The sequence below is a fragment of the Azolla caroliniana genome, unplaced genomic scaffold (assembly GCF_043228905.1).
Source record: "Azolla caroliniana isolate FFs.n. ecotype wild unplaced genomic scaffold, voAzoCaro1.0.p SCAF_21, whole genome shotgun sequence".
Classification (NCBI taxonomy): Eukaryota; Viridiplantae; Streptophyta; class Polypodiopsida; order Salviniales; family Salviniaceae; genus Azolla; species Azolla caroliniana.
In genome coordinates, this window is record NW_028230456.1 from 6,596,698 (window position 1) to 6,668,786 (window position 72,089).

At 44.1% G+C, this 72,089-nt stretch overlaps 2 protein-coding genes across 3 annotated transcripts; one reads left to right on the top strand and one right to left on the bottom strand.

Moving 5' to 3' along the window:
- The first annotated feature begins 12,483 nt into the window (after positions 1-12,483).
- LOC147850531 (HAD-superfamily hydrolase, subfamily IG, 5'-nucleotidase) lies at positions 12,484-19,121 on the top strand. Of its 2 annotated transcripts, none has more exons than XM_087336722.1 (13): positions 12,484-12,608; positions 14,578-14,764; positions 14,916-15,052; positions 15,180-15,329; positions 15,456-15,557; positions 16,270-16,434; positions 16,677-16,787; positions 17,206-17,303; positions 17,386-17,509; positions 17,582-17,671; positions 18,158-18,202; positions 18,315-18,635; positions 18,826-19,121. In XM_087336722.1, exons 1-13 carry the CDS (start codon positions 12,516-12,518, stop codon positions 18,859-18,861), a joined length of 1,659 nt encoding a protein of 552 aa, XP_087192848.1. In that variant the 5' UTR covers positions 12,484-12,515; the 3' UTR covers positions 18,862-19,121. The 2 variants fall into 2 exon arrangements, with proteins under 2 accessions (XP_087192848.1, XP_087192849.1); XM_087336723.1 differs by having other exon boundaries at positions 12,486-12,588; positions 14,564-14,764.
- Positions 19,122-20,095: 974 nt separating this feature from the next.
- On the bottom strand, positions 20,096-28,032 carry CAT9 (cationic amino acid transporter 9). Its single transcript, XM_087336329.1, has 8 exons — positions 27,693-28,032; positions 22,609-23,021; positions 21,820-21,996; positions 21,491-21,715; positions 21,189-21,365; positions 20,849-21,085; positions 20,585-20,674; positions 20,096-20,480 (listed from the first exon to the last, which is right to left on the bottom strand). Exons 1-8 carry the CDS (start codon positions 27,967-27,969, stop codon positions 20,319-20,321), a joined length of 1,758 nt encoding a protein of 585 aa, XP_087192455.1. The 5' UTR covers positions 27,970-28,032; the 3' UTR covers positions 20,096-20,318.
- Positions 28,033-72,089: the final 44,057 nt, after the last annotated feature.

The window sequence follows — 72,089 nt, forward strand, 5'->3', positions numbered from 1 at the left end:
GATCAGTTAGATCCATCTCTCTCGTCGCTGCAGTCACCCGAAGCAGAATCGGTCCAGATAATCGGTTTTAATAATCGGTATTCGGCATATATATCCGAAGCGAACCGGGCTCACTCCGACTCGGCAACATTCGGGAAGACCAGTCGGTTCTGTCCCTCAAGCTACCGAAGTCAATTCGAGCAAGTTCCGAAGCCGAACCGACTCGGGTTCAAATCCGACTAGAACAATATCGGGTGAGCCAACCGGCTGCACTCCAACAAGGTCCGTAGTCAACTCCGAACCGAGCTTCGTTAACCGAAACCGAATTTGATGGCATCAACATCCGGCTCGTCAGAAATGAGTCTACGAAAGTTCGATGGATCGAACTTCAACTTCTGGAAGGAACAAATGCAGGACTATCTCATAGTCAAGGGGCAAATCGATCCCATCGAAAATGAAGAACCTCCAGAAGGATACAAACCAATTGAGTGGCAGAAGCTGGACAGAATCGTCCGCGCCACGATTCGGATGCACCTATCGGAATCGGTATACTTTACGGTGCAATCGTGTACGACAGCATTCGAACTGTGGATAACACTGTCGGACACTTACGAAAAGAAGGTCGCCGCAACGAAGATGTTTCTGATCCGGCGCCTCTACAACTTGCGGATGAAAGAATCCGATTCGGTTCAAGCACACCTCAATGAGTACGAAAGCATAAGCTCCCAAATCTCGTCACAGGGGACGGCAATCGAGGATGAACTCAGAGCAATGATACTCATGAGCAGCCTTCCCTCATCATGGGAAACTTTCGTCACAACTGTGTGCAACGCGTCAACCACGGCTGTTAAATACTCCGAAGTCACGAGCGCAATCCTGACCGAAGCAGCTCGGAGAAAGTCTTTCGCCAAAGACTCAACAGACGACGCTTACGTAGTACAAGGTTCGACAGAACGATCGAACATACGAGGAAGAGATTCCTCACGACCGCCGAACAATCAGCGAAGACGGAGCCAGTCACGGGATAACCGAATCTGCAACTATTGCAAGAAACCCGGACACATCAAAGCCGACTGCCGCGCACTCAAGAACAAGAACAACAAGAAGAGTGGCCGGCATGAGGAGATCAATTACGTCAGCTTCTCAGCTGATGTACTACCGGACGACCCGAATATACTATCAATCGAAAATCCAGTCGGATCAGAAGTTCTACTCACGACTGAAGAATCGAGCACATGGCTCTTAGATTCGGGCGCGTCATTTCACGTGACTCCTCATCGATCCCAATTTCGGCAATACACGATCCGTCACTCCGACTCAGTTCGGGTCGGTAACTCGCAACACTGTGACATCATCGGAATCGGCACAGTAGAGCTCAACCTTGCAGGTGGCTCTACACTTGTACTCCACAATGTCCGACATGTACCCGAGCTCTCAAGGCCATTGATCTCAGTCGGACAACTAGATGAAGACGGCATTCGTGCCGGTTTTTCTTCGGGAGGGTGGACACTCCACAGGGGGAACCTCCTGCTTGCTAGAGGACCCAAGATACACTCCCTGTATCCGTTACATGTTACGCTCAGAGAGGGTAACCTGTTTTTGGTGGATATTCCTGTGTCATCACTATGGCACCGAAGATTAGGACACCTCAGCAAGGCCGGCATCACGCACCTATCTAGAGCCGGATACATCCCCAAACTCTCCTTCTCTGACCATCAATTCTGCGAGCATTGCCAGTATGGCAAACAAGCAGCCACATCACACCCGACATCAGCACCAAGAGAATCGAGACCTCTCGATTTGGTCCACTCGGACGTCTGTGGCCCAATGCCGCATCAGTCTCTCGGTGGTGCCTCTTACTTCGTCACTTTTATTGACGATTCGACTCGAAAGGTGTGGGCTTATCCAATTCGCACCAAAGATCGGGTCTTCTCGATCTTCACCGATTGGCTCGCTATGGTAGAAAATCAAACCGACCGAAAGCTGAAATGCTTTCGGACAGACAATGGGGGAGAGTTTAAATCCGAAGAATTCGTCAAATTCTGCCGACAACGCGGCATCCGACGTGAATTTACGGCACCACACAGTCCGGAGCAAAACGGAATTGCCGAACGCATGAATCGGACAATCCAAGAACGGATAGTTTCCATGCTCCAACACTCCGGACTGTCGGATGGCTTCTGGGCAGAGGCTCTACTCACGGCAGTACACATAATCAATATGTCGCCAAGTAGACCTCTAGGACTTCAAATTCCTCAGGAACTATGGATCGGCAGTAAGCCGAATTACGACAAGCTGAGGATCTTCGGATGCGAGGCGTACGCCCTTATTCCGAAAGATGATCGCCGAAAACTTGCACCTCGGTCCAGGAAATGCATTTTCCTTGGATATGGATCCGACGGCGAAATGGGATACCGACTCTGGGACCCCGAACGCAAACAAATCGTTCGAAGTTCGGACGTTGTGTTCAACGAGTCGGCTATGAATCCATCAGTCGAAAAACCGATCGAAGTCCGAAGGGTAACATTTTCCGATGTGCCGACCCTTCAAGAAGGCCCCGCTCTTAACACACTGTCAGCTTCACGGGTAGTTGAACCTTACACTACCGACTCGGACAACCCCGACTCGGCACAGCAGAACAATCCGCTTTCGGACCATCCGACCCCGATACCCGATGCGACCAGTCCAATCATACCTCGACGATCCGAGAGACTGTCGCAACCTCCGGAGAGGTATTCTCCTGCAATCTTCTTCACCGACGCCGGCGAACCGACGTCTTACGAAGAAGCATCGACATCTGTCGATTCCGCCACCTGGCATCTGGCGATGGAGTCGGAAATGCACTCCATTCGGGCAAACAAGACTTGGGATCTGGTCGAATTACCTAGGAACCGACGTGCTCTTCCTTGCAAGTGGGTTTATCGACTAAAAGAGACGTCAGATTCGACCACCCCAAAGTACAAGGCCAGATTAGTTGCGAAGGGCTTCCGACAAGAATATGGCGTCGACTTCGACGAGATTTTTTCACCAGTGGTGAAAATGACAACCCTTCGTTTCCTACTCGGCGTAGTGGCAGCCGACAACTTGGAGCTGATTCAGCTAGATGTCAAAACAGCCTTCCTCCATGGTGATCTCGAGGAGGAAATTTATATGGAGCAGCCAAAAGGCTTCGTGGCAACCGGCCAAGAACATCTAGTCTGCCGACTCAGGAAGAGTCTATACGGCCTCAAACAGGCACCGCGACAATGGTACAAGAAGTTCGACGACTTCATCCAATCGATCGGCTTCTCAAAAAGCGATGAGGACCATTGTCTCTTCACCAACACAGCTCAAGATGGATCACCCATCTTCCTCATCATTTACGTGGACGACATGCTAATTTCTGGACGCCACGCGGGCGAACTTGCCGATCTCATTCGGCAACTGCGGTTGAAGTTTGCCATGAAGGACCTCGGTCCGGCACGACACATACTCGGCATGAAGATCAGTCGGCATCGCGACAAACGACACCTTTTTTTGTCTCAGACCGACTATATCGGACGTGTCTTGGAACGCTTCAGCATGCAATCAGCCAAATCTGCTTCAACCCCGCTCCCTATGAATCTTCGGCTCTCTCAGCGAGACTGCCCGACATCCGGTCCGGAGGGGGAAGATATGAAGTCGGTACCGTATGCACCGGCAGTCGGCTCTCTTATGTACCTGATGGTCGCGACACGGCCTGATATTTCTCACGCCGTAGGAGTCGTTAGCAGATTCATGCACAATCCTGGCCGATCGCATTGGAACGCAGTCAAGCATGTGTTCAGATATCTGGCTGGCACAAAAGACCATGGCATTCTTTTCGGACCGAACCGAACCTCAGGCGTAGTCGGTTACACCGACTCGGACTTCGCCGGCTGTATAGACAGTCGGAAATCAACAACCGGATACTGCTTCAAATTCGGCAATGGAGCAATCTCGTGGAAGTCGAAACTTCAGGAGTGCACAGCGACCTCAACGACCGAAGCAGAATATGTAGCTGCGTCCGACGCGGCAAAAGAAGCTTTGTGGCTCGGTCGGCTGGCGCACACGTTTCGACAAGTCGACCATGACTCGACTCCAGTTGTCTACAGCGACAGTCAAGGTGCTGTTGCTTTGTCGAAAAATCCGGTTCACCACAACGCCTCCAAACATATCGACGTTCGATATCACTTCGTTCGGGACTGCGTCATTTCAGGGAAAATCGGTCTAGAGAAAATATCCACAACCGACAATGTCGCAGATGGAATGACCAAGTGTCTTTCGGCAGATCGCTTTCGGTCTCTTCGGCATCAGATGGGCGTAACGACAAACCAGTCCGGTTAGAGCCGGACACAGAGCAGGATGGTTCCCGACAACCGACATCAGTTCCTTAATGATCGGCTTCAACTGTTCCGACCCGACCAGTTCGGTCTTCTGCCTTCGGACCCTGCCGACTCGAACAAAGCTGATATGTCCGAGAACCTAAGTCTATACCTGTAATCTTAGATAACCCATGTATACGCCCATTACGGGGGAGTGTCGAATACATGTGTATAATGGACGTATTCACACTATCTCGTCTTGGCCATTTATGTAATTAGCATAAAGGGTAGTTGCCCTAAGTCGGTCACTATATATAGTGACCTTGTAACCTTTTTGTAAGGTTGGCTGTTGTATTATTGCTTTGGGTAATAGAAAGTCTTTTGTGTCTCTCTCTCTCTCTCTCTCTGTGCAACGACATACAAACAGTCATACACAGGTATTCTGGACAGCAAACGAATGCTACTTGATCTTCCGCAAAGACGACATTGCTTCCAACACCCGGCTCGTGTCCAGAATGGTTCGGTCAAGCGCTGAAAGGCGCGCAAAGCGTTCTTCAAACTCCCGGAGGAGTGCCGACGCGTTTCTTCCCTTGCCGGGGGTCTCCACCCATTTCATGAAGTCTCGTTTCGAAAGCCGGAGCGCGTCGTCCAGCCCGTATTTTTCTAGGAGTCGGCCTTCGAACTCCTCCCAGGTACGGCTCTCCGCCCGCACCTCGAGCACCTCCGCATGGATGCTCGGCATCGCCACTCGAGGGAACCCGGCAAGACGCCTCTCTTCCGGAATGTCCCGCATCAGCATTTCTACCCCGTAGGACGCCAAATTCTTCGTGGCATCCTTTCCGCTGAACCGGCTGATCGTACCGACAACCGCCTCAATGGCTCTGTCGAGGGCACCGGTGCCCTCGCGTGTGCTCAATATCCGATCCACGGCCGAAGCCATGGCCTCTGCAAGATCCGACCCCCTCATCTTCTGCTCTTCTGCTACCTCTTTCACGTCGGGTTCACCAAGATGTCGAGGTATTCCTCGCGGATGCGTGGAATGAGGCGGGGCCTCGGGGGTCTTGTACCGAAGAGCAAGAGACAAAGGAGAAGTGAAGAGACCCACTACGTGCGAGCGTAGATTCACAGGGACACGGCCCTTCGAAACAAAGACGCGAGTGGGACGCCGACGCAGAGAAACACGAATGTAGGTATATATATATTAACAAAGACAAACAACAAGAAGCACGAAGTCGGTTACAACCGAACAGGCCGGCGAACAGATGCCGATGCCTGTTCGTAAACGCTCAGAAAGAAAGGAGTAGGTTGGAGGTGCTGCCGGAACCACCTGGGCATTCCTCAGAGCAGCGCGAGCCTCCTAAAACTTGCACAGAAAGAAGCTACGGAGTTTGGAAGAGAGAGAAGCCTTCGGCCGACAACCCGACAGCACTTCGTCCTCTCTATCCGCGATCCGTTCCTCCTCCTCGTCTCCCCCCTTTTATAGGCAAGAAAGGAGCCGTTTCCCATTAACTCCCTTCCTACCGAATCTACCTACCTAGGATCTTCTATGTACCTAATTCTCTCTTATGTACAACATAAGGCGTACGTGCATGAAGAGCCGGTTCCTACGCTTCGGTGCACCGATTCCACTTGTGGACGGTTTTCTTCGCGACATCGGTATGTTAGCGGCACGAAGGACCAGGGACTATTATACCTACACGGTATAGCTAGGACGCTAGTCGGATATACCCATGCCGACTAGGCTAGTGAGGCATCGGATCACCGATCCACCTCCGATTATATGTTTTCTCTTGGTAGCGCGGTTGTTGCATGGAGTAGCAAAAAGCAGCCAACAGTGGCTCTGTCGAGTACTGAGGCTAAATACCAGGGCGCTACCATTGCCACCTATGAAGCCATCTAGCTTCGGCGACTGTTGGGTGACCTCCGGATCGAGGTGCCGACCCCGATCCTGATCCACTGTGACAACATGAGCAACATACAGCTCGCCAAGAACCCAGTGTTCCATGCTCGGACAAAGCACATAGAATTGCATTATCACTTTGTTCATGAGCGGGTCTTGAGCGGTGAAGTTGAACTTCGGTATGTTCACACGAATCGGTAGGTTGCCGACATCTTCACCAAGCCGCTCAGGTCGGAGCCCAGTCGGACAAGTTGCAGAATTTTTCGGAGATTCTCGGCCTACAACATCTCAATTTGCCGCACTTGAGGGGGAGAACAAGAACGGGAATGGATGGCACCGGACAAGGAGCCGAAGAGGAAGAAAGAACCAATGGGGGAGATAAGCAGAAAAAGGAATTCAAGTCGACCGAAGGAGTCAGCACATCCGAACAAGTCGGAGCAAGCAGCAGCGGAGGCAGAGTCAAGAAGGACAAAGCCGATCGGAAGAAGGCCAAGACCCAGACGTGGTCCGATGTGGTGAAGGTCCTAAAAACGAAAGACGAGTTGGAGACTACCAACTCAGACAAGAGTTGGAGCGAATTGAAGGAAGCCAATTCAGTTCAAGATTCGGAGAAGCAGGATCAACTAAAGGCCAAGCAAACGAGAAGGTAGCGGAAGTTGACACCGACACGGAGGAATCGATGGATCGACAAGCGTCGGAGTCATAACATCGAAGGAACTGAAATGGGCCTGTTAAGCAATCAAGTCGACCAAGGAGGTCGGGGTGCATAGTATCGGACGGGTCGCGGGAAGTAGAACCGGACCCGATGAGGAGCACGAGCAAGGCGGGAGGACATCAGAAGGAGCCGGAGGAAAGGACCAGCTACTACAAACACTGACACCATGATCTGACCTCAAGTTGAGCTTGAGGGGGAGTGTTGAGCGAGCAAGCTCAGTCGGATCCGGATCGGTGTCCGGATGATATCCAGAACCAGGAGTCGGATCGGAATGAAACTGGTAGGCCGTTAGAGGCCTATGGATCCAGCCTAGTACGTAGGCATATTTTTGGGAATCAGAGACAGTCGCTCGTATGAGCATTGAAGTACCTATCAGTACTTCTGTCAGTCCTTTATGGACTTGTATAAAAGTGCTCTCTGAGCACATTCTATGTACACAAAATATTGAGAGTATTATTTGAATAGAGTTTTATGTTATGCTCTCTCTCTCTATCTATCTATCTCTCCTATGTATGCTTATTCTCTATGTGAAGCTTCCATTAAACCTTCTTCTCTTTACTGTTGCTATCCGGCTAAGCCAGTTTGTCAAACGCTTCCGCACATTTACCTTGACAATCTTCTCCCTCGGCAACAAAGCCATATCTTGGAGCAGCAAGAAACAGTCGATAGTCGCACTGTCAAGCACAAAAGCCGAATACAGGGGCGCGTTCATCATTGCATGTGAAGCAGTTTGGCTTAAAAGAATCTTGAAGGATATGGGTGTTCCCATCATGGATCCGATTCTCCTTTACTGCGACAACATGAGCAATATTCATCTGGCTCGGAACCCAGTCTTTCACACTTGGATCAAGCACATTGAGGTGCATTATCACTTCATTTGAGAGCATGTCCTAGCTTGAGATATCGACTTGCAACACATCAGTACGAATCTGCAAATAGTTGACATCTTCACGAAGGCCCTAGGAGTTGACAAGCTACAACAATTCATGATGAACCTCGGTCTTTCGACCACTAACCAGCCAAGCTTGAAGGGGAGTAAGGATAAGGAGCCATCCAACCATCCACAGCCAAAGCCGGAGTCGACTCAGAGCCGATCCGAAGACCAAACCAGTCAGAACCAACTATCCAGCGACCAGAAGTTGTGTTTGAGGGGGCATGTTGAGAATCAAACTCAACTTCCCTAGTGTGGGAACATACCTTAGTATACTCAAGCATGTGAACACTCCTAGTTTATAGTAACTAGTGTGTCATAGAACTTAAAGTCCTATGACACATATTTCATAAGTAGTAAAGACTCCACCTCTTTCCCAAGAGGGGGTTCTACTGAGAGAACTTAGAGAGAAGGTGACTACATAAGCACTTTCTCCTTCTCTTTGTAATTGTTGGTTCATGCTTGCTTTTTGTTAATACAATTTTCTTATTTTCTGTATACATTGTGTTCTCTCTCTCACTCACACACACATTGTGTTCTGTATACATTGCCAATTCTTCTTGAGTCCCAGTCATAGTCAGGCTACCATGTTGCACTAGGCTTAAACTTAGGCAAATTGTGTGCCATATTCTTTTCTTCTAACATCTTCTTCTTTAGTTCAGTTTGGTTGTAATGCAAAGTGTTGACTCATATATTCGTATTGTATGAGAGGGTGTATACAATTGACTATCTATATGTAGACCACTCATCAAAGGGTGCCTAAAAACAAATTGATCATAGGCTAGAGATGACATTCCAATAAGAGTACTAGACATGACTTATCAAAAAGATGGCTAATTGTATCTTGGAATAGCTTGGAATAGCTTGGAATGTGTCTACAAAATAACTTTCAGATTAGTTGACTAGTTTTCTCTACTTTGGAGTACATAGATTGCTTTCCTCAAACCATCATCTTATAAAGATGAGTTGGGAAAAATATTTTGTATGTTGTTGTTATGACTTTTCTAAAAACTAATGGAAGGATATGTTCTTTTGAAAAAAAGAAAAGAGGGCTAATTGTTGGTAAGGTAATATGAATGACTCATCAAAATAAATATTAAGAAAAACTCATTGCAAGGAAGGATTAGAGACAAATCACCAATAAGGTATTATTAACAACTCCCAACATGAGTACTAGGAACAACTCATGACTAGAAAGGCAGAAGATGAATCATTCATACAATACTAGGAATGACTTGTCAATAAGGCAACACGGGATGAATTGTTCCTAGGAAGGCTAGACACAAGTCGTTGAGGGACTACTAAGAATGAATTGTCGGTAGGAAACTATGGACAAATCATTACTAGCAAAGTAACAACTATTGTCTTAAATTTTGTAATGGACAAAAAAACAATCAACCCAACATAGTAAATCCAAAAATTTTGAAAAAGACCCCAGCCAACTAATGGAAAATATTGATTAGCAATAAGCAAAATTTAGGGTAATAGAAAAAAAACAAGGAAAATGTACCAAAGGAAAGGAGGGTGAAGATTATAGCTTTGTCTATCTAGGACACCTTGTAGCCTGTGAGCTACATGGGAAAATATAAGAGAAACATGGCTAGCAAATTCTAAAAAAGTGGGAAGATATTTTAATAAATGAAATCACATTGTTTTCATTTGTGCATGTGTTTTGTTGTGTATTTTTTTCTAATTGGGCCTAAAGCTCATGGGTTAATACTTTACAAAGCATAAAGAATCGTGTTATGTTCAATCATGTGTTTGTGATCTATCACTGGAGCCTATATAATCTATCCTACAGGTCAAGGGTCTGAGACCTTAGCAAAACTCCTATGCAAATTATATTTCACTATGTGATCACAACTTGCAAGTAGAGGCATGATGCTTGTCGGTACACATGTGACGCACATTCACAACAATGACATATTCTAGGCTACCGCGGCGAACTCCCTAATCACATACCCCTCTCAAATTATACAAACAATAAAAAAGTTTAACTTAATGTATGACTTCACTCATGCTTAATCAATCAAACTTGAGGGAAAAAGAAAATTCAATGCAAAGTTAACCAACAAAATCTCTTTTACTTCATGACCACACTTACACAAGTTGTAGTTGAAGCTCTTAAGGTTAGAGTGTAAGTCTTAAAATCAATAAAAGAAATTTCAGCTAAGCTTAGAACTAAGAGTGGGAGTGCACAAGACATTAAGAGGGCTCTAGGTTGAGGAAAGGCTCAAAATAACAAGGTATAAAGATTATATTTTTCATCTTTATATGTCTTTTAAACTTGTCTATCTATTTTTATGTCCCTTTCCACATTTTTTAAACTTTGGCTTAGGTTCTTCTATTCTTCTTATGGGTGCCTAGCTTGCGTAACAAGTTGGGAATGCCTTCTCTACATTTTTTGTATTGGGTTTCGGTTCCATAGACATTGGGGATTATCATGTAATTGGCATGTGCAAAATGTCATTGTCCTTGATGCTCAACATGGGGTTCATGGATACATTCGACCATTAAAAGACATGTTGGTATGAAAAATCTTATTGTTGGAGACTTCAAGGAAACTGACACAAGAGGAGCTTGGGAATTGTACGACATCATAAATTGCATTATAGATTCATTATAATGAATCCAAAGATATATGCAATGTCAATTATTTTAGACAAAAAAGAGAATATCTCACTTTGAATCTTGAAACGAACTCAAACATTTCATGTTATTTTTTCTCATTATAAGTTCATTATAATGAATCCAAAGAGTATGCAATGTCAAAAAATTTAGACAAAAAGAGAATATCTCACTTTGAATCTTGAAAAGAACTCAAACATTTCATGTTATTTTTTGTCATCCTTCTAATCACCCTTTTGTGTTCACGTGGAAATCTCCTTTTTGTCCTAGTTGTAATCACTTTCTAGCATTGGACAAAAATGGGGTGAAAGGGTGGGGATTAAGTATATGGGAGCAAAAATGGAATAAAGCAAAAAAAATAAAAAATAAAAACATCAAATAGAGCGTTATCTAGGACTACGGATGATGAGGCCATATGGAATGTTATTGTTAGAAACAAACAGAGTGTTGCAAATTTACTCAAGAATGTGCATGTGGTAGAATACCCAAAAATGTATGGAAGACAAGCAAAATCTAATCAATTGGTAGACATTTTGAAAATGGTTCCGATGTTGCAAGATCAAGTCATATTTTGGAGAAAGGGGTAAGATTGCTTTGAAGCCTTTGGAGAATAGCTTGCTATCCTCATTCTTCAACTTGGAGCAAATGGAAGTGTCCGCAAATGAGTGAAGTTGGAATCCTATCGTGAGCAAATTAAAATTTAACCCCAAAGTGAGCTAAATGCGAAGGCACACAATTACACTATTGTTATGGTAACATATATTTCAGACAACATTGCTAAGTTTGGTATGAGGTCACATGGGCTCAAAACTGCAAAAAAATACAACGTAAGCTCATAATTGGCCCCTCACACGCAACAACATGATGTTGAAATAGTGAAGGATGAAGCATATGTACGAGTAGGGTGTTGGAGATGCAACCTCGTGAGGGAAGAACTATTTGCATCCTCTAAACAAAAAAGAAGAACCAAACTTCTGATGGAGGCATCTGATTAGTGAAAAAATCTTAACACATGGTAATTAATATACACAACACACATAAGCAATATGAATAAACAAGCTTGAAGGACAACATATCATTGACCCATAATAAGAATCTTGATTTGATTCAAAGTGGAACAAGAATCAACCAAATGAGAAGCAAAATCGGGAGGATGAAAGCGATCAGGAGCGAATTCTCTGAAATAGGGGTGTTCGGATGAGGCGAACCATGGAGCTTCTGATTCCAGTCGATGAAGGGGGTGGGGGGACAAAACATAGGGCAGATAAAAGATCGCGTGCTTTATAAGGACAACTCGGCTGCGGATGAGGCGGGCCATGGAGCTTTCTGATCTAGTCGAGGAGTGGAGAGCAAAACGGTGATTAAAGATCCCGAGATTAAAAAGTCAACTCGGCTCCGAACGAAGGGAAGCAATCGTATGCTTCCGGTTCGGAGGAGGTCGATAAAAGATGCCCCCCTCAAAAGAAGAGCTCAAAAGTCAACTCTGGAGAGGCCAACCTTTTCCTCTAATAATAACAATAATAATTATTCAATATAACAATATAATAGATATATTAAATAACAAGACATAATAATAACAATAATTACAATTATTATAAATTATAATCATATATTAATAATGATAATAAAACACGGGTGGCCTTTCGCCATGCCTTGAGCCGGCAGCCAATAAGGGAGTGCCACGTGGGTGGAGCCGGGCCAACGAGGTCGCGCCACGTGGACCTTCGAAGAGGCACGCCTTTCCGTGGGAAGGCCCCTCTCTCTCTCTCTCTCTCTCTCTCTCTGCGTTTGCTTTCTGGCCTTTCTGTTTTTCTGTTGCTTGGCAAGCTTCCATATCTTCTTCAGTTTCTTACTTCCGCTGCTGCTAGGGCAGCAGAAGAAGTAAAAGGAGAAGTAAAAGGAGAAACAGAAGAAAGAAAAGGGCCAACTGAAGAAGCGGCGGACTGAAAGAAAGAAAGGAAGGAAGGAAGGAAGGAAGAAGGCAGGAAAGAAAGGAGCGCGACGAACAAACGAATCCCGCATTCTTAAGATTCTGTGAAGATGAGCGCCAATCGAGCCACCCGACCATCTCTGGTCAAGCAGATCAAGGATTTCGTGACTCCTGGAAGGAGAAGTTTCTCTTCTTCCAATAAGGTAATTCTTTTGCCTTTCTCTTATCTGAGATTTCATTTTTTTCTTCCACAGAAGAAATGAACATCGATATTGTTCCTTTTGTTTTTTTTTCAAAATCTTCCTTTTTTTTTTTTTATCGTTCTTTAAACACTGTTTCCCTTTATCTTCCGTCAACTTTTGTTGCTTTGTCTATTGATCGTATCCAACCTTATCTCATTACCAATATGAGTAGCAATGCTCGTAGAGCCCTTACACTACTTCGCACTCGATCTCACAAGTTAGGTATTGAAGTTGCATCATGGTATCAAAATGTAACGAATTTGAAGACATGTAAAGTATGCAATGAAGGCATGGTAGAGGATGAATGTCACTTGCTCTTCACATGCTCAACATATAGTGCAATTCGTTCAAGATATGTTGACATACTAAGAGGGAGTGATAACGTAAGATCCATACTTAACACACCACCTTGAAGGTTGAGCTCATATGTGTATGCTTTATTAACACATAGAGACTTTGTGCTTCAACATATGAATACCCCTTCTTAGGAAGGAGACATATATCAAGAACACATGTATACTCTGGTCCCATAGGTCAAAATTGGCCTCTTTATGGATGATAAAAATTCTAATTCTAATTCTAATTCTTGTAATGATCCTTCATACCATCATAAATATTTATGTCTTTCTGGCCTTACTTTTGCTTTGTTGCACTATCTTTCTTCACGTGCTTTCTTCTCGTGATGACAATATCATTTGTACCAGTCATAAACTGCCATATCCTTCCGATCTTTCCTTTCTCTTTGTTGCATTCATTTTCTCCATAGGAACATTACACATGTATATTGTTCTTTTGATCTTCATTTTCACTTTAGTACATTCATTTTCTCCACAGCAAGATGCACATGCATGTCCTTTTGATCGCCCTTTATCTAGAAGGTCATGGTGCTAATGTTAAAGAATTAAATGATCCATTGTGAGATATTCATGTTGACCATGATACAGAAAGCTTGATCGATCCATGATGGAGATAGCTTAATCCATGACAAGATAGTTTGATTGATCCATGATCAAGAAAGCTTGATTTTTAGAAGGCTCAACATCATTTCTTTGATAATTGAAGATATCCCTTCTTAAATGATAATCCATGGAAGCGTAGTCAAGCAGTTTAGTCTAACAATGCAATTCACTTGGAACGAAAGTTTCTTTGTAACTAGAATGCAGATAAAACATGTAACGAGACTAGTTTGATCCCTTTAAATTGCAAATTTTGATTGATCCTTAGTAGAGATAGATTGATATTTAAAAAGTCTGTAGAAGGCTATACTGCTTCTGCTGAAGAACTATTTTATCCATCGTCTATTCTAAAATAGCTTGATAATTTAAAAGCTGGGGCAACTCTTTTTTGTTCTCCTGAAGAATCATTTTTACCATTTCATTGGCAAAAATATCAATATGTGGTAGACATACTCCACCTTTAAAAGGATTAACAAAATTGACCACTTCTGCTGAACAATTCATTTCATCCATCAGATATTCCAAAATTGTGTGGTGCATGATAGTGATGATTTAAGCTTTAAAATACTATGGAAAAATGGTTGCTGCTTCTGAATGACTATTTACAAATTGAACAATCAACAACACAAATAGCTGATATTTAAAGGCCATACCACAATTTATTGTTTCTGGCAAAGAATCCTTACGAGAAGTGAAATTTATTGATCAATGATGGCTTGAACTTTCAAAGGCTAGAACAGAATCTACAGCTTCTACTGAAGAATCTACAGCTTCTACTACAGTTTGGAAGCCGTTCACTTCATCTTTGATGATTAAATCTCTCCATTTAAACGTTCAAAGCAGTTTAGCCTAAGAATTTAAAGTTGTTTTGAAACCTCAGTTTCTTCATAACTAAAATATGTGGATGAGCCACGCAACCAGATCAGTTCTATCTGTTACATTTGTCATCAAACAATAAAGCATGGTTTTTGCAGGTAGCTGAAGGTGACGTGAATCAGATCGCACAAATAACGGCAGAATTTGGTGGCATAAAAGATGGAGTATTAGGAGAAGATACAATAAATCCTACCATGAGGTTGAGGGCTGAATTTGATTATGCCAGACTCTGTTTCAAGAATATTCCAACAGCATTGCAGGACATGAAAAAAATGGATCCTAATGGTAGGTTAGTTAGTTCGTGTGACCATTATGAAAATAAAATTCAATCTATGTTTTATTAGAGCATGCAATCGCAATCCTTGCAATGATAAGTTTTTGTTTCATGCCCTTATTATCACATTAAAATTATTTCTTCACTTTCTGTTCTTTACAGGGGTTTATGCAAATCACAATCTGAGATTGGATCAGATAAACGTATATGGATTTGATTATGATTATACTTTAGCACATTACACTGCTGAACTTCAGATCTTAATATATGACCTCGCAAAGGAACGTCTTGTGAAAGAGGTAGGGGCAATGTTCTCTATTTATTTTTTGATAGTTCTTCTAAATAGTTGAGGAACATCAGAACATTTCCTGGTAGCTGATATAAATTTTTGTTTTTGTTTTGCTCATTTAATCTGTAATTGGACAGTACAGATACCCAGAAAACTGTTTAACCTTTACATATGACAGAGGATTTCCAATCCGAGGCCTTTATTATGATAGAAAGAAGGGGTACCTTTTGAAACTTGATTTCTTCCATTCAGTGGAGCCTCAAGGATGCTATTTTGGCCGTCGGCAGGTAATCGTTTCTTTTTAATTCATATATTTTAAATCTGTATCTCTGATGATTAAAAATATCATGGACATTTGGGTTGGATCCTGAGCCCTGAGCCCTGATAACTTGATGTTTGAGTTTTCAATGTAGGTGAGTGATGAAGAAGTTGAACAGGCATACGGGGGAAGGCACATTGGTTTTGATTACATGCCAAACCTTGTTGCTCTCATGGATCTCTTTTGTCTGAGCGAGGTAAAATCAACTTTTCTTTTTATTTGATGCATTATATTACTGATGGGAACCTCAGTTCAAGGATTACAACAGAATGACCCATAGGTTACAATATCTGTCTTCAGACCAGAAACAATAAAAAAAGAGGGCATATGATGCTCTTTTATATCTTTAAAGACACAGCAAGAATGTAAATATTGCTGAAGTGGAAACATAAAAGTCCAATTCGTGACAGAAAAAAGTTAAATATTGCGCAGTTGGTTGCAATAGACTGTTACTGAATAAGCTTTTATACGCATGTGATTTGGATTGCTTGATAATTTAAGAAGAGGTAGTCCAAATGGAAATCGGGGCATACTGCTAAGCCCTACCAGGAGAAGGGCTAGTTTCAATATTCTCTGTTGAGATTAGTCGGGGCATGTAGTTAATCGTTGTGTGCTAGAATCTGCATTGTAACAACTCATGTACTACTGTTGTCTCTGTACTAACTCTGCCACTAATAAGTTGTGTAATAGGGTCTTTCTAGTGTATCCAGCCCTACACCTACATATATTCCTGTATATATAATGTACCTTTGTAGTATGTGATTCTTGTTGGATATATTGGACGTGAATAATGTTTCGTAATTTTCTTAAATGGTCATTTGACTGAGCATAATCTATTTGAGCATTTTACCTACCTATATGATATGGTCAGTTTGCAGTGCTTATGTGTGCTGTCTTTGACTGGTCAGGTTTGCCTCATATCAGATGTGATCCAGCACTTCGTTGATCAGAAAGTAGATTTTGATGCATCTTATGTCTATGATGATGTGAAAGGCTCAATTGACTATATTCACAGGAGTGGCCTGCTACACAAAAAGATTTTGGCGGATCCAGCAAAGTACCTCCATAAGAGTGTAAGATCCAGATGTTTCGACCAATGTTCATACTGCCTTGTTAGAGGAATCTTACACTATAGCTTTAATTTGTGTTGCTGTGCCTCTCTTCTTTTCTATCTTAGTGCTATTGAATAGATTAGATGGCATTTTCGTTTATTTTAATGGCTTCTGCATGATTTAAATGCTGACGCTACTGCTGAGTCTTGACTCTTGATACATCATTTCTTGTGTCATCACTAAATTTTAATATCTTGTTTTAGGAAGGGTTGGTACAAATGCTTTGGACTATAAAGGACACAGGAAAGAGACTCTTCCTTTTGACAAATTCTCCGTTTAGTTTTGTTGATGGGGGAATGCGATATATGTTTCAGGTATTTCTTTTTAACTCAGTTGGCTCTAATATCTGACATTGCATTCGAGAAGCTACAAATAATTCCAAGCTTTGTTTACCTTGCAAAAGAAATTTTGATAATAGATTTATGAATAATTTTTTTGAGTGCTGGATTTGAGTACTCGATCAATTCCAAAAGCAGATGTACAAAGCCTTTAAGACTCCAATGCGCTACTCAAGGACTCTTTGTCTCGACCATTTATTCATGTGGCATAAAATCATCCATCTGATTTTGTTTTTCACTTTTGAGATTTCTATTATTTGCTATGATGTCGTTTTATCACATTTGAGGTATATGAGTATTGCAGCTTAAGTAGTTGTTCTTAATCTAGTCTCCTAATTGAAAGTAGAGCTATTACATCTCATGCCATACTAACAAAGCAAATAAAACTGAGCAGGATAGTGCTTCTAAAGGAAGATCGTGGCGGGATTTGTTTGATGTCGTAGTTGCCCTAGCTGACAAACCCAATTTTTATACATCAGAAAGACCTTTTAGGTTTGCATCTCTTTGGTTTAATGCTTTTTATTTATAAATAGAGCTCATCCTAATAACATTTTATCCATTGATTCTTATGTAGGTATTATAATGCAGACAAGGATGTATTGGCATTTACTCGTGTAGACACCTTTCAGAAACATTCTGTATATTATCATGGATGTCTAAAACACTTCTTGGAAATCACAAAATGGAAGGGATCCGAGGTGATCTATTCCTTCATGTTTTCTGGCATATTTGATGGGCTGAACTTGATAGACTTTTTCTTGTTAAAATAGGTTATCTACTTTGGTGACCATCTGTTCAGTGACTTAAGAGGACCTGCTAAAGCTGGCTGGCGTACCGCAGCAATCATTCGTGAACTTGAGGTAAGACCAAGAGCATAGTTTTACAATTTTAATTTAGCTTTTGGTTCTAACCCCCTCTGATTTGGAACATGTGCTGTGTAAGCATCCAGAAGATTCCAGTGCCACTTAGCTAGCACCAATGTTGACAATATTTTTCATCCTCCTTCAATCTCAGGCAATTGTAGACTCTAGAGTTCTATGCAAATGTTAGAAACTATCAAACAAGAAATCTATGTGACTGTTTTTCAAAACCTAAAAAACTGAGACCCAGTCCAAAAACTTTCTAACTTATGCATCTTTCCCACTGTCTGGAATGACATTGTCAAATCTTTGACATTACATATAGTCTAGAAGGATGAACTAGACTAATCCAAGAAATTGATAAGAAGGATGAAGCATCTCTCTGGGGCATTTGTTTGCACTGACTTGAATGTATTTTCTTTGACACAATGTTTTAGTCATATATGGACTTATGGACTTACATGATTTATTTGAATGGTTTGGCAGAGGGAGATAAAAACCCAAAATGAAGATATGTATCGTTTCTATCAGGTATAGATGATGGTTTCCACTATTGAGATCAGCTGCATTGTGAATAAATGGAGTTTTCATTGGCTGGGGGTGCCAATTCAATAATGATTTGTTTCTCTTTATCTTATACTAGGCAAAGTACCACATAATGCAAGAGTTATTAGGGAAGTTCCATGGATTGCCACTAGAAAACCCACGCGGGGAAGATGAACAAAAGCTTCTTGCCTCATTAAATGAGGAGAGACAAAAGACTCGGGCAGCTATGAAAGCTATGTTCAATCCATACTTTGGTTCATCTTTTATAACGGATACCGGAAAGGAGTCAGCTTTCTCTTACAACATTCAGCGTTATGCGGATGTTTATACAAGCAGGCTTGCAAATTTCTTGAAGTTACCAAAGGAAGCTTGGCTATACACACCTTTTGATGTGAAAATTCTACCACATCACATTAAAGTACGTTTCTTCAGCTTTGTTTTACTTCGTTGTCTTATATTGTTTCTGTCCAGAGTGCCTTGAGATCAAAGCACTGATACTGTTTCCATGGTCCATCGCTCAGTGCCCATTGATGGTGTCATCTCGAGATTTGATCATGTCAAATTTCAGCATTCTCATGGCTAAAATTTATTCTATTTCTTTTCTGCAGGTTAGCCCTCACAAACTTTTGAAGGAGGCGAAATAGGCCTCTACATACCGTTTGAAAAAAGTATTTCCTTGGTGTTATCTTCAAAGAAATAGCAATAGCACAAGGAAAGAGCTCCTTTATGGTGCAAGTCCCCATTATACAGAGTTGCTCAAGCCATACAGAAGTTATAGGATATCAGAATTTTTGAAATAAACACCAACTTTGGACATATTTTGTCCACCATTCATTCATGATTGATTATATCTTTACAGTTTATTAAAGGATCAATAAATAAATTGGTGCTAATTATTCAATTTGTATACATTGGTGTATTTAGATTCATTCCAAGGCAAAAAATGTTAGAATATCTCTTGCTATTTAAAATTCTGGAAGACAATGAAAGCTCGAAAGTAGGGACGCCATTGGTTTAATACACTCATCAAGTTCTATTTAGTAGAAAACATTGTTGCCCAGAATTGAAATATGAAATAACTCAGTTGTCTACACCTACTAGTATAAACCAAAGAATTGAATGTATTAACTTTTATACATTGATAGCTGTCACAAGCACAGGAGAAAAATTTAAGCTTGTCAATGATTAGTCATTGTGAATGAGTTTTTATTTAAGCATCATGTTGATAATCAATGGCAAGTAATCCATCATTTTGTGGGTCACAAGAATCTGTTTATCGACACTTTAGCTCTCAGTCACACTGAATGTGAATCAGAAGTATTTTGTCTATCAAGACTTTGCTCTCAGCCATACTCAACGTGGGTCGCAAGTACTTGTCTATTAAGACTTGGCTATTGGCTCAATCATACTCATCTGGCCCAACACTTTATTGTCAGATATATTTATCTAGATTTATGCTTGTCAATGATGATTAGTAGTCCGTCACCTGCCGATGCATGACTTGTATTTATGTAGAGTTAAAGCTTATCCATTCTTATCCAGACTAGCACTTTTTCAATTCAATCTCGTCAAGGCTTGCACTACTTACATAGAGAACTGCTGATTTCCCATCACCTTCATTACATTCATTTCTTTGCTGTAGATTTCATAATTCAGCTTGTTACCAATTCCTTTCACAAGTTGGGCCCCTGGTGAGAAGGAAGATTAACGAGAATATGTTAAGGTTGCCCAAAATACAGAAAAAATCTTCATGGGCAAGGGCCTTCTCACATCACCTCAGATTTGTCATTCAAATGCTTAATGGAGATCTGATATACAAATATCTGATGGCAGAAAAATACTACTGAGATTTCATCAATCAGATAATCAGAAGGGAAATTTCTAGTGTTTAAAGGATCCACCTTGCATTAGAAAGATTAAAGAATTTTTGTTCTTATTACAAATGCCAATTGAGCAGGCATGCAATATTTCAAAATTACCATGTTGCTCTAACAACAAAGGCACAGAGAGCTCCAAGCTGCAAATGATCCCAGTCGGTTTGATTCGTAAAAGACACTCATTGTTCCTCTTAAGCTTGAAGTAAAAAGCATGGAAACAGAATTCAGGTCTCGATGTGATGGATATTGGCAGTGTCATCCGTGTCAATAGCTAAATATGAAGAGTTATCGCTTTCATGACGAGCATGGTATTGGCCATATAGCCCATAAAATAGCATACTTAACACTCCCAATATCACAAATCTCACCCATGCCTCCCAATGGAGCTGTGGGCATCACAGTATATAAGAGAAACGACAATTTAGATAAGCATACACACTTGCAAATAATTTTCACATAGCAAAATAATGAGAAGAATAAATAAATAAACCTGAGCAAAAGAGAAGGTATTCAAAAACAAGCCCAGCAATGGAACAGTAGGAAATCCTGGGCATAGGAATCCGGGAGGATTGGTGTACACCTGAAAGAAACAACAGAAAAAGCATTTTAGGAAATGCTTAAAAGGAAGTATATAATGTTAGAGCTATGACATTTACAAAAGTTTAATCATGATTCAAAACTTATTGAAATATTTACTCCCGTATTTTTTTATACCCATGAAAAATAAAGCAGGAGGTCAATAAATAACACTTACTTGACGGGAGTACATCGGAACCATTATTAAGATCGCGAATACCAAACCCACAATGATGAAAGCAAGATGAAGTGAGAACCTAAAGAAAAGGCCCACACAAAACCCACACAAGGAAACTCCCAGCAAACAAGTGATAGCCTCTTGTCGTCGCGACAAAAACTGCTGTTCATGCTTGGGAAAATTATCCATCTTTATACGCAGGATTAGCACACAACAACATACAACAGAATATGCTATCTGCTCAAACAAAAAAAATGCAAATTTCATTATGACATTGTACCTAATACTAAAATTGCAATGATGTTTTGTAAAAATATAAAAATAAAAATAAAAATCTCACCAATGTCCCAACTGAAAGGATATGAGAGAGATGACTGACATCAAACAGAGTTGCCAGAGTACCAGCAATCAGCCCACACCAAATCTGAGCTCTCACTGGTATATGGTGTTTTGGGCTTATCGTGGCAAATAAGGCAGGTAAAAGTCCATCACGACCAAGACCAAGGTATAATCTTGACTAGAAACCCAAAACAAACCCACAAATTTCAGACGTGGTATCACGTTTTTTAAGAAACACTTTTCTCAAAGAAATTACCAGCAAAACTTTTTGACAACAATTCATTCACACAAATAAATAAATACCTGAACATACAAACCGACTAAAACAGTAGTTGAAAGACCAGCAATTGCTCCGATGCTTATCAATATCGTTACGTATTGCAAGTTTCTTTCAGAAAAAGCTTGAGCTAGGGGGGCATCACCAGAGAGATCCTGATATGGAACCATTCCAGTAATTACCAAGCACACACCTACATATAGTGCTGCACATGCAAATAAGCTCCCAAGTATACCAATAGGCAGATCCCTCTGTCACAAACATTCACCTCGTTAGGTATAGAAGTATCTAGACCAGATGTTTTTGTTCAAAAAGATCCATTCTTTACAAAAGGAAAATATTTAAATAGAATTACCTTAGGCCTTTTGCTTTCCTCAGCCGAATTGGCTACTGCATCAAAACCTACATAGGCAAAATAGGCAACAGTAGCTCCAGTTACAATGGCTGAAACACCATTTGGGGCAAATGGGGTCCAATTTGAAGTGTCTACCTCAAACGCTCCGACAAAAATAACTATAAGAACAATCACTACCTGCATAATATGCCACAAATTTTTACCTTCTTATTAATTAACTGAAATATCTTAAGGCAGAGTTTTCAAACATTACAAGAAAATCCCTAACTAGCTTTGTTGGGTATTTATCAGATATTCTTAAATAGAATACGTCTGACTAGGTTTTCAAATATTACCACAATATCCCTAACTAACCTTGTCCGTATCAGATATTCTTAAATAGAATACGTCTGACTAGGTTTCAAATATTACCACAATACCCCTAACTAACCTTGTCCGTATATTTCCCAGCATACTCCTAAGTTTTCAACTATTGTCATAACACCCCTCCGTTGTACAAAATTTACTACTACAGATGGATATCGTGATCATTTTTTAAATTGTTTCGGGATTACTCTGTTAAATACCCAACAAATTAAGAGATGATTTGGTGTTTTGCCTCAGCACAAAATCATGGGCCAAAGTAGAGTTCCAAAAATGCAAATCTAATACGATGGAGAAGAAGATATAGTCGCTTGCTTGAGACTCGGTAGGCAACAAACAGCAAAAACATTTGGTTATCCATAAGTCCAAAGAACACAGGAGATGTAAAATACACAGGAAGAAAGAAAAAATGAAAAACATTCCCACCTTTGTTAGAGTCATGATGGCATTGATGGCTGTGGACTCACGCACTCCTTGACAAAGTAACACTGTGAAAAGGATGACTAAAATTGGAGCTAAAATGTTGATAGAGAAAATACCACCAAGGAGAGTCTTGCCTCCAGGACCAAACCAGATCGGAATTTTTCCATTTAACGCAGGAATAAGTTCCAAAATGTTCACAATATAGCTTGACAAGCTTCTTACAATGCTTGCTGCACCAATATGATAGTCTAGCATAAGCTGGCAGAACACCAGAAATGCAACCAGTTCATTAAAAGCAGTGTATGCATATAGATAAACCCCTCCAACAAGAGCTGGAAACCGAGAGGATAATTCCGCATAGCATAATGCATTCGGTATACAGACTAATCCAGCCAATGCAAAGCTTACTGTCACACCTGCAACATAAGGTACTGTAATGAGTTTCTTTCAATTGTCATGAAATCCAACCCTAGACATACCTGATAAATGATTTTGCAAACTTTGAAAAGAACTCTGAACATTTGCTTCACGCAACATATACAATAAAGACATTTTTCCTGTAGACACTCCATTGACCCATCACTTACGTCAATCTGTACTCTTGAAATTAGGCGAATTAAAAGGCGTTTACAGAATCTAAGTGTCTATTTAACTAAGGCACAGGACATATTATTTATAGGATCAACTCCTATGCATAACTCTGACACACTTACAATGCAAGGAGAAAGAAAGAAAGAAAGAAAGATATATTAACGTCTTTTAAGAGCCCAAAATGGCCTATAAGACCAACTAAGAGATTACATCTTGAGTGTTTTCTCGTATTTGAGAACAAATCAAAATAAAATAAATATTACACAGTAAATATAAAAGTAAATAAGATGAAAAGACAAGAAACGAGGGAATCTGGTTTTTGGCACATGTGAGATTCTAAAGTTAGGTATATTGTAGCTTTTGTCTTCGAAAGATCTCTAGCATAGGTCAATCCAGAATGGAAATGTCTCCAAAGCAAGGGAAGCACCTACGATGGCGGGAGATAATGGCTTTTATTTGTCGAGGTCGTGGTCCATGGGGCCAGGGCCTACGTGCACGGCAAATTGCTATTGCCGATTCAATTGTAACCCCTTTGTTATGTCCTGGTCTGGGGCCCATTTGTGTATCCCTTGATGGACTTGTAGCATTAGTAGGAATGATGGGGCTATGATTGTTCTTTGTGGATGAGCTTGTGTGGTTGTATTCTTCAACAACTTTTCTCGATGTCTCTTGAGCTCTAGCAAGAAAAGTCCTAGGCATCGTTGGTCCTCATATTCCATTACCTTGCGTAGTGGGCCAAAGCCTTGTTTAAAGAGGCAATGGTATCTCCCTCTGATTTCATAAAAGACACTACAATGACAAACATAGTGTTCCTTAGATTCCACTCCTTGATGACACAATTGGCAAATTCTCTCTTCTAGAGGTAGTCGTGCATATCTGCCTACCCTAATCTGTAGCTGATGTGATGAAGTTCGCAGCTGACCTATCACACTACGCAGCACATAGGATAGATGTATGTCCATATAAGGTGGCCTAATAACGAATCCATCCTCCGATGTATGTAAGAAGTGTCTTATAGTGGGCCATCTTTGTACCAAGTGGTATTTTGGGGTTGATCCATGTTATCTTGTTGTCCAAGTTAATAATATCAGTTCGGATCACTTTGTTCTTTTCCACTTTGGTCATATTTAGATGGGGACAGTCCAAGCTATATTGGAACGGGGGTAGTGCATTTATACTCATGCCATGTGACTCGAACCATTGCTGCATTTCCGAATACCAACAATGAGTGTCTCCATTTTCAACCAGTTGTCTTGATGACATAAGTGCCAACCTTGGGTACCTTCGTTTAGGGAGCTCCCAAAGACGTTGGATAAATGTCACTGATCGGAACAATGCCTCGGTTATTATAGGTGCTGCTCCCATCTTTGCCCGGATTATATTGTGGGGCACCGATGCTTTGCTCCTTATCATGCGAGCAATCATTGACACTAAAGGTCTCTCTAAATCTTTCCAATGATTTTCCTTGTTAAGACTCGGTCCCCATGTTTCTACTCCATAGAGAAGAGTTGGTGTGACTAGTGTATCAAATAACCATAACTTAGTCCGTGGCTCTTGGAATTGCAAATGTGCACATTGTCTCTCAAGAGCACCAAGGGCTGCATATCCACGAGAAAGTCGGGCACATGCAGCCTCCTGTAAGGAGAACCTAGGTCCTGTAAATGTTACTCCTAGGTATGTGTAGGAGCGTGTGTATTCCACCTGTTCCTCTCCCAAGAAGAATTCTGGTTATGATCTTGTTACCCATGCTTGAGTGGTGTTAAACACCATCACTTTAGTTTTGTCCATGTTGATTGACAAACCTTTGTCCGTACAAAATAGTTTTAAGGCATTTAGATGTCTTTGTAGTCATTCTGGAGAGTCAAAAATCAGCACAATTTCATCAGCATATAGTAATATTTGTATAGCTATACCTGCTAGGCGTGCTCTGGAACCCCCGAATCTCTCTATGTAATGTGATACCTCACCTATATAGAGACCGAAGAGAGTGGGGGATAGTGGGCATCCTTGCTTCACTCCAATTGTGCTAGCCACCGCCTCTGACAAGCCCTTGGAAGACCGGACTTTTCCTGACACGGATTCATAGAGTGCATAGATTCCCCATTGCATATATGTAGGAACACCAAGGGCTTCTAGACGCTGCATAAGCCGTGCACGTGGCACAGTGTCAAAGGCTTTTCGGAAATCCACAAAGCCGCAATAAATCCTCTTATTGTGTGGGGTTTGCTCTCCTCAATAAGGGCCCGGAGGGTGAATATGTGATCCAAAGTTGTGAACCCCTTCCGAAAGCATGCCTGTCCAACTGAACAGCAGCCATTCTGATCTGCCCATATACTCAATTCTGATTCTAGAATCGACCCATATAGTTTAGCCAAGTAATGGCCAATCATGATTGTCCTATAGTTGCTTGGCATCATGGGGTCTCCACTCTTCAAGATTGGCACAATGGTATGCTGAGTCCATCTAGTAGGGAAACATTCACACATGGCTCTATTAAAGATGTGTGCTATCAATGGGACCAAGGTGTCACGGGCATAGATAAAGTGCTCACCCACCAATCCATCATTATCTTGGGCCTTCCCAAATTGTAGCCGATCAATGGCATTTCTTACATTTTGTGGAGAGAAAGAAAAGCAGTGCATATAATGAGACTCAAACCAAAAGACCTATGAGAAAAAACTGCATACCCAAACACATGCATTGGTTCACAACTGCATCAAGCTTCTCTAGGAACAAGAGATACAGCAAGGAACCGAAATGAAAAATTCCTATCTGCACCATCTAGAGGAGCAAATTCTGTGGATCCACAACTCAGCAGTATGAGTCCATCACTAACAGTGATGATTAACATAGAACCAATGAGCAAACATTTAGGGAGAGTCTATAAAAGAGTCACAGAAGCTAACCCTTGAAATTAGACTTCAATTGCTACAATGGATTTCAGTCCATATATTGTATGGTTATTAACATTTACCTCTCCAGAAACTTCTCATTGAGTTAACCATCTTCATAAGACAGAGAGGATTTGAACTATACTAAGCTCACAATCTGAAACCTCCAACATACTGATATGCCAATACTCACAGGTTTCACATGGTCAATGGAATGGATTTTCAGGTAGATGCAATAAAATAGATAAATCTATAATATAGGTCTAACAACATCAAGAATTTAGAGGTAGAGAAAAACATAGAAATCGAAGACTGGTAGCAGAGATGCATCCTGCATGTGATCAGGATTTGCAAATGTGATGGAAGCAAGAAAGGAATAGAAAATATAGATAGGAAAATTCAAAACTGGAATTTTTACAAAAGACAAAGGATTCATTAGTGTTAAATGGAATTTTCCTAACAATTTTCCGGTTAAGATGAACAAAGAACAACAATAAAAAGTACACACAGAAAGAGTTCCAAGGGGGTTGTGCATGGTTTTCTAGAATATATTGCATTGAGGTAATACTTGAGTGTGTATCCCTACATATAAAAAAGAAAGAACGCCAGATCAAGAAAGCCTATCTCTTATGTCCATTGTGTTCTGAAGAAACCCACACACTCAATCCACAAATATTAAGGATTCAGCAGAAAAATCATATGAACGAAGTTAAGAAGTTAGTGGGTGTAATTCATAAGTAGGTAGTTATGTAGTTATAGGAATCCAAAGATATGAACAATTCGGCTAAAAGATCATAGAAAGTTAAGAATTTACTGGAAATAATTCATCAGTTGTATGCAGGATTCTCTTTTGAATGCTACATTAGCATGAACAAATGACATATCACCCTGAATTAGTAGAAGGATTCTTATGGGTGCATATTGTGTTCTAAGTATAACTGTGTCATTAAATGTACTATTTAAACAATTAAGACAGTCATTAAGTTCACCCTGAATGCTCAAAATGGGAGACCAAGGATAATCCACAAGCCAAGGTGACAGCTAGATAATTCATCTGACTGTTCTACTGGGAAAATTTCCCCTTACGACTTGAATAACCCATCCATGTAAACACATGTATCCATATGTGCATATAATTGTTGCCGAATACCCAAAACCTGTTGGGTTTTTCACACTACTGAAGCTTGAGCCAACAACTCGAACATTATGAAGCACAAGCTTTATCACAAGACCCAGCATGTAAACGGACTCTCATTCATCATTAAATGCATATATAAATAAATCAGACCCACATAATTGAGAAGAAGGGGGGTGAAGTGGCCATAAACTAACCCAGAAAATAGCACATAAAATTTGCTCTTAGGGTGGAGGTATTAACAGAAATAACAAAAATGTTACAGGAATTTGAAGAAACAAAGAAATAACTTATTAGTATCTCCAAAAATAATAACAATTGTACCAGCATTTTGAGAAAATGGCGAAAAAACACATGGATATGTTCAAAAAATGATGGAAACATTTAGGGACATTTGAGGAAATGAAATTGAAGCTCCAGAGCATTTCAAAAGAACAAAATTTACAAATGTGAGAAGAAAAAAAGTGTACCTGGGCCTGTGTCATTGGCAATTGTGCCAGTGACCACAAAGATCCCAGCTCCAATGGAAGCTCCGATCCCAAGCAAGATAAGGTCTAACATGCCCAATCGTCGATCGAGTTTCTCTCCTGAGGAGGAAGAAGAAGGAATAATCGGCGCAGGTCGAAGCGAAGATTCTTCTTCCGAGTCTGGGGAGAGCGATGCCGTGGCAATGTGCTTGGATCGCAGGGCAGAGCGTGTGAAGTTCTGCCACCATGAAGAATGTTGTGGGGTATGCTTTGGTGCCATGGATTCAAAGCTATACTTAGAATGGAAATTGGAGGAGGAGAGGAAAAACAGAAGGGATCTCTACTCTGTTACTTCTTTGAAACTTTCCTTTAATATTCCACTTATGTATTGCCTTGCAAGCCTTAGCACATTCAATCCTCCCGTACCATAGTATGAACCATACGTACCATACGAGTATGGTAAACACCCTTAAAGAATGGTAAATACCATTCTTTTGGATTAACTATTTATTATGAGGTAAATAAACCTTAAAAAAGGGAAAATAAAACAAAAATAATAATCTTAAAGAAAGGGTGAAAAAAAAACACAAGAATGTTTAAATAACATTCGCATTCGTTTTCCAACGTAAAAACGAATGTTATGCTAGACAAACACAAATTTTGCATACTATGCTCCAAGGTAAGCTGGAAAAAGATATTATTGAGCCATCAACTAGCGAGTGGGTATCAAAACCCCATTTAGTTTGCAAAGAAGATGGATCATTCTGATTTTGCATCGATTTCAGACAATTAAATAAGGTGACGAAGCATGAGAGCTATCCACTTCCTAGGATTGACGATGTACTCGACTAGTTAGGACACTCAAGATATTTCACATCCTTGGACCTGCCTTCTAGATACTGGCAGATTCCCCTATGCAAAGAAGACAAGCACAAGACAACATTTCGAACACAATACAAATTGCTTCAGTTTAAACACATGCCATTTGGACTATCAGATGTTAGCAACACATTTTAGAGGATGGCAAACAGTATTTCCAGGACCTGATTTTTCAAGGCGTTGTTTTGGTCTATGTAGATGACATATTGATTCACACAGATAGATGGCCAAAACACATTATGATATTACGTGAAGTCCTCCTCCGCATTCAAAAATACATCCTACAATTGCAATTCAAGAAATGCAAGTGGGGTGCAACAACACTACGATTTTTAGGGTTCATGATATCAGAACAAGGAATACAATTATTCAACAACTGAAAAGGAGTTTTTAGTCGTGGCATGGTCGTTTCAGAAATTCCATCCATACCTACATGGCAGAATGGTGCAGGTAGAGATAGATCATCAACCATTGATATCCCTAATTCAAAAGACACAACCACCAGGAAGACTACTTCGTTGGGTTCTGGCTTTGCAAGAGTATAAATTCACGATGATCAATAGGCGTGGCCAATCCGATGTCGTGGTGGATGCCCTCTCACGGATGGAATATCAAGCTGCTCAAGTAAGTGCGACTGATCTTCCGCTACATCAACATCAAATAAAACAAATGCAACAACAAGACCCAACAATCAAAGAAATTATCCTACAAATTCAGGCGAGTCATGATGCACAACTAAATCGAAATTTTATCATGATTGACAATGTTCTATATTATGTAAGTCAAGGATGTCCACCACGATTGTATGTCCCCGTAGCATTGCGAGCGACATACCTTGACTTCTATCACAACCACCAACTATCTGGCCATTTCGGTTTCCATAAACTTCTCCATGAAATACGCTCCATGTACTATTGGCTGAAGTTGCGACAATTCATATTGGTGTTCCTCCAATCATGCGCCACGTGTTAGGTTGTGACGAGTCCGCAATCCACGGGTGGATCACTGACACCGATCACGATGAAGGAACCCTTCGAGATGGTCAGTTGGGACCTCATGGGGCCATTTCTAGTTTCACTCCATGGCAACAGATACATATTAATGATCACGGATTACCTGACTCGTTGGTGTGAGGTCGTTGCTCTACCTGATTCAACGACAAGTACAGTAACAAAGGCCCTACTACAACACATCATTTTCCCCCATGGGTGTCCACAACAACTCCCCAAAGTGAAGTTCTCAAAGTACTCGCACAAAGTTTAGGGATCAAGCAATTATTTACCTCACCATACCATCCCCAAACTAATGGGTTCACAAAAAGGATGAACAAAACTATAAAACAAGTGATAGTCGTGGGATCAGGTACTTTCATTTGCGGTACATGCTTACAACACTTCTGTTCAAGAATCAACTCAGGTGAGTCCATTTTGAGCATTGTATGGCAGGGATCCACGACTTCCACCAGACCCACAGGTCGTCAAGATACACACCAATCACACGGATGCAACATCATGGTGGTTATACCTACAATCCGACACTCCTCTCCTCCGACGAGCAGTCCAATACAACCTTAATAAGGCACAACAACGTCAAAAGAAACATTTCGACGCCACACATCAGCCAGGAGAATTGGAAATTGGGAAATTTGGTTCTAACGTGTACATCACAATATTTTTATATTTATTATAAAAATATGATTAGTGTGAAGTCCCATTTTTAATATCAAATAAAAATATCCATAAATTTTGGGAGAATAAAAAGTGAGGAATTAATGAAGCTTTATTTTATTTTATTTATTTATTAAAAATAAAACGAATACTTTTACATTTATTAGAAAATTTTATTAGTGTCAAGTCCCTCTTTTATTGTCCCATTTTTATTGTCAAGTCCCCTTTTTTCTTTTTTTTAAACGAATACTTGACCATGCATTCGTATATGTATTCGTTTGCATTTGTTATCGGTTAGGAACATGGTCCACCCTTAGTCCTTCGGGGTGGATTTCAAGGTGATCGTGGTGCAAGGGGAATAGGGATGCGTAGTGCATGTACTTCGTAAGACGCAAGGGAGATGGCAACAACTGAACCTCCAATGACGCGTAGTTACACAATGCGTACTTACCTTACGCTTACTGCTATGCGGTCTTGTACAAAGAACGAGGAATGAGAACAAGAGATCAATAAACAGAATACAAATATCAAAGAAGATAGAACTATATTAAAATGACACTCCCCAAAATACGCTAGCCCAAGTTACAATGGTCTTTTGCCCCTTATATACACAGGGCTTCTAATCGGTTATGCTCCCTGCATAAAACCGTTACACGCGTTACTTTAACGCTCCAAATATAATACTCTATTTTCCATGCGTTATGTTCAGCGGTTACAATTCCGGTGGACAACACTTGGCACGCATGTGGCATAATGCCATGGCATGTCGAACCCATACACTTCCTATTCGTCACCCAAAATGTCGAGGATGTTCGGCTCCGTTCGTTCACCATGCATCGGAGACGACATGATGTCCGTAGGTGCTTCGTTGGTACGCTTGGCCGGTGCGTCGGTTTCCGTGCTGTCCTCGTTACGCGGCTCCGTTCGTTCGCCATGCACCGAAGACGACGTGATGTCTGTAGGTGCTTCGTTGGTACGCTTGGGCAATGCGTTAGTTTCCGTGTTGTCCTCTTCACGCAACGTGGTCGGGGCTGGTTCGGTTGGTACGCTGTCTGGGACTTGCCTCTGTGGGTTTGGTGATGGCTCTTTTAGGCGTAGGCTATTGTCGGGTCGTTGCTCTTCTGTGCCTCCCTCCTCCGAGGGATTTCTTAGTGTTGTTGTTACCTCAGGTCCGTCATTTGGGTTAGGTTGGATCTTGTTTTGTTGGGTGAAGTCGTTGTTTGACATTGTTATTGCTTCTACACTTTTCAATTCCTTCGTCTCCTGGTTCTCGTTGTCGATCTCCATTAGCTGGCGGAAGGTGTCTTCTTGACTTTCCCCAAAATCTTCTAGCAGTTGTGTGAGTTCTTCGGAGTGCTGGTCGGCTAGCGTTCGATAATCCTGCGCGAGGTCCTCTCGTACCGCCGCAATGCTTTCCTCATTTATCTTGTAGAACCCTCTGCCTTCTTTGCGTCGGTTCTCCCAGTCCACCCAGTAGGTGTGCAATTCCGTTGCTTGCGTAGTTCACGCCGCCCATCCTTTGTCCACCGTTGCTTTCAACTGCGTTGTAAACAACTCACGATTTGTTTGAAGGAGGACGTGTATATTGTCCGTTAGTGTTTGGGAGCGGGCTTGCGCTTTGTCCAGGGCCTTCTTGAGGTTTTCGATTTTACGCTTATTGGCCATCGTCGCTTCCTCATAGCAACTCTTCACCTTTGCCCATATCTAGGACTCCTTTAAGTGTAGTTCTTCGAGGCGGCCCATTTCATTGTTTAGGCGGATTTCTACTTGATGCGTCTATTCATGTTCATGCACAATTTGTTTGTCGTACCATACTTTCTTCTTTTCTAATAACTCTTGAAACCCCGTAATGACGACCTTTGTCTTCTTTGCTTCCTCATGTAGCTTTCTCCTTTCTTCTTTTGTGATGGTATGTGCTGCTATCTTTGCCTCGAGCTTATCTTCAAGTGCTTTGACCACCCTTCGTCCTTTTGCCCTGATATCTGCTTCTCTGTCTGATGATTGACGGAGTACTGCACGGAGTTGGTCGATCTCGATCTCAACTAAATGCGTAGCCTTTTTTGCATTTGCGGCTATGGCGGTTTGAGCCTCAACCTCCTCCCGTAAAGTCATCAACTCGTTATCATTGGAAGTAGGTCTGGGGATTTGTTGCGCCGCATTTGTATTGGCCTCCAATTGTGCAATGCGTTCTGCTACCTTATCTAGTTGATCCTGAGTCAGCTTGATTGTCTTCCATACATTTTTATTTTTAATAGCCATATCCAGCCATATTCAATGGAGGTAATTCAATCCCTATACAGCGAACCCCGGCATTACGGTGCCTGCCCACCTTGGCTAGTGGGACCTCATCCTCGCTTTCTGTTGTTCTTGTTAGCGCACGCTGTCGTGAAGATTTTCGGCAATGGTGTGAAAATCGTATAAAACATACGAAATCGAGTATGAATCATATAAACCAATAATAGTGAAAATACTATTTTAAATCATTTTAATATTTAATACAAAAAGATGGAGGTCTTCAAGAGCTTTCGAATGCACTTTACTACATAAGAAACATACATCTAAGTCTCAAGTTATGTGGGTAAGAAATTTGCAAAGGAAAAGAGAAAGATAAAACTGTGAGATATCCCACATAGATAGGACAAATAAGGATCTCACCATATATAAGGCAGGGCAAAAGCTATTATCTTTGTGTCTATGTGTGGAGCATAGAGAGTTTGAGGTGACTTGAACTCTAATTGGATGAGTGGGTGTGGCCTAGCTACTTGTAAAAGACTTTGGCCAACCAAAATCGGCGACCGGCAAGTGACATGGGATGTAGACCGAACCGGATCGGTTGGGTCGGTTGATCGCAGTGCATGGCGTCTTAAAGATATTTGGTCCAAAAGCCTAATAGTATTTTATGCATAAAAGAAAAAGATGTAAGCAAGACTCGAACTTAACACCTCCAAGATAGGAAGCAATAGGCTTACCATTAAGCCAAACCATTTCTTTAGGGATTATGGTTTTATCATTATATCTTTACATATAAATTCTCATGTGTGAGAGCTTAGATGATGACATGGCATGCATGCATTCTATGCATGTCTCGGAGCCTCACATGCACCATATGCATGGGGGCATCTATAAAAGAGTGGAGGAATCAAGCAAAAAGGGGATTCTTATTAAGAAAACTTCGTACTTTATATCAAAATTAATATTAAGAAGAAATTTTATTCCAAGCAATGTATTAATCAAGAAATTAAAAGTAAGAAATTCGTTATCCAAAAAAATAAATAAATTATCAAGCAAGCTTTGTACTTTATATCTAAAATTAATATTAAGAAGAAAATTCGTTATCCTTTTGATGATATACCTTGTTCTTTAAATCTAAAGTCAAGAGTTCAATCTTAATCTCTCTCTCAATCTAAAATCAAGCATTCTATCTTATCTCAATCTCTCTCTCTTTCAATCTAACTTAAATCCTTTCTCGTTAAAGCTAGTGCAACTTCGAGTCCTTCCGGTGTCGTGTGAATCTTCACACATTATGTAAAAAAATAATGAAATAATTATTATAGATTAGATTAGTAGCTTACTATAGAAAGATGGATATACTCAAGAGCTTCAAAATGTATTTTACTATATACAAAATGGAGAAATACATATCAAGTTATATGAAAATAAAGTTTGAGAAGATAGAGAAATTAGAACTATCCCACATAGATAGGAAACTTAAGGCCCTGGCTATATAAGCACCTTGAGCTCCCTCATTTGTCATTTGTTCTAAGAGCACTTTGGCCACTTTGTCTTGATAGATGATGGTGGCCAAATTCCCTAAATCCGGAAACCAGCCGGTAAGCAAATCCGGAAAACAGGTCCGGTAAGAAAATCCGGAAACCGGCCGGTATGCAAACCGGAAACTGGCCGGTATGCAAAACTGGAACCGGCAAACAAGCAAAACCGGAACCGGTCGGTAAGCAAAACTGGAACAGGTATACAAGCTGGAAACCGGCCGGTAAGCAAAACCGGAACCGGAACTGGTCGACAAACAAAATCTGAACCAGCCGGCAAGCAAAACCGGAACCAGCCAGCAAGCAAAATGGAACCAGCTACCGGACGAGGTTGGACGCGGACGGACGGAAGATTGGAGTGCATGCAAAAAGTAAAGGTCATGTAGACGGTCACATGCAACTAAAAGAAAAAGCCATGCAACTAAAAGAAAAAGCTAGGCAACTAAAAGTAGAGGCCATGCAACAAAAAGTGGAAAGGCTATGATTAAGGGAGAACTCTATATATATTCCATTTTTTTTTGTTACACGAAGGCTCTCTCGATATGATATATTTCTTTTTCTTTTCCTTCTCAACTCCCTTATCTTAGGGAAGTAATATCTCTCATAAACCCTAACTTCCTTACAGAATCCAAAAACCCTAATCTTCCCTACGAAAGCCATAAAACTCAAAAACGCTAATCTTCCCTACGGAAGCCATAATACTCATATAACCATAATCTCTTATCAAAGCCAAGAACCCTAAATCTCTATGGAATCCATATCTTAGTTTCTTCTAATCTATTATTCTAGCAATCTCCTTAAGATAAAACTTTTGTAATCTCAATCTTGAGATTGATTGTAATCTTTCTTTCCCTTTATTAATGAAATTTGTGAATCTTTATCATTTTGTATTAATTGTTTAATATAAACGCACGAATGTGAATATCTTCCGGTTGGAGGCCCCGGGGTCCTGCCTCAACGTTCACATATCCTCGTTGTATTTTCGCGACACCGGTCCAGAACCTCGGCGGTTCCGCCTCGCGATCCGCGCGTAGTGACTGATCTTCACGACAATGCTCAATCATTTGTTGTTTAGCGTGCTCTTCAGCCATTCTTTGGGACACCTTGATCTGTTGTGTCGCCAAGAATTCCATGAGTTCATATGTTGTTCCAAATTGCAATAGTGCGCGGAACTCATGGGCCGTATCCGGAATGTCTGGATATTTCAGGACTTTGCTTTCCGCTATTAGCGAACCTTTGCCTCGCTGAGACTGGGTTGTAATGATTGGCTGCGGTTCACGAATTATCTCCAATGTAGTCGTGTGCTCCGTGGGGGTAGACATTTCGGCTGGCGTTGCTGTATCCTTTACCAATCCGTGACCATCCTTTCGATCTAGCCTTCGACGCTTGGGCATGTTCCGCAGGTAGGCTCTGGTTTCTGCTCGTTTCTTGTGGTTTACGCTTCAACACTTCGGGTTGGTTGTTCTGGCTACGTCGGCTATATGACGGAGTTGGTAGGTTGAGGTTCTTCTTCCCATTCCATTGTTGCTAGTTCCGCTAACTGCCGTTTCGCGGATTGTGGCGGAGGAGTAGGCTTGCTTAGCGGCGGGGCGGGAAGTCCGTGAGGTGGAAACAATACGGTGAGGTACTATTGTATAATCGGCCGTAGCTTCTTTCCGGCTTGGTATGCATGTAAGCCTTCCCTTAGTGCTGGCCACGTGATTACTCCCCAATCGACATCACGTCCCTCGAATGTGTCGATGATGATGCTAGCCTTTTGTTTCGGCATTCCGTAAGCATTGACATGTACGCAGTCGACCTCAAGCAGGAACTTCGCAACCTCCTGAAAGAAAGGATTCGGGATTTCCTTCGTTCTATATGCCTTTGTGGATGTTGAGTATTACCCAAAGTATTTTTCCAAGGTGTCAGTAGGGGGAATGTCGAAGTGCTTTTCTCCAGTTGCAAACAAGCTCAAATGTTTCCGAATATTGGCATTTGTCACTGTGTCGATGTTGAGTTTCTTGGCGATGTCGAGGGCATCTGGGTGCGGTGGTGCTTTTGCGACCTAGATGTACCCATTCGAGTCCCTTTTCCAGAACCCACCTGTGTAGTGCGGAAGCGATGGTGAGTGTCATCGTATTTGCCCAGGAGTCGTGCGAAGAGTTATGAGGGGGTGAGGCACGCGACCTGCGCTGTGCGTGGTGTCTATGTTATGCAGGAGGGCGAGACGTGCGAGGAGCATGGGTCTGTGCGACATCGTGGCGACACGTGTTCTTGGAATTTGTGCATGCATAAAGTCCTTTTTAATAGTCGTGACTATCTTCTCTCTCGTTCTCTCTCTTTTTCCAACGGTAAGGTACAACATTACTGTTACATTTGTTACAAGTGGGTCCCGACTACTGGTTAATGTGGGACCCCTCTGTCGTGTCCTTTTACGGCATGAAACGGGTTTGGAGGTGTAGGTTCCAGGTAAGGTTTTAATTGGAATCCATTCACTTTTTGGCGTAATACTTCTCCGGCGAGGGTACTTAACTGAAAGGTCCCGTTTTCCGCTCCAATTATCCAATATGGTCCTTTCTAGCAAAATCGTAACTTTCCTAGCATTGGACCCATGCGTGTTTGAAAGACCAGCACGACTTTCCCAATCGTGAAGTTTTTTTCTCGTGGGCCCTGGTGCTGATCTATGAACACTTTACGCCGTTACTACTCTTGTTCTAATACGGCCATATTGCAGACTCGAGTTTCGCCTAATTCGAGTAGTTGTTGCAACCAGATTTGCTCAGACTGGCCTTCCGATAGTCTATTGCGTACTTGAATCCGCAAGCTGGGAATCTGAAATTCAATGGGCATTACGAATTCTAATCCAAACACTAGTCGGAAGGGCGTGGATTGTATACTAGTTTTATAACTTGTTCGGTACGCCACAAAGCGTTGTGCAACTTTGTGTCCCAATACGTTCTATTCTCATTAACTATCTGTTTGAAGAGAGTATGCAATGTCTTGTTCGTGGATTCCGCTAACCCATTTGCCTGCAGGTAATATGGTGTACTCTTCTTGTGTACTACAACGTAATGTTGCGTAAGTTCGTGAATGACCATATTCATAAAATGGCTCCCTTGGTCGCTTATGAGCTCTATTGGGCACCCGAAACGACACCATATGTTCTCATAAAGGAATTTTGCCGTGGATGCCGTGGTATTGTCTCATAAGGCTTTGGCTTCTACCCACTTTTTGCAGTAATCCGTGGCCACGAGAATGTATTTGTTTCCTGTACGTGCCACTGTTGGCGTAAAAGGGTTGACAAAATCGAGACCCCATTTTTAGAAAGGTTGCAATGTGCATGCCAAAGGTCGCGATGTGCATGACACACGTGCCAAATGGCGCGATGTGCGTGTCACACAGGCGCGGACAAGCACCGAGCCTCTATCCGCTAGTGGTTATGGAGGAGATGAATTGGCCGTTTTAGGTTTATTGTCGAGTTGTTCTTTATTGTCGAAGATGCACCCGAATTAGAATCAGTGGTGCGGTGGATTGATGTGTAGGCGGCGGTAATGTGGTGGTGCGCAACGTTTATCGGATGACAACAACGGCAAAACGATCTTTGCCAGTGCTATTTCCCTCTTGACGAGAATTCTAGAGATAGAGTGAATGACCACACGAAATGAAATTGTAGTAGCCGAAGTGACGTACTAATGTGGCTGTGAGAGAGAGAGAGAGAGAAAGATGGGAATTGAGGAAGTGTTTAAGATAGATAGATACATGGATGGAAATTCCAATTCTAGGTTTGAACCCTTGACATCAATATTGAGAAACAAGACAAGTTACCAATAAGATAAGTAGGTTTTTTAATATTAACATGTTGATTTGATACATAGCTTGATTGATGCATAGATTGATCCCCCTTCTTTCTTTCTTATATAGATGCCCCCATGCATATGATGCATGTGAGGGTGTAAAACATGCATACAGAGATGCATGATTGCCATTTGGTGCTCATGCATCACATGTGACGCATGATGACCATGTCCCTCATTCAAGCTCTAATGTATGAGCATTTACATGTGAAAAATACAATAATAAAAGTATAACAAGTAACAACTTAGCCTAATGGTAAGTCAATTGTGTCTTAACTTGGAGGTGCAAGGTTCAAACCTTTACTTGCACCCCTTGGTATGCACGAAAATGCTACTAGGCCTTAGGGGTTCTCTCCATTCACCGGCGTTACGACGAAAGCTCGGGGGATGAGCAGCACCAGGAACAACGACGGGACCAACAGCAGCCACCACGTACGTTGCGACAAACGAGGCCGGACTGCGAAGAGCAAGTAGCGCCCGGAGAGTGGCACACACCACCTGGGGCTGAGAAGGGAGAATCAAGCATCCATTGTTTTATTTGTCAGCAACCCGGACACTATGCCACGTAATGCCCAACACGCAAGGGAAAGGGGCCTGTCGTCAATACGATTACGGCGGAGGTGCAACAAGTCACAACACGCCAGCAAACAAAAACGGCGGATTGGGCTGCGCAGGATGAGGTATGACGACAAGCCCAAGCCTGGGTGGAAAAAGCAAACGCGACCAATACAGAACGTATGCGGGAGGAGTCCGCGAACACAATGGAGCGGACAGAGAAGGAAAGACCGGGGCCGGACCCCAGTTGGCAGGTGTTAGCAGGCTGTGAAATCACGTTAACTATGGAAAAACTGCTACAGCTAGTTCCACGTTTCCGCCAGACCATGGAAGCACAAGTGGCGGGCATGCCCGGGGCGAGTGTTGTCACAAACCTGACAGACATCAGCGACGGACCACCGGTGGTGGATCAGCACAACCCGGCTATTACAGTAATATTGCACGGACAGGAAGTTCCTGGATGCGTAATTGACAACGGCTCAGGCGTCAATGTGATTAGCGCGAAAACTTGTGAATAGTTAGGCATTTCCGAATGGGAGGCGTGTCCATTGTAGCTCCGCATGGCAGATACCCGCTCAGTACGACCGTTGGGGTTAATTCGCAAAATAGGCATCATCGTGGGCGGACACCGCTTCGACATATTGGCGGTCGTCCTCGCTTTGGACGCCCCAGGAGCGTACCCAGTGCTTCTGGGCAGACCATGGCTTCAAACAGCAAATATCAAGCAGAGTTGGCAACACGAGTGTATCAGTTTCCGGTATGGACGCACCAAGGTTCGCATACCTACGGAAGGCAACACGCCACAACCTAAGGGTATAACACCGTTATACGCGGAAGACATAAATATGCTGGCTGGGGTGGAGGATGCCGAATTGGAAGCGTACCTAGACGAACATCCTCGGATTATTCCGCTGTTCGAAATAGATGTCATCGCAACTGCAGCAGAATATACTACGGCCACTGTTCCGCACGAAGAGCCGTACGTACCAAACCCAGAGTCCATATTGGAACTCAGTAGAGCACGAGCGGCATTCGAAAGGGAAATGGAGATTTCACGTCGAGTCACCGCTTCTGCTCTCGACAAAGTGAATGTGGGTACGGAATCGGAGCCCCGGTTCCTCTCCATCGCAAAGGAATTAAGGCCAGACCAGAGAATCACAATGATCGCACTACTCACAGAATATAAAGATGTGTTCACTTGGGCTCATGAGGACATGAAGGGGTTAGATCCCAAGTTCTATCAGCATAAGATCAATTTAGCAACTGACGCGAAACCTGTCCAGTAGCGCCGCTACCGCATGAACCCCAATTACGCGACCCACGTGAAAGAAGAAATTGACAAGCTCCTGAGGGCGGGGTTCATACGGCCAGTTAAACAAGTGACATGGCTAAGCCCGATAGTGGTTGTCCCAAAGAAAAACGGCAAAATATGGGTATGCGTAGATTACCGAAAATTAAATGCCGTAACCATTACAGACGCATTTCCCTTACCCTTCACCGATAGCGTGCTGGACGCCATCGCAGGCCATGAGATGTACAGTTTCTTAGATGGCTTCAGTGGCTATAACCAAGTGCACATGCACCCCGAGGACCAGGAGAAGACGGCGTTTGTCACTGGGCAGTATATGTGGCGGTCGTCATGATGTTCGGGCTAAAGACAGCGCCGACAACATTTCAACGAACGATTACGGAGATCTTTGGGGAATACATTCCGGCGTTCATGCAAGTCTTTCTAGAAGATTTTGAGGTATATGGGCAAACAAAAGACCATTTTTCGCACTTATGTCTGTGCCTGGAACGTTGCCGCACCGCACGCTTAAGCCTGAATCCCGCGAAATGTGCCTTCGGCATGACCAGCGGGACTCTCCTAGGCCACATTGTCAACAAAGAAGGAATAGCGGTCGACCCAAACAAGATCTCCGCTATTACGCAAGCTAAAACTCCGACAAATGCCAAATCACTTAGCCAATTTTTGGGACAAATATGGTTGCATAGTCGGATGATACGGTATTTGGCGGACTTCGCCACGCCACTACACGTTGCCGTACATCGAACTCCTTTCCAATGGACTGCAACAGAGAATAAGGCCTATGAGGCACTTAAGATAATGCTCACACAGGCCCCCGTCGTACAACCTCCAGTTTGGGCAAAGCCATTCCACGTGTTCGTCGACGCCTCGGACATAGCAATAGGAAGCGTGCTAATGCAACTCACCAAACCAAACTGGTACAGGCCAGTATACTACGCAAGTCGTAAATTGTCAGCAACAGAGCGTAACTATTCCACAACAAAGCGGGAGGCGCTAGGGATGATCTATAGCATCAATAAATTCTGACACTATTTATTAGGAAGAAAATTCACGTTCCACATGGATCATTCGGCATTATTGTATTTGGTGGAGACACAAGCCCTGACAGGGAAATTGGCGTGATGGATGCTGCTGCTCCAGGAATTCGAGTTCGTAATTCAGCACCGACCAGGGACGCAACAAGCAGTGGCGGATTTTTTGAGCAGACTTGAGAATGGAGAAAAAGTACAGAAAGACGACGACGATTTTCCGGACGCCGACATCTGGCGAGTAGCGACACTTGCAGGAAAACGGAATCCACCTTTCCGGACCGATGGCTTATGGAAATGACGTACTTTTTAACTACAGGACTGCCTCCACCACAATTACGCACGGACGAGAAGAAACGACTAGCCGTCTGAAGCCATCACTTCTGCCTCGTGGAAGGAAATTTATATCACAAAGGAAGTGACGGCATTTGGCGACGTGGAGTCCGTCAGGATGAGAAGGAAGCAGTTTTACGGGAGGCACACTGTGGCACGGCCGGTGACCATTACGCGGGCGACGTGACAACCTGCAAAGCATGGCAGGCGGGCTTATGGTGGCCAACAACGCAGAAGGACGCATCCGAGTATTGTAGAAAGTGTGATTTGTGCCAACGGATGGGTCAGCCCGTGGAGGACGCAAGGATGCCACACTAGCCCGTATTACCGCTAGACCCCTTCCAAAAGTGGGGATTGGATTTTGTAGGGCCCTTCACACCAGCAGCGGCCCGTACGGGCAACAAATACATATTGGTAGCCATGGATTATTGCACCAAATGGGTAGAAGCAAAGGCACTACGTGAAAATACGGCGGCTGTCACAACCAAATTTCTTTACGAGCACATTTGGTGCCGGTTCGGCTGTCCGATTGAGCTCATCAGTGACCAGGGGAGCCACTTCCTCAATACGGTGGTTCAGGAACTAACACAACATTACGTAGTAGTCCACAAGAAGAGCACACCATATTACCCGCAGGTGAATGGATTAGCAGAATCCACGAACAAAACATTACAGACCATTTTGAAGAAAACCGTCAATGAAAATAGAACGGACTAGGATACCATACTCCAGAGTGCGTTATGGGCGTACAGAACTAGTTACAAAACAAGCATACAGTCAACACCGTTCCGGCTAGCGTTTGGATTAGAGGCTGTGATGCCAGTCGAATTTCGGGTACCTAGTTTGCGCATTCAGGTACAGAACCGATTATTAGAAGCCAAGTCGGAGGAGGAACGGCTCTACCAACTCCTCGAACTAGGGGAAAAACACGTCCACAGCATGGCTGTGTTGGAACAGGAACAACGACGGCGTAAAGAATTTGTCGATCGACATCGGAGCGCAAGGGAAAAGGAGTTCGCTGTGGGCCGAGCGGTGCTAGTTTTTCAAACGCGCATGGGCCATATGCTAGGGAAGTTACGTTTCCGCTAGACCGGCCCATACTGGATAATTGGAGCGGAACAGGGCACGCTCCAACTAGGAACGTTGGCTGGATAAATAGTACGGCAAAAAGTGAATGGGTTTCGGCTCAAACCTTACCTGGGCCCTACGCCACCTAACCCATTCACCGTCGAACGGGACAAAGCCGGAGAACCTGCAGCGTAAAATGGACAAGCCCCATTTGTACTATAATGTAAAAATAGGTTGTAAATAACCGTTACGAAAAATAAAAATAAAAAGAAAAAGAAAAAGAAGAAGAGAAGATAGCGACTATTAAAACGACTAAAGGCATGCACAAACTCCTAGTTCAAGAACACGCGGCACCACGATGGCTCACCGCCCAATGAACCCTAAGCCACAAAAAGAAGGAAACAGAAGATCGTCTACACAAAGCAGAAACCCATCTTCTAGCTATTAACACTCCCATCGCTCGTCCTCCTTACCTTCTTCCCCATCCTATCTCAGAGCTCCTGTTGGTAGACAGGTCCCTCCGGATGGGAAGGGAGAAGAACAATGCCGACGAACAAACTCGGCCGAGGCCGAAACGGTATGAACCAGATCGGGAGTACCCGACTGCGGAGAGTCGGATGGTGTAGGCCCGGTATGAACCGGATGAGGAGTACCCGACTGCAGAGAGTCGGATGGTGTAGGCCCGGTATGAACCGGATGAGGAGTACCCGACTGCGGAGAGCCGGATGGAGCCCATCGAGGCTACATTTATAAATAGCCGAAGAGTCATATTAGTATAAATATGACTTAGGGCAAACTTTTAGTTTTTTGAGTAGTAGTTGTAGCTTTGTGATTTTCTTCCTTGTTGGTGCAAGAAGAAATCAGAGCGCGTAACTGTACAGAGAGAGAGAGAGAGAGACGAGGTCGTAGCCTCTGTTGTAACCGCCGCCTGTGGTGAAGATCTGAGAGCACGAGGTCGTTGCCTCAGTGATCTCACTGTTGTATATTTCTGCATAGTGACAGTTTGCAGCTTGTGGGCTGCCGTGGTTTTTCCCCTATTTTGGGGTTTTCCACGTATACCTCCTGTGTACCATTTCTCCTCTTTTGTGTCGCGTTTCATTACCTGCTTTTCTGTGTGTGTGAAAAGAATCTCGGTTGTGGCCGAGCGTCGGACATAAAGAACGTCGAGTTTTCAACAAGTGGTATCAGAGCGAAATCGACACAGAAAATGGACGAATCGTTTGGCGGCATGTTCAAGCTCACCGGCTCCAACTATTCAGTGTGGAAGTCGAAGATGAGGGACATGCTCGTGGTTAAAGACCTCTGGCTGCCGGTTCAGTTCGGGGACAAGAGACCGGACAAAATCGACGCCGCGATATGGGAGGTGATGCACATGAAGACAACGGCGTACATACGGTGCTTCATCGACATGAGCCTGTACAACAACTTCAATGAAGAGAGCAAGGCTCATGAGCTCTGGGAGAAGATCGGCATGATGTTCCAGAACAAAAATGCTGTAAATCAGGCGTCGGTATTCCGGAAGCTTGTAAGACTCCGGTACCAAGATGGCTCCAGCATGGCGGAGCATATGAATGCCTTCCAGGGGCTGATTCACCAGGCAACGTCATTGGAAGTACCTCTTGCCGATGAGGTCCTAGCGCTACTCCTGCTCGGTTCCCTCCCGGATAACTGGGAGACGTTGGTTGTTACTTTGGGCAACGCCGGGCCGGAAGGAAAACGGCTATCCCTAGCAAGAGTAAAGTCGAGCTTGCTAGATGAGGAGGCTCGTCGGAAAGACAAAGATACGAGCTCCGACTCCAAAGCGCTCCTTACCGAATCGGAACGCGGCAGACATAGAAACCATAGTCCCCAGAACCGGGAGAAGTCGGGGACACGATCAAAGTCAAGGGGGAGGCCTACTTGCTTCTATTGCGGCAAGCCGGGACACTTCCAAAAGAACTGTCGGCATTTCCGTAAAGACAAGGAAACCGACGGTACCGATTCGAAGCAAACCCCGAACCGGAACGGTACAGACCGGAACGGTAAAGACCGGAGGGGGCCGGACCGAAAGGGAACGACGGCAATTGCGGCAAGTGAAGAGGAGTTGATGCTCATAACCGAGGAGAGTGAGATAAACCATGCCGGCGATGAGATGACCTGGGTGGTAGATTCCGGAGCGTCGTTCCACCTTACCCCAGACCGGAAATGCTTCTCATCCTACTTAGCCGGTGATCACGGCTGTGTCCGGATGGGGAATGAAGGAACATGCCGAATTGTCGGCATAGGAGACGTGTGGCTGACAACACCAACCGGATGCAAGTTGCTGTTGAAAGATGTCCGACACGTTCCGGAAGTTCGTCTGAACCTGATATCAGCCGGTCGGCTAGATGATGAAGGCTACATGGGTAGCATCCGGAACGGTGTCATGAAGTTCAGCAAAGGGAGCCTGATTGTGGCTCGAGCTCGGAAGGTAAACACACTGTACCTGATGAATGCCCGGTTATGTCCGGAAGAAGTGAACGTGGCTTCCGACACTGCCGGTGAGCTGTGGCACAAGAGGCTATGTCACATGAGTGAAAAGGGGATGAAGAGGCTTGGAGACGACAACCTCATTCCAGTGAAGAACGTGCACTTAGAAAAGTGCACTGATTGTCTGGCCGGTAAGCAGAACCGGACCTCCTTCCGACCAAGGCCACCGATGAGACGTAATGCACCACTGGAGTTGGTGCATACGGATGTTTGTCAAGTAGACACGAAGTCACATGCCGGAGCGCAGTACTTCGTGACGTTCATAGATGACCACAGCCGGAAGCTGTGGGCCACACCACTGAAGACGAAGGATCAGGTGTTGTCCGTCTTCAAAGAGCTCCACGCGAGAGTGGAAAGAGAAACCGGCCGGAAGCTGAAGGCGGTTCGAGCAGATAACGGAGGCGAGTACCGGGGGCAGTTCGAGGAGTACTGCCGCTCGAAGGGAATCCGGCTCGAATTTACCGTGCCGAAGACGCCGGAGCTAAACGGACTGGCCGAGAGGATGAACCGGACCATAATGGAGAGGGTCCGGAGTATGCTAGCGCATGCAAAACTACCCAAGAAGTTTTGGGCTGAGGCACTGTCGACGGCGACATATGTGATAAACAGATCACCCTCAGTACCCCTGGACAGAGACACGCCACAGAGAGTATGGACCGGTAAGGAAGTGTCCTACCAGCATCTAAGGGTGTTCGGGTGTCTCGCGTACGTGCATGTAGCAAAGGACCGGAGAGGAAAGCTAGATCCAAAGACCCGGCCATGCATATTCCTCGGTTACGGTGACGATGAGTTCGGCTACCGAGTGTGGGACCCGGTTGACAAGAAGGTATTCCGGAGTCGAGATATTATCTTCATGGAGGACAAGACGCTCGCTGACTGGGAGTCGGAGAAGAAGATAATGAACTCCGAGTCGACCGGTAAGGATAGACTCTACAATGAGCAAGCCCAACCGGCAGGAGATCGGTTAGCACTCGAGGAACCAGCCGGTTACGGTGAGGATACCGAACCGGCAAAAGAAGAAGTAGAGGAAGCTGAGACCGGAACCGGTCAAGATCCCGAATCGGATTCGGATGAAGAGCAAATGGAGGAACCGATTACCGAAGCCCGAAGACGTAGATATCCTCTCAGGGAGAGAAGGGCGCCCCGGAGATTTCCGGATGCAGAGCATGTCCTGCTAACCGATGAGGGGGAGCCGGAAAGCTTCGAAGAAGCGAAGGAAGACACCCACAACCGAAAATGGTTAAGTGCCATGCAGGATGAGATGGATTCCCTGCATGAGAACCATACGTACGAATTGGTGGAGCTGCCGAAAGAAAAGCGGGCACTCCGAAACAAGTGGGTGTTCAAGTTGAAACCGGGAGATGCCGGCAACCCCCCGAGATACAAAGCCAGGATCGTGGTGAAGGGGTTCCAGCAGAAGAAGGGCGTGGATTTCGACGAAATATTCGCCCCGGTAGTAAAGATGACCTCCATCCGGACGGTGCTGAGTATAGCAGCAAGCATGGATCTCGAGGTAGAGCAGCTGGACGTGAAGACGGCATTCCTCCACGGCGACCTCGAAGAGGAGATCTACATGCAGCAACCGGAAGGATTTGTGGAGAAAGGGAAGGAGCACCTGGTATGCCGGTTGAAGAAGAGCCTATACGGACTGAAGCAGGCTCCCTGGCAATGGTATCGGAAGTTCGACTCCTTCATGACCGATCAAGGGTACCACAAGACGCAGGCCGATCACTGCGTGTTTGTGAAGAAGTTCGAAGGAGGGGACTTCCTGATACTCCTCCTGTACGTGGATGACATGTTGATCGTCGGACGAGACCAAGGCAAAATACGGATGCTGAAGAAGGCTCTCAACCGGACCTTCTCAATGAAAGACCTGGGTTCGACAAGACAGATGTTGGGGATGCACATCATTCGGGACCGGTCAGTGAAGCAACTATGGCTGTCACAGGAGAAGTATATGACAAAGGTGCTTCACCGGTTCAACATGTCAGATGCAAAACCGGTCGGATCGACACTTCCGGTAAACTGCAAGTTGTCCGGCAAGCAAAGCCCGAAGAAAAAAGGAGAGAAGGCAGATATGATGAAGATTCCATATGCCTCTGCCGTCGGGAGCTTGATGTACGCAATGGTTTGTACCCGACCGGACATTGGATACGCAGTTGGAGTGGTGAGCCGGTTTATGAGCAATCCCGGCAAGGAGCATTGGAACGCGGTCAAATGGATACTCCGGTATTTGAAGGGCACTTCAAATATGTGTCTCCGATTCGGCACCGGAAAACCTCAACTGGACGGATTCACCGATTCGGACATGTCGGCTGATGTGGATACCAACCGGTCTACATCCGGGTATGTGATGACATATGCAGGGGGAGCTGTCTCGTGGCAGTCGAGGCTGCAGAAGACGGTGGCGTTGTCAACCACAGAGGCGGAGTACATGGCGGCTGTGGAAGCCGGCAAGGAAATATTATGGATGAAGGACTTCATCGGGGAGCTCAATATCCGGCAAGAGGAATACCAACTCTACTGCGACAGTCAAAGTGCCATCCACCTTGCTAAGAATGCGGCCTACCATTCCCGGACGAAGCATATCCAGCGGAGGTATCACTGGATCCGGGAAAGGGTAGATGACCAGGAGTTCGCATTGGCGAAGATCCACACGGCCGAGAACGGGTCAGATATGCTGACCAAAGTGCTGACACCCGACAAGCTGGACGCATGCCGGAAGAGGATCGGGCTGGTAAGACACCCCATGCCGGAGTGAAGGGGGAGTTTGTTGGTAGACAGGTCCCTCCGGATGGGAAGGGAGAAGAACAGTGCCGACGAACAAACTCGGCCGAGGCCGAAACGGTATGAACCGGATCGGGAGTACCCGACTGCGGAGAGCCGGATGGTGTAGGCCCGGTATGAACCGGAGGAAGGGACATATTCGTAAATATGTTTCTGAGAGCCCATCGAGGCTACATTTGTAAATAGCCGAAAAGTCATATCAGTAACCGGCCGGATGGGGAGAACCCGACTTCGGAGAGTCGGATGGTGTAGGCCCGGTATGAACCGGATGAGGAGTACTCGACTGCGGAGAGCCGGATGGAGCCCATCGAGGCTACATTTGTAAATAGCCGAAGAGTCATATTAGTATAAATATGACTTAGGGCAAACTTTTAGTTTTTTGAGTAGTAGTTGTAGCTTTGTGATTTTCTTCCTTGTTGGTGCAAGAAGAAATCAGAGCGCGTAACTGTACAGAGAGAGAGAGAGAGAGAGAGAGACGAGGTCGTAGCCTCTGTTGTAACCGCCGCCTGTGGCGAAGATCTGAGAGCACGAGGTCGTTGCCTCAGTGATCTCACTGTTGTATATTTCTGCATAGTGACAGTTTGCAGCTTGTGGGCTGCCGTGGTTTTTCCCCTATTTTGGGGTTTTCCACGTATACCTCCTGTGTACCATTTCTCCTCTTTTGTGTCGCGTTTCATTACCTGCTTTTCTGTGTGTGTGAAAAGAATCTCGGTTGTGGCCGAGCGTCGGACATAAAGAACGTCGAGTTCTCAACAGCTCCAACCCACCACAACCTCCCATCTCCTCCCCACGAACCTACTCTGGCGATGCTGATTTTCATCTCTACTGCCCTACGCCGATGGCTCGTAGAGAAACGCCTGGATGTCTACATCCGGGTCGCAGAAGCACCTCCGCACCCGGACACCATGAACATCGCCAGGAAGCTTAACATAGACACGGTCACCAACTCTTCCATTTAGAAGAAGTTGGACCTATCCTCACTAGGTGAAAGACATTTCGAAATACCTCCTACAGAGGCGCTGCAACAGTATTTTGGACCATATTCATCCTCTGCCAAGGCCTATAGAAAATAACAGATTTCGGATCCCTTCTTCCGTGAAGTTGTCAAGTTCCTACTGGAAGTCGGCTGCATCCATGTCAACGCATACGGGATGCCTAAGCAGAAGGCGGGCATCATTATCGACACCTTTGAAGGGCGTGCAGTTGATTGGGGAGTCATCATAGGGCCGGCATTAAGAGAAGGCTTGCATGCGTACCAAGCAAGAAAAAAGCTTAGGCCAATCATCCAACAATACCTTACGGTACTGTTTCCACCCCGAGGCCTGCCAGCATCGTAGCCCAGCCAACCCACGACCCCGATCCGATCCGCGAAACGCAGGTTAGCGGAGTTAGCGGCCCCGGAGTGGTAGGAGGAACCCCAACTAGCCCAGCCAGACCCAAGGACAACACCTCCTACCGACCAGCCGGACACACGGGCGACGTAGGAGGAACAACCGAGACGCTCCATGGAAGCAACCCCAAAACCAGACACCAAAACACGACAGGAAAGCCCTAGACCAAAACGGCGCAGATTGGACAGGAAAGATGGGCGGGGGTTGGTAAAAAACGCCCCCACGGCTCTGGAGGCACCAACTGAAGGCGAAGGCTCCGCAGCAGCAGAACTGAATACCACCTTCGAAATCATCCGGGAGCTGCGGCCGATTATTACGACTCAGTCCCAACGAGGGAAAGCCGTATTGACGACGGAAAGAGAGGTGTTGGCATATCCGGATATCCCGGATACGGCCCACGAATTCACCGCCCTCTTGCAGTTCGGTACCTCTTTTGAGCTCATGGAAATCCTGGCAACAGAACAGGTCAAAGCCGCCCAACGAATGGCCGAGGAGCATGCGGAACGTCAGATGATCGAGCGCGCCCTAACACAAACAACGGAGAGCGACGATGAGGACCGGCTAGCCAGGGTCAGCAGACAGAGAAACGCCGGGGTACGACGAGTAGGGATGGAGATACCACCCTTAAACACCGCCATCGCCTCAAAAGCAAAAAGGGCCATGCAGCTAGCGGAATCCAAAATTGACCATCTTCGAGCAGAACTACGCCAATCCTCCGACAGAGAAAAGGAGATACGGGCTAACGGACGGAAGGCCGTAAAAACTCTTGAAGAGAAACTAGCTACGGAGGTAGCTTAGCACATCCGGACAAAAGACAACAACGCCCAATTACGAGAGGACGCGAAGAAATCGGAGGCGGCAATAGCGGGACTTTGGGCCTTATTAGAAAAAAAGAAGGTATGGTTCGATGAGCAGTTGGTGGTCGAACAAGAAAAAAGGCATCAACTTGAAATCCACCTAAACAATGAAATGGGGAAATTAGAAGAACAACATGCAATTTGGTCATGACCATATCCCCATGTAATTTCTTTTCTTTCCTAATCTTAATGATAATTAGTAGTAGCTTTGCTCTTAATCACTCTCTCTCTCCCTCTCTCTCTCTCTTAACATGTTAGCAACATTTGTTTGTCTTTTGAATTAATACCTAATGACTAGCCCTCTCTCCCTTTCTCATTATAGTTTTAGATATTTTAGTTATATTTAAGTTTTAATCCTTATAGTAATTTAAGTTATGAAGGTTTAATCTCTCTCTCATGCTCTCTAAGCCGTGCACCGATGATACACCATGCACACTCCTTGTCGACGATCGTATGATCAACAAAACTTAGAATCCCAGCTGTGGGCGGTCCTGAAGGCCACGTATGAGGAGGCGACAGCCGTTAAACAACAGGAAATCGCAAATCTCTAGAAGTCGATGGAAGATGCACGAAACCGCTGCCAGGCCATCACGGATAACGTGCGCATCCTTCTCCAAACAAACCGGGAAAGGTTCACAGCGCAATTGAAAACGGCGCTGGACAAAGGATGGATGGCGTGGGCAACCCAAGCAGCGGAATTCCACGCATATCGTGTGGACTAGGAGAACCGGTGGAAAGACGGCCGAGGGTTTTATAAACTAAACGAGGAGAACATTGCGACCGTACGGGAGGACCTAGCGCAAGACTATTGTGCGCTATCAGACTAACACTTTGAAGAACTCGCACAACTCTTAGATGATTTTGGTGAAAGTCAGGAGGAGCTATTTCACCAGATCACACAAGCCGGCAACACGCGAGGAACCTAACGCAACAACAATTCCGGTCACAGCCGAAGAAGAGGAACCTCAGGCCCGATCACCAGAGATGACAACGAGGGAGAATAGCGGGGACCAACGAGCAGAGTCCCCCACAGGAACAAACAGCGAAACCATTACCCAACAAGAGGTCCAGCCGCACCAGCCCACACCATCTTTAGAACACGCTGAAAATAGTGCGGACCAGGCGGAATCCCCACCCCACGCCCAGGGACACACAAAAACGGCCAACACCGCGGAGGACGTAACAATAGAGGCTGAGCTGCAGCCGACTGCAAGCACGCCAACGGCGGAGCCCAGCCCACTAACCCAAGAAGAGCCCACCGTACCCGGACCACCCACACACGGCGAAGGCAACTCCGGGAGAAACCAGGCTGACCAAGTAGAGGAGCCGCACCACGATGCACCTACGAGCCCTACATCAACCCCGAACGAGGACACCACAACAAAGCCGAACATCCGGGCCATTTTGGAAGAAGATTAACGGGATGGGTTCGACGTGCAAAGGCACTGTCCCACAGGCGTGCCAAGTGTTGTCCGCCGGAATAGTAACCAACGGACAAAAGCGTAGGAATAAGAAACTATATAAGAGCATAACGCATGTAACGGTTCATGTAGGAAGCGTGAACGACTAATTAGACCCTGCATATATAAAGGGCAGAAAACCTCTTATGGAGGTGCGTGTAATTTTTGGAAATGTAAAGAGCGCCTGATAATAGAATTCTATCTTCTCTGAGTTTGTGTATAGCTGCGGCTAATCCAGTATAGTAGTACGTAAGTGTAACCTGTGATAGGGGTTCAGTTGTAGCCGTCTTCCCTTATACACGGAGGAAATACAGAGGTTCTCCCCTTACGTATTACGCTTAAACCTTGTTCGTTGTTCCACACACACCTTGAGGTCTAGGTCGAAGGACTGACCGCGGACCGTGTTCCTAAATGGCAACACCGAACACAACTTGTTTCGAATGCAGGTCTTGAAGCCTCTAGTAGTTGACATAGCCGATCCGCTTATGCCAGATATCGATGTCCGATTCAATCTTCTATCCTTTGGCAAACATGGTGGTGCCAACATCATTAGTGTTGAGGATGAACATCCTCCCTTATCTACGCCCTTGCGCAATTATCCGGCCTTCTTCCTCAATGAAGCACCCGAGGTGCGTAAACCGCACCTGCATTCCCTGGTCGACGATTTGTCCGACCGATGCTAGGTTCTTTGTGATAGTCGGAACGTGTAGTGCGTTCATCAACTTCCCCTTTTGTCTGACATGGCTGAAAGGGATTTCTCCAACATGCACAATCAGGTGAGGGGCGTTGTCTCCGGTTTCGACAATCCCTGGTTGTTCCGGTTTTCCAAAAAGAAGAACCACTCTTCATGGCTCGTCATGTGGTTGGACGCTCAGGAATCAACATACCATACTTCCTCCGATTTGGAAGTAGTCTTCTTCATCGAGTTAGCCTTGTGCTTCATCACGAAGCCTGGCCCTTTACCGGTCTTCCCGGTTCTGGATCCTTCCGATCCTTCTGCGTAGTACGAGCTTTGCCGGTTTTCCTAACCGGCCTTGCCGGATCCAGATTTGTTCGAATCGGCGCGCTTCTTCCAGCACTCGCTTTCCCTTTGGCCATTTTTGCCATAGTACCAACATTCCGTGTTGGCTTTTCCTTGCCGGCTTCCGACGCCACTTTGACTCCCCCTATTTGTGGAGGGTCCGGAACTGCTGTCAGGACTACCTATGTGCCTTCGGTCTTGCTCTTGCCGGCCACCTCCATTGCGTGCCGACCCACCTCGTCCACTACGTCCATGGAGCCGATCTATCTCCATGTACAACATCCGACCATCCGATTGAGTGGTCCTAGACCCACTCGCGTGGTTTTCTTCGATCATCAACATTGATTGCAAGTCGAAGAAGGACGGTGGCTTCTATCAGGTGCAGATCGTTGTCCGGATTGGCCCGTACCTTTGCGCTAGACCACTGAGGCAGATTTGTACCATCTCGTCTTCGTCCACCGTCACGTTGATGGACCCGAGTGCATCACAAATCTCCTTTATTTTGGTGGTGTAATTCGTAACCGACATGTCTCTTTACCGGATGTTGTTCAGCTCTTGCCGTAGCTGCAACTTAGGGGTTGTGGTACTCGCGGCAAAAATCTTCTGTAGATTTTCCCAAGCCTCCTTCGGCGTCTTGGAATCCTTTATGTAGCCGAGCATCTGATCGTGCACACAGGACACGAGGCAGTACAATACTCGACTTGCTCCTTGCTCCCATACCGAGAAGTTATTGTGTGTTGGCTCCGGTGCCACCTCGTTAGTTCCTTCCACGTAGCTCCAATAACCATGCCCCAGCAAGTATTGGTGCATTTTATATGACCAGGACGCATAGTTGCTCCGATCGAGCTTCTCTGTTGGAAGTGAACTGGCCATACCTCTGTCCATACCTTTCTCTATCTATTGTTACTAGTTATTAGGGTTTTTCTTCAAAAGCCTTTGTCGGCTGCAGAGGTTCTCAACCCTCGCGCTCTGATACCATGTGAAAGTTAGCGTGCAAAAGAGTTAGACAAACCGGCTCAACTAGATAGCAACAGAAAATGAGAAAAGGTTTAATGGAGAACTTAACACAGAGAATACACATGGGAGAGAGAGAGAGAGAGCATAACATAAACTTGATTCAAAATAATGACAATACTCTGTGTACATAGAATGTGCTTAAAGAGCACTTTTATACAAGTCCATAAAGGACTGATAGAAGTATTGACAGATACTTCAATATTCCTATGTGCAATTGACACTAACTACGAGACAATGATTACCTAGTATTCTAGGCTACTACTAGGCTTCCGGTTTGCACTCGAATTCGGCTCTCCGATCCGTCTACTCGATCCGGCCGGTTGTATCCAAACACCGACCTGGCTCATCCTTTCAGATATCATCCGAATACCGATCCGGCTCGAGCTTATTCAGCCTATCCAGATCCGGTTGAGCTTGCTCGCTCAACAACAATGGAATGTAGGGGTTGAACCCATGACTGTTACGGGCATGACCATATAATATCCCGTGGTGAGAATTTACCATAGTATTCTATACACGTGGATAAGTGTGAGGGTTAAACAAGAGTGTAAAGAAGGGGAGGATTACTTTTAAATCCTCGAGATTGAGACAACCCATTAGGCCAAGTGTGAACATGGCTGGGGGCCTTGGGTATCGCTATAAATAGAGGCCTAGCTACCCTCATTTCATTATCTTGTTGACTACGTCGAGACTCTGTCTTGTGGTGGGTCAACTCTTGTAGCGAACGCGCCAGCACCAGGTATGACTCGACGCCACGGCGGTGGTATGGGACGCTGATCGAGGCTTGAGTCCGTCTGAATCCCTTCCCTCGGGGGTGGTCGAGTGGATCAACACCCTTCTTTCTCTCTCTCGTTTCTTTCTATCTACCTAGATCTATCCTTATCTAATGCTTACTTTAGTACATGTCTATAATATTTGGTATCCGAGCCTATGTACTAAAGTTTCTAAAACACTTACATATGTTACGTTTGCGTATGAGGTCAACACCTCGATTTTGTTGTAAATGATATGCGTTTGGTCTCGTATGCGTAAGAGGTTAATACCTCAATTGCGTATTACGTTGAACCCTTATTTTTGGATGTCTCGTGTGCGTAGAGGTATATGCCTCGATTATGTATCTCGATTACGTCATTTTTGGCTATTAAATATAACGATTTCTTTAATAAAGGCATATGTGGTCACGTGTATACGTAGTTGATCGTATATATGTTATTACGTGATTTTAAATCGAATGTTTTCCTTTTCGGGGAAAGGTTCTTGGTGGCCATCTTCACATTTTTGTGAGAATCGTGTTGTCACCATCCCTTTTTTCAACAATTTTTTATTGTTGCCCCGTTGGTGACTTCGATATTTCGTTACGTAAAGAAACACCAATAACCATAATGATGTTGAGTACATAGGGTTTTACCCACTTCATGTGAGGTCGCTCTTATGACACACGTATCCAACATCCCTCCCTCATTACATGGATACGATGCCACCATGAGATCATTCTTACGAGAGGCATTCGTAATGACGTGACTATGTGATGGGCCACGTGGGCCTACTATGAAAAGAGGGCTCATTTGGCTTGACCATAAGGTTGCACTTTGGCGTATGCCATTGTAATTACGAGACTTGAGGTTAGGTAACGTACCAACATAGTTCAATAGTAAATGAGGGCGAAATAAGGACTCTTGACATATATGTTTCTTTTAAAAAAACATATATGGGCAAATGCCTCGCACATCTCTTATATGCATGAAACATTAAACATTCAACAAGAGCAACTTACTTGGTTGGCTCAAATGTTTAATGCATTTGTTCTCGAGGTCTTGAGTTCAAATATGACCAAGACCATACAACATAGTTGATACATATGACTATAACACATGTTTAGACTTGAGGTCTAAGTGCACTTCGGGGTCCTCGTAATAGGACTTAAAGAGCCGAAACCACATATGTGGGCACCGAAACATAGTTTATTGTTAACATTTTTTTCGTGTATAAACTATTCATGACGCGAACATACATGGTTGAGCCTCGGGGAGCCACCATGAAAAAATCGATATAGAGATCAGGGAAAGACATTTATTTGTCACCCCCATGGTTTTTAAAACACCTTTGTGTTACCTGATCTTGAACCTCATCTCATACGTCTAGAGGGGTATTGACGTGAGATCATGATATCGATTAATGTTTGCCCATGATATGTTACATCACGACATGATGTTAAGACTATCTCTATGACCCTATCCTATTTCTTTTCCAGAAATAATCATTTAATGGCTCAAAATAACGACCCGATGTCATCCGCTCAAGCGGAAGGAACTCAAAGGAATACTCATGGACAAATGTCCATTGAGATGTATTTTTCGCAAATAACCTAATACATTAGTTTCACCGCTCAACAGATGACCGAACTTCGGCAATCTCAAAGTGCTCTCGAGGCACATGTCATTAGTCTACAACGTGAGACTAATAGACCTGATGAGCGACAGGGTGAACCATCGTTTGTCGTTAAGCCATTTATGGGAGACAAAAAGGAAAGAACCGAAGAAGCAATCTGCACGTGGCTGGGCCAATGGGAGTCTCATTTTGAGCTCTATCCCACGCCAGATAGTACAAAGATTGCATATGTCGGCCGAGAACTAGGGGGTAAGGCCACCGCCTGGTGGCGTGGGCTCCGTACTTTGGGGAAATTGCCCGATACCTGGACAGATTTTGTCACAATTTTCAAGGGCCAATTTCTACAACCTCCCTCTCGAACCGAGGCAGCACAAGCTTTAATGAACCTCTCTAGTTGGAAATTTTCCTCGCTAGAAGACTATGTCCACCATGCTAGAACCCAAATCTAAAAATCGGGTCTAGAAGGGGACAACTGGTTAATAGCTTGTTTTGTCAGTGGCATCCCCAATTCGGACTATCACTAGATAGTGCACAATAAGGATCCAAAATCCTTCGAAGAGGACGTTGAAATAGTTCTTCGCTATCAACGCACTTCGAAGAAGGACCACAACAAACCCAACGAAGCGCCTGGGACTAAGCAATCGCAATTCGTTGGGAAACGCAAGACACCCAACGAATTCATGGATCACGATTGTAAGCGACAACATCCTTTTTGCGTATTCTGCAAAAAGAAGGGTCATACAAAAGATCAATGTCGAAAGCTCCAACGGAAAGAGCACGACAACAAAACTAAAGCTGCAGACCATAAAGGTCAGATTCCTAATGTCCTTTAGGTCTATACACATCGTTTAAGTAATTGTCAATGTTCTTTCCCTCACTATATATTGGGTCCTAATGATTTACTACGTGCAAACGGGTATATCAATGGATCTCCCGTACAATTTTTATTTGATTCGGGAAGCTCACACAATTTTGTGAATGATCGTTTGGTTTAGATATGGGGAATCCAACCCACCGTAAGTGATCACACCTAAACGGTGCACTTGGCTGATGGAAGAGTACAATACATCAACGGGGCGATTCATTCATTAGGAATTTCTATTGATACTTATATAGAGGAAGTAGACTTCCATGTAATGAATCTTTGTACCACCGATGTAATACTGGGTTATCCCTGGTTTTATAATAAAAGCTCTTCTTTATCTATTGATTGGGTTCATCATTCAATTACATTTGTACTGAACAATTGTACTCATTTTATTCAATGTGTAAAAAAACAATCCCTCTCGATTGTTTCCTCGTGTCCATCAATATCCGAGTTGTCTTGTTCTACTCTATTTTATTGTGTACTTGATCCGGACATTCACGTTTACAGTATCAATAATGTCTCGGTTCAATTAACATATTTTGAACAACAACAACTTGATGAAATCTTAAATGATTTTCGTGATGTTTTTCCGAGTGAACTACCAGATGGCTTACCTCCTAAACGTAATATAGACCATCGTATAGATATTGTACCTAGTGTTGCACCAATTAGTATACCTCCTTATCCCTTAAGTCAATCCGAAGAGGATGAGGTATCTAAGCAACTCAAGGACTATTTACGAATGGGTTATATACTTTATAGTAAATCTCCATGGGGTGCACCAGTTCTCTTGGTTAAAAAGAAAGAGGGCACATGGCGTATGTGTATTAATTACCGACGCTTGAATAAAGTGACGATCAAGAATTCGTATCCATTGCCCCGGGCTGACGATCTAATTGACCGTCTCCAGGGAGCTCGGTATTTTACGAAACTTGATCTCCATACTCGCTACCATCAAATTCGTATAAGTGAGGATGATGTTCCTAAAACAACATTTCATACGCGCTATGGCCATTATGAGTTTCTGGTTATGCCTTTTGGTTTGACCAATGCTCTGGCTACATTTCAACAAGAAATGAATGACATTTTCCGAGAACAACTTGAAAAATTTGTCGTTATTTTCTTGGATGATATTTTAGTTTATAGCTGTACATTACACGAACATGCTAAACATGTCCGCTTTGTTTTACAAACATTGCGTGACAAACAGTTTTACGCGAAGATCTCAAAATGTGAGTTCTTCAAGAAATCAATTACTTATCTTGGACATCTCATAACCGAACGGGGAGTTGAAATTGATCCTTCTCGCATTGAGAAAATCAAGCTTTGGCCCACTCTTCAGAATATTCGAGAAGTTCGATTATTCCTTGGTTTTGTCGGGTTTTTGCGAAAATCCCTTCGTAATTACTCCCAATTGACGACGTCGTTTACTGATCTTCTAAAAGGTCAAACGCGTAAGTCTACAAAACATATTCTGTGGAATGCTACACTAGACCTCACCTTTAAGGAACTCAAGGACCTGGTTTGCAAGGCTCCTTCACTTCTTTTACCCGATCCTTCAAAACCTTTTGAGGTTGAAACCGATGCAAGCGATTATGCTATAGGTGCTGTCTTATATCAAGATGGTAAACCAATAGCATTCGAGAGTAAGAAACTTGATTCTGCTCAATGTCGGTATACCGTTCAAGAAAAGGAATTATTTGCAGTTATACATGCGCTCAAAACATGGCGCAATTATCTTTATGGAAATCGCTTTGTGGTAACTACGGACCACAAGTCCTTGAAATATTTTTGTAACCAAGAAGACCTGAAAGGTCGTAAGGCACGATGGGCTAATCTCATCCAAGACTTTGATTTTTCCATACGATATCGTAAAGGTTCCATGAATACTGTCGCTGATGCACTAAGTCACATCCGTGAAGTTAACATGCTTAGCTTCACTGAAATAACATCAAATCTTTATGATCACCTTCGAGGAAAGTATCCTGATGACAATTATTTCGCAAAATACTAGGCAAGAGTTGAGTCTGGAACAGACACCACCACATCCTCGAAGGAATACTTCTACATTGCTAACGGTTTGCTCTACCGTAATGGGAAGGTTTGTGTTCCAAATTTACCCGAGGTCAAAAAGAGGATTCTTTTTGAATGCCATGATGCACCCGCAGCAGGGCACCCTGGAATACATCGTACACTCGTTCTTCCACTCAATTTTATTGGCCTAAGATGCGTCCTGACATACATAACTATGTGACTGAATGTCACCAATGTAAGGTTAACAAAGCCGAGCGACTTAAAGCCGCAGGACTTTTACATCCCTTGAACATTCCCAACAATAAGTGGGAAAGTATATCCATGGATTTTATTGTTAGCCTTCCTCGCACCCAAAAAGGCCATGATGCCATCTGGGTTGTGGTTGATCGACTAACTAAAATGGCCAGATTTATTGCTACTAAAACCACGGTAACAGCTCCTGAATTGGCTTACCAATTTGTTGACGAGTTATTTCGTTTTTATGGGTTACTGATGGATATCGTGAGTGATCGAGATCCAAAATTTACTAGTGACTTCTGGACACAAGTCTTTAAGAAGTTAGAAACTACGTTGAGCATGAGCTCCACGGATCATCCTCAATCCGATGGACAAACAGAACGAGTAAATCAAATTATTGAGGACATGCTTCGAGCATACGTTGGTACAAAACCAACTTATCTCCAAGCATACGTCGACGGGATATAGTCCTTTTATGTTGATGTATGGTTTTCAACCACGAGCCCCGATTGATGTTAATATACATCATGATGAGTTGCGAAGTACGCAAAACTTTCTTCGGGATATGCAAGATATGTTGCATATTGCACAAGATAATATAAAAACAGCTCAAGATAGAGCGCGTTTTTATGCCGATCATCATAGGCAACCTCGTGTATTCAACCCTGGACAGAAGGTATTTTTACGTGTACCTCACAATTCTAAGACATTGTCTACGGGTAAGTGCGCTAAGTTAGCCCCACAGTTTTGTGGACCTTTTACAGTCCTCAAACGCATTGGGTCATCAGCCTATTGTCTCGCTCTTCCCGATGGTGTTGGAATTCATCCAGTCTTTCATGTGAGTCATCTAAAAGAACTTTTAGGTTCTGGCGACAATACAGTTACAACTGAAACTCTGGTTACTTCTAAAGAATTATCTTCTAAACCACATGTACCAGAAAGAATTCTTGATGTTAAAACAAAAAAATTATGTACTAAAGAAATCCGAGAATTTAAAATAAAATGGATGGATAAATCAATAAAAGATGCCACATGGGAACGTGAAAATACACTTAGAACTAAATTCCCTAACTTTCCATTGCAAGAGTGCAATGTTTTAAAGAGGGGGAGTATTTTACAGGTATGACCATATAATATCTCGTGGTGAGAATTTACCGTAGTATTCTATACACGTGGATAAGTGTGAGGGTTAAACGAGAGTGTAAAGAAGGGGAGGATTACTTTTAAATCCTTGGGATTGAGACAACCCATCAGGCCAAGTGTGAACATGGTTGGGGGCCTTGGGTATCGCTATAAATAGAGGCCTAGCTACCCTCATTTCATTATCTTGTTGACTACGTCGAGACTCTGTCTTGTGGTGAGTCAACTCTTGTAGCGAGCGCGCTCGCACCAGGTACGACTCGACGCCACGACAGTGGTATGGGACGCCGATCGAGGCTTGAGTCCGTCTCGATCCCTTCGCTCGGGGGTGGTCGGGTGGATCGGCACCCTTCTTTCTCTCTCTCGTTTCTTTCTATCTACCTAGATCTATCAGGTTATCTAATGCTTACTTTAGTACATGTCTATAATAATGACCCCCTCATCTCCATTGGCATTTGGGCTCTCTCTCTCTCTCTCTCATGAAAACACACAATTATATCAATAAATGTGTGTGAAAAACACTATTTACAATGGGTGTCACAAAAGGGGTATGGTCGGTCACCCCCTAACTACATAAGTAGTATTGAAACATGTTGGACTGCCAATAGGCAAGATGAACACTCCACTTAGGAAATAATTTCTACTTGCTCCAATCAAGAAAATTGCCACATTAGTACTCCCTTTTAACTTTTGTAGATATGCTTTGACTCTGTGCCTACCATCAACCACAAAAGCATTGTGCATACATATCCGAATTATCAAGCACTCCTCAATACCTTAGAAATAGGAAAGTACAACGAGAAAATTCGAGTCAACATTTACATGGATTGAAGAAGAAATAGAAGAAGGATAAGAAGAATATAGGAGTAAACTACGAGGATAAGATCATGAATAGAACTTCAAGGGGGAGATCCTTGAGTTCCGGTGCAACATTTCAATGAATGATGGCCACATCGCCTCTTGCTGGGCATATTCGGCATTGTGCCCGCATGTTGCAATCGACGACGGAGTGCCCTGGATTGAGGTAGATGGTGCATTGGACAGATTGCCAAAACCTAAGCTCATCATCTCTTGGTAGGGCTTGCTGTAAGGAAGTCATTGACATGCTTCCGCTTGTTTCTTCTATGTCGAACTGGAGTACCCAATCAATCACGTTATCAGTTTTCTGGCTCATGAAGTCCGGAGCATCCCGAGGGTCATTCACATTGGCTCACGTAAAGGCAACTAAAAACGTCTCCTTAGCCTTATCTTCCGTGGGCAGTTGTGTTAACTGGCTCTGGAAATTCTAATAATGGGTTCATGGACATAATGTTGAATCGAGTAGAATTGACTAATAATTTCTCGTTGTGCAGTGCGGCGATGGAACAGGTGAAGGAACTTCATTCAGATTTATTTGAAGGTCGTAATCGTGGCCAAGTTGACCTGCGAATGCCAGCTTGTTGCCCTGCCGTCGAGGGTGAGCCCGAACTCTGCGATTTTGGACGTGTTGATGTCGGCTTCCGCTAGTTGTTGTGACACGTGGTTGACTTGCCATGTGTTGATAAATGACCTCACATGTGCCTTTGCATCAGGTTCACCATTGCAATGGTGACACGAAAACGTCATGGTGTCGGAGTTGTAAAGGCTAATGTTGTTGTGCACATGATCTGTCATAAGCATTGTGTGATTACCGTTGTGGTTGGCCTCAAAATCACTTCCATTGGTGGTTTCAAAGTCTGGGTGAATTCCAGAGATGACCTCTTGTCCTATGGAGTGCTCGGCGAACATGGACTCGATCACGCTTTCGTTGAGATCTGGCAAAGGAACGTCTAGTCCTGACTTTGCCAAAGCGAGCTCTGTAGCACGTCGGGATTCCGCCCGCATACGGGGTTTACATCGTCGCGTTGTCTCCTTACGGCCTCATTGGCTAGACGACATCCATTCCCTGATGTTCTTCTGTGTGCTCCCAGATCGACCAGGCGTGCCAAAAGTGTTATCAGCTTGGATAACACATTGTCGAATATCCGGTTCTTTGTCTGTTCGACTCAAGGTCTTGTGTTTAGGAACAGGGAGTTCGTTTCACTTCGAATCGTTTAGGATTCCGAACTATGTGAACTTACATATGAATCGAACAGAGAATGACTGCGCGACTGTGGAGATGACCAAGCCGGCTACAACCAATTGGTTATACAACGTTTACATAGAACGTAGAGACTCAACACAGAGAAATTACGACACAGTTTCTTACTCGGGGTATTAGGGGGTAAACAGAATTCTATTACAAGCACATTGATACAGTAAGATTTGATTAACCTTTTCAAGCTTTCCATGGCCCTTTTTATAGAGCTCATGCATGGTTACGACTTGTGTGTGAACCGTTATTGCTTATTCAATACTTTACTATTTTTCGATTCACTATTTCCTACTCTTACTTCTTTATTGCGTCGCTTGGTCCTACCCACTACTAATTCGACTTGTAGTTGTTTTCCGCCCTTTCCACACTTGGTCGTCCAAACCGGCCAACGACGCAGCGTGTCGTTCTTGTTAGATACTATGAACCATTGATTTGACTATGGGCCACTCGATGGTTTGAGGAATCCCATGTCATTCTTTCCCTGAGTAGCGCCATCAACTTCGGGATGTGAGCTCTCGGTACTAGAATTGGCTTCAAGTTCCATGGTACATGCAGTACATTGAATATCATCATAGGTTTGATGATAGTCGGGTCGACACACCCGATCTCCTTTGGTGAGAATGTGAAAGCCTTCTTGTGGCCCTCGATCATCTTCCGAAACCGGTCCTCTTCCGCCGGCAGTAGGAAGCCACCCTTGTTGAATGCGGGGCTCTAATGGACGTATTCACACTATCTCCTTTTGTGCACACTAGGTCTAGGCTATATTATGTAAATAGTGAGAAGGGCAGTTGCCCTAAGTTAGTCAGTATATAAACTGACTTTGTAACCTAGTTTTGTTGGTTGACATAATTTAGTTCATCTTGTGCCCAACATCTCTCTCTCTCTCTCTCTCTCTCTTTCTAAGTGGCTCATTGTTCTATGTCTTTGTTGCCATCAATCTACCTTGATTGTATCTGCTTCTTGATCTTCTATCAGAAGAGTGTTGATTTGTCCCACACAAGATGGCCGCGTCTCCAACATATGGTATCAGAGCTTGAGGCTCTTTCAATTCTGTTGCTACCGTCTATCTAGTTTCTATCAACAACTCTTCCTATGTACACCATGAAGATATGGTTGGCAACTCTCTACAAGATCATTTTCGCGAAGAGAAACGCTGGTAAAATCTGCACAGGTTAGTCATCCGTGGTCACTTCGGATCGAGTCTCCCGAATTTTGAATAAGATTCGACTTGTGTTCAAACTTGGCCAAAACGAATTCGGGTGAGCCAATCTGTTGCACCCAACCATTGTTCGTAGCCAACCCCGAGCAAAGTCCCCCAAAATCGACACAGATGGCATCAACATCCGTGTCATCAGAGATGAGTCTCAGGAAGTTCGACGTATCGAACTTCAACTTCTGGAAGGAGCAAATGCAAGACTATTTAATAGTCAAGGGGCAAATCGACCCCATCGAAAACAAAAATGCTCTAGAAGGATACAAGGATCAACCACAGAAAGATGGGAATAGGAGATAGATGAACGTATACACAAAAAGCACAGAAAAGAGTACACATTATGTTTTCGTGGAAAACCCTAAATGGGAAAAACCACAGGAGTTCACAAACTCCAACTATCACTATGTAGAGAAGAATACAACAGATGAACACAGAGGCCACGACCTCTTGCTCTCAATCATCACCTGGTGGCGGTTACAACCGAGACTCACTCTATCTCTCTCTCTTTTCCTCTGCTACGCTCTGTACAGCAGTTACACCAATAACTCTATACAAAATAATAACAACACACATTGTTTGCCCTAGGTCATATTTATACTAATATGACTTTCGGGCTATTTACAAATATAGCCCTAGTGGGCTCTCTGGAACATATTTACATATATGTCCCTTCATCTGGTGAGAGGTTCTCACCGGGCTTGCAACATCCGGTTCTCATCGGGCCTTCATCATCCGGTTCTCACCGGGCCTTCCTTGCCGGGTACTCATATCCCATCCGGAGGGACCGAAATCCTAACAGATACGGTGCCTCTATAACCTTCGGATGAAAGAACCCAATTTGGTCCATGCACACCTCAACGAGTACGACAATCTAAGCTCCCAAAATTCCTCTCAAGGGAAGACTATCGAGGATGAACTAAGAGCAATGCTGCTTATGAGTAGTCTCCCCCCTTCGTGGGAAATTTTCATCACAACCGTGTACAACACATTGACTACGGCTGTTAAATACTCCTTAGTCACGAGCACAATTCTGATTAAAGTAGCTCGTAGGAAATCGTTTGCAAACGATTTGGCCAATAATGCATATGTAGTACAAGGTTCGACCTACCGATCGAACAGCCAAGGAAGAAGTTCTTCATGGCAGCCAAACAACCAGCGAAGTTAGAGCAAATCCGGGGATAATCGAGTTTGGAATTATTGCAAGAAACCTGAACACACCAAAGCCGATTGCCGTGCACTCAAGGCCAAAAATGAAAAGGCTCAGCGAGCTGATCAGAAGAGTGGCTGCATGAGGAGGTCAATTACATCGGCTCTTCAGCCGAAATACTATTGAGCGACCCGAACATACTATCCATTGAGAACCCAGTCGAATCAGAAATTCTGCTTATGAAAGAGGAATCATGCACATGGCTCTTGGATTTGGACGCTTCATATCACGTGACTCCTCATCGATCGCACTTTCGGCAATACTCAGCCCGACATTCCAACTCAGTTCGAGTCGGAAATTCGCAACACTTCGCGATTGTCGGAATAGACATAGTAGAGCTCAACCTTCCGGGTGGTTGTACATTGGTACTACATAATGTCTGACATGTACCTGAGCTCTCAAGTTCTTTGATCTCAGTCGGACAATTAGATGAAGATGGCATCCATGCCGCCTTCTCATCAGGAGGGTGGACACTCCATAGGGAAACGTCCTGCTTGCTCGAGGACCGAAAGTGCACTCGTTGTACCTGTTATGTGTCACACTCAAAGAGGGTAACTTGTTCTTGGTCGACATTCCCATGTCATCACTTTGGCATGGACGACTCAGACACCTCAACAAGGCCGACATCACGCATTTATTTAGAGCCGGATACATCCCAAAATTCTCCTTCTCTGATCATTAGTTTTGCGAGCTTTGCTAGTATGACAAACAAATAGTCACATCACATTTGATATTAGCACCGAGAGAATCGAGCCCCCTCAATTTGGTCCACTCGGACGTCTGTGGTCCTAGTATGCCATATTAGTCTCTCAACGGTGCCTTGTATTTCGTCAGCTTTATTGATGACTCGACTCGGAAGGTGTGGGCTTACCCAATTAAAACTAAAGATCGAGTGTTCTTGATTTTTTCCGATTGGCTCGCTATGGTCGAGAACTAGTCTGCCCGAAAACTGAAATGCTTTCGGACCGATAATGGAGGGGAGTTCAAATCTGAAGAATTCGTCAGATTCTACCAACAACGCGGCTTACGACATGAATATACGACACCCCATAGTCCGGAGCAGAACGGAATTGTTGGGTGGATGAATCAGACAACTCAAGAAAGGATAGTTTCCATGCTTCAACACCCCGGAATATCGGATTGCTTCTGGGCAGAGGAATTACTTACGGTAGTACACATAATCAACATGTCACCGAGTAGGCATCTAGGACTACGGATACCTCAGGAACTATGGACCGGCAACAAGCCGAATTACGACAAACTGAGGATTTTTAGGTGCGAGGCATACGCCCTCATACTGAAAGACAATCGCCGAAAACTTGCACCAAGGTCCAAGAAATGCATTTGCCTAGGTTATGGACTAGATGGCGAAATCGACTACCAACTCTGGGACTGCGAGCACAGACAGATCGTACAAAGTTCGGACATAGTGTTCAATGAGTTAGCCATGCATCAATCGGCCGAAAATCCAATCGAAGTCCGAAGGTTAATTTTTTTGGATGTGCCAACTCTTCATGAAGGCCCAACACACAACACAAGGTCGGCTTCACGGGTAGCTGAAACCTCTAGTACAGACTCGGCACAACCGAATGTTTCAGCTTCGGCCCATCCGAGTACGACACCTGATGCGACTACTCCAGTCATACCTCGAAGGTTCGAGAGATTGTACAACAACTCCCAGAGAGATACTCTCATGGTATCTTCTTTACGGATGTCGGAGAACCAACGCCATGCGAAGAAGCATCGGCATCTGCCAATTCGGCCACCTGGCATCTGGCCATGGAGTCGGAAATGAACTCCATTTGTGCAAACAAAACTTGGGACTTGGTCGAATTACTAAAGATTTGATTCGCTCTCCCATGCAAGTGGGTCTATCGAGTTAAAGAGACGTCTGATTCGGCCACCCCAAAATTCAAGGCTAGGCTAGTACCTAAGGGTTTTCGACAAGAATATGGCGTCGATTTCGACGAAATATTTTCACCAGTGGTGAAAATGACAACCCTTCAACTCATGCTCGGCGTCGCGGCAGCCGAGGACTTGGAGTTGATTCAACTAGATGTCAAAACGACATTCCTCCATGGCGATCTAGAGGAGGAAATTTATATGTGTTGGCATTAAAGGCTGACTCTTTCCACTTTGTATCCTAGTGTGAATTCGTCCATACAATTAGGGCTCAGTATATAAGAGACAACCTAATGTTGTAAAGAGAGCATCGGTTGATCATCTTGTACAGAGTCTCTTAGAAAGAGAGAGAGAGAGAACAGAAATAAAGAGAGCTTCCATTAAAGCTTCATCTGTGTATCTAATCTCTGTCTATATCTTCTTGCCCTCCTTCTGTGTTCTTTGCTAAGCACAACCAACAAATCCTCACATACATTTATGCGCATATATGTCTTTCAACTAGTATCAGAGCAATCCGTGGTTCGATGGAAACATACAACAAAAATGCTTAAAGGAAAAAGACCAGGTTAGCAAATCTCACTTTCAAAAGAATCATGGCATCAACATCCGGTACAGGAGTTGAGATCCGAAAATTTGACGGCAAAAACTTTTCCCTATGGAAGGAGATGATGCAGGACGTATTGATTATTCGAAGACAGGTCGAGGCCATTCGACGCTCCGAAAAGCCTGCTTCAATGTCAACCAAGGAGTGGACATCAATGGACGAAATTGCACGCTCCACCATTCGAATGCACCTAGCCGAAAATGTCTACTTTAGCATGGCAAAAGAGACAACAACGTTTTCATTGTGGGAGAAACTACAAGCCGAGTACGAGAAAAAGTCCTCATCTTCAAAACTGATCTTGATCAAACAACTGTTCAACATGACGATGAGAGAGACCGATCCAACTACCTCTCACACTAACACCTTCAGCCGGGTGTTTTCAGAACTCTCCTCACAAGGGATCAACTTTGAAGAAGAAGTGAAAGCTCTTGCCCTCCTATTGAGCTTACCGACGAGTAGGGAGGTATTCTACACGATTTACCCCAATAGCCGACCTATCCCAAATTTGGATGAGACGATCGGCCAAGTCCTCACCAAGGATATTCGGCAAAAATCGATGGGACTTACCATCAATGAATTGCCAGAAGCCCATCACTCGGTCGAGTCATTCGACCGATAGAGTTGAACGAGATAACAAGCCGACAGAACCGGTCAGAATACCAACCGATCAAAAACGAGGGGAGATCGACAACGGTCAAAGTCGAGAACGGGTTGATCAAGTGAATTCTGCACACGCTGTAGAAAAGTTGGCCACAATGTTTCCGATTGCTAGTCGATCAAGAGGAAAGAGAGTGGTCGGCGATCCAAGAGAAATCAAGGACGACCCGACTCGGACCACTCTCCAGTAGGCAACCAAATCAAGGTTGTCGACACCCGATCAAGAGAAATCCCTTCTTTAGAAGACTCGATGATCGGAGAAGTCCTCTACACTGCACAAGATGCACACACATGGCTACTGGATTCAAGTGCCACATTCCATGTGACCCCCAACATTGAATGGTTTTCGAACTATTTAGCCGACACCAGCGGCACAGTCCGACTAGGCAATGGGCAAGAGTCTAGAATTGTAGAGACAGGAGAGGTTCCCATCCGATTGCCCAATGGCAACATGATCACCCTGCACAAAGTCCAGCACGTACCTGATCTGAAAAGGAGTCTAGTCTCCATCGGCATGCTAGCCGAAGACGGGTACAAAATGACTCTAGGTGAGTCGGTATGGATGATCAACCGAGGAAACCTGAAGATAGGAGGCAACCACAAGTACAATAACTTGTACCCAATGATGGTGATCAATCCAAAAGGGGCCGTGAACGTAGCCAAAAAGACCGACCCAAACCTATGGCATGGCAGACTTGGCCATATGTCTCAAGCCAGACTTGATCGACTGATGGCAATCGGCTACATCCCTAAAATCCAAGCAAAAACAGACTTCGGCGAGCATTGTCGATACGGGAAACAAACCCGAAGTCCACAAGCTCTCCACTACGAGACGATATGAAAGCCCCTAGAGCTCGTGCACACAGATATATGTGGGCCCATGCCCGAGTGATCACTAGGAGGCTCCCGGTACTTCATCACCTTTGTAGATGACTATACTCGGAAGGTCTGGGCCTACTCCATCAGGTCCAAAGACGAAACGCTCGAGATCTTCACTCGGTGGACATCTGAAGTGGAGAACTGGTCAAGACACAGAGTGAAGACACTCCAATCCGACAACGGAGGCGAATATACCTCTAGAACCTTCAAGCAGTACCTGTCCAACAAAGGGATCCGGCATCAAAATACCGTTCCTTACAAACCCATGTAGAATGGAGTGGCAGAACGGATCAACCGAACGATCCAAGAGAGGATGACGGCAATGCTCCAACAAGCTGAACTGAAGCTGGAGTTTTGGGCTGAGGCATTGCAGACGGTAGTATACTTTGTAAATCTATCACCGTCGAAGGCAATCAGGCTCGAAGTGCCACAGGCACTATGGTCATGCAAACAGCTGACCTAAGATAGGCCCCAAGGAGAAAAGGACCAAGTTGGCACCCCATGCAGCGAAATGCATATTTCTCGGTTATAGAACGGATCAGGATTTTGGTTACCGGCTATGGGACCCTGAGAACCGGAAACTAATCTGGAGCAGTGATGTAGTCTTCAATGAAGACTCTATTTTCTCTCAACGGAACCAGCAAAAAATAGTTGGTAAAAAGGTATCCTTCGAAGACGATAGAGACTTCGTAGAAGGACCGACCCATCGGGCCGACTTAGAGATTCGACAAACAGTCGAACTCGACCAAGCCGACAAAATACTTGCCGACTCCGAATAGGTAGGAAGTCCACTAGTCGAACTCAAAGACAAATCCCTTCGAAGACGATAGAGACATCGTAGAAGGACCGACCCACCGGGTTGACTCAGAGATTCGACAAACAGTCGAACTTGACCAAGCCGACAACATACCTGCCGACTCTGAATCGGTAGGAAGTCCACTAGTCGAACTCAAAGACAAATCCATCAAAGACAAAGCTGATTCAACAAGAGTCGAAGAAGGTAGAGTCAACAAGGTGCGAGTAGGAAACAGAACCGAGTCGACAAAGGTGACACCACCGAAATCCCGACTTGGGGGCAGGTCACCTAACAAGACTCCTAACACAAATGGTTCAACAAATACCGATCACCCAACAAAGCCGATCGAAGAATGCAAACCACTTATCTCGGCACCCAGGAGATCTGGACAAGCTCGAAGACCAACAGAGTTTTTTCAATCGGGCTTCGACTACGTCAACTACACCGGTGCAGGTGAACCAAGCACTTATGAAGAAGCTATGGGTGCAACAGACGCCAATACATGGTTAAAAGCCATGAAATCTGAAATGGACTCGATTCACAAGAATCAAACATGGGAGCTGATTGAACTACCAACTAGAAGAAAGCTGCTACCTTGTAAATGGGTTTTCCGATACAAATATGTATCTGACTCAGAGAAACCCAAGTACAAATCTCGACTTGTCGCGAAAGGGTTCAAACAAGAACATGGGGTCGACTATGACGAGATATTCTCACCAGTAGTCAAGATGACCACCCTCCGACTCTTACTAGGAGTTGTGGCGACAGAAGACCTAGAGCTAGAGCAATTGGATGTAAAGATGACATTCCTACACGGAGATTTGGAAGAATACATCTACATGTCTCAACCGGTAGGCTTCACGGCGACGGGGGAGGAAAGTCGCCTTGTAAGCCGACCGAAGAAAAGTCTTTATGGCTAGAAACAAGCGCCGACGATGTGGTGCTCGAAGTTCAACTCCTACATCAAGCAGCTTGGATATTGCCGATCTGACTCCGACCCATGTATGTCTATTCGGCAACTGGCCGACGAATCTAGGATTTATCTAATCCTATATGTCGATGACATCCTGATTGCAGGAAGCAATCAAGCAAAGATCGGAAAGTTGAAGCGGAGCCTTCACGACAAGTTCGCGATGAAGAAACTAGGACAAGCCCGTCACATACTGGGCATGAGGATCGAGCAAAATTGGACGACCAAGACTCTCCGACTCTCCCAATATGACTATATCCGGAAGGTGGTGAGATGCTTCAACATGCAGAATGCGAAGCCAGTACCAACACCGCTTCCGACGTCGATCCGACTATCGAACAAAGACTCTCCTTCAACGGACAAGGAGAGAGATCTTAATGGAAAGATGCATTATGCATCGGCCATAGGAAGTATCATGTAAGCAATGGTGGCAACCTAACTGGACCTAGCCTATGTCGTAGGAGTGCTCAGCTGGTACATGTAAACCTAGCACGGAAGCATTGGGAGGCCATCAAGCACATCTTAAGGTACCTGAGAGGGACCAAAGATACACAGCTGACTTTCGGTTTGACAACCTCAAGGAAGTTGAAGGCTACACTGACTCCGACTATGCCAGAAATACGGACAATCGAAAGTCAACATCAGGCTATATTTTCACCTATGGTGGCAGTGCGATATCATGGAGGTCAAAGCTTCAAGAGTGCATGTCCTTGTCGACCACACTTGTTGAGTACATAGCAACATTGAAGGCAACGAAGGAAGTGATCTGGTTGCACCGATTGTCTGCCAACCTCTCATCTACAAGCCGAATCGACCGACCAATGTCGACCATCTATTGCGACTCGCAGAGCACAAATCACCTCATTAACAATCCCGTCTATCACGCAAAGACGAAGCACATTGAGGTATGGTATCATCACATCCAGGATCTTATAATTGAGAAGAGGCCCAAAGTCCAGAAGATCGACATCGAGGTGAACGTCGTTGATTGCCTCACAAAGCCACTCCCAGATCAATGCTTCGGAGCACTAATGACAAAAATGGGACCACGACAAGCAACTGAGCAGAAGAAAGCCAAATGAGGAGACGAAGGTAAGAGTCGATCGAATCAATCATGATAATTAGCCATGCTAGGCTCGACACGGACCACACCTATGCCGACTTGACTATATGTCGACCAACTTGTAACATAAATTTAGATTATTGTTGTAATCTAGGTTTACGGGGGAGACAAACCCAAACACATGTACATGTAGGAAAGAGTAGAGTCCTTTTACGGGGGAGTTTGTTGGCATAAAGGCCGACTCCTTCCACTTTGTATCCTAGTGTGAATTCGTCCATACAATTAGGGCGTAGTATATAAGCAACAACCTAACGTTGTAAAGAGAGCATCGCTTGATCATCTTGTACAGAATCTCTGAGAAAGAGAGCGAGAGAGAGACAACAGAAATAAAGAGAGCTTCCATTAAAGCTTCATCTGTGTATCTAACATCTATCTATATCTTCTTGCCCTCCCTCTTTGTTGTTTGATGAGCACAACCGACAAATCCTCACATACATTTCTGCGCATATCTAGCCTTCAATATGGAGCAGCCGAAAGGCTTCGTGGCACCCGACCAAGAACATCTAGTCTGCCGACTCAAGAAGAGTCCTTACAGCCTAAAACAGGCACCGCGACAATAGTATGTATAAGAAGTTCGATGACTTCATTTAGTTGGTTGGCTTCTCGAAGAGCAATGATGATCACTATCTCTTCACAACAATCACTCACGATGGGTCACCCATCTTCCTCATCATCTACGTGGATGACATGCTAATCTCCGGTCAACAAGCCGAAGAGCTTGCCAAACTCATTCGGCAACTGCGGTTGAAGTTTTCCATGAAGGACCTCAGTTCAGCAAGACACATACTC

Bases quoted from the DNA above. Each gene is read 5' to 3' on its own strand.
- LOC147850531 (XM_087336722.1), top strand. From the start codon at position 12,516: ATGAGCGCCAATCGAGCCACCCGACCATCTCTGGTCAAGCAGATCAAG. The intron at 15,330-15,455 runs GTAATCGTTTCT...TTTTCAATGTAG, and splicing joins GCTATTTTGGCCGTCGGCAG to GTGAGTGATGAAGAAGTTGA. The intron at 17,672-18,157 runs GTAAGACCAAGA...ATGGTTTGGCAG, and splicing joins CAATCATTCGTGAACTTGAG to AGGGAGATAAAAACCCAAAA.
- CAT9 (XM_087336329.1), bottom strand. From the start codon at position 27,969: ATGGCACCAAAGCATACCCCACAACATTCTTCATGGTGGCAGAACTTC. The intron at 21,997-22,608 runs GTGGGAATGTTT...CATATTATGCAG, and splicing joins CCATCATGACTCTAACAAAG to GTAGTGATTGTTCTTATAGT. The intron at 21,716-21,819 runs GTAATTCTATTT...TGTTTGTGACAG, and splicing joins AGGAAAGCAAAAGGCCTAAG to AGGGATCTGCCTATTGGTAT.